Source organism: Microcaecilia unicolor, chromosome 1, assembly GCF_901765095.1.
Source record: "Microcaecilia unicolor chromosome 1, aMicUni1.1, whole genome shotgun sequence".
Lineage (NCBI taxonomy): Eukaryota > Metazoa > Chordata > Amphibia > Gymnophiona > Siphonopidae > Microcaecilia > Microcaecilia unicolor.
In genome coordinates this window covers 324224249-324296337 of record NC_044031.1, presented here as the reverse complement: position 1 = coordinate 324296337, position 72089 = coordinate 324224249, and positions in this window count along the sequence as shown.

Sequence of the window (72089 nt, the reverse complement as noted above, 5' to 3'; positions counted from 1 at the left end):
CCCAGACCCTTGAACTGGAGAAGATGGTAAGACTTCTGGAGGAAGAGTCTTTGATCCTCCCAGGAGCTCTATTATAGGCCTTATACCTAGGAAATGATATGTGGGGGAGTAGCCTAATGGTTAGTGCCTTCAGCCTAGCAACCTGGGTTCAATTCCCACTGCAGCTCCTTGTGACCTTGGGCAAGTCACTTAACCCTCCATTGCCCCAAGTACAAAAACAGATTGTGAGCCCTCTAGTGACAGAGAAAGTACCTATATATAAAGTGTACAGCACTGCGTATGTCAAGTAGCACTATAGAAATGATAAGTAGTATTAGTAGTAGAAATCATCCATGCCAAAAGCTATCTTTGCATAGATAGCCCACTACAAAATGAACCACAGACTAGAAGATTTTCAAGACTCAAATTAGTACCCCAGTCTTTTATAGGAATATGATCAATGACTTTCAAGATTAGCATCCTCCCTCCTCTCCACCCCCACCTCAGGTAGAGGTCTCACTATATATTCTCCACATATCACAGAAATGAAGTCAAAATCCCTTGAAATTACAAGGCAAAAGGTAAGAACATAAAATTGCTTTACCTAATCTTACCAAGCATATATATTTATAAAAATAGCAAGTTAATTTTAGTGACAGATCACACATTCATTTATTCATATATCACTTAGGGGTCCTTTTATAAAGTTGCAGTAAGCACTAACGTGCATGTGCAAAACATGGCATGCTGAGGGGCGTGCTGAGGCATCCCGCAGTAATTTTGGGATGTGCATGCATTACCCAATCACTGTCAAGCTAGATGAAAAGCGCTGATAAAGAAGGCTAAAAGAGAATATAAAGAGAAACTTGCTATGGATACAGAAACTCATAGTAACATCAGAAGCAGAAAGCCTGTATGGGAATCCTTGGGACTGTTAGATCATGAAGGAGCAAAAGGGGCACTCAGGGTAGATAAGACCATAGCGGAAAGACTGAATTAATTTTTGCTTTGGTTTTTATGGAAGAAGATGTGAGAGATCTCTCTGTACCAGAAATGGTTTTCCAGGGTGATGATGCAGAGAAACTGAAAGAAATCTCAGTGAACCTGGAAGATGTACTGTGCCAAATCAACAAGTTAAAGGGTGATAAATCACCTGGATCAGATGGTATACATCCCAAGGTACTGAAAGAACTCAAACATGAAATTGGTGATCTGCTGCTAGTGATCTGTAACCTGTTGTTAAAATTGTCCATAGTACCTGAAGATTAGAGGGTGGCCAATGTAACGCCGATTTTTCAAAAGGGCTCCAGGGGTGATCCGGGAAATTACAGACCAGTAAGCCTGACTTCAGTGCTAGACAAAATAGTGGAAACTATTAAAACAAACAAAATTATAGAGCACATAGAAAACATGGTTTAATGGGTTTAGCCAAGAAAAGTCTTGCCTCAACAATTTGCTTCATTTCTTTGAAGGGGTGAATAAACATGAGCCAGTTAAGTACATAAGTACATAAGTAATGCCATACTGGGAAAAGACCAAGGGTCCATCGAGCCCAGCATCCTGTCCATGACAGCGGCCAATCCAGGCCAAGGGCACCTGGCAAGCCCCCCAAATGCATAAACACTCTACACATGTTATTCCTGGAATTGTGGACTTTTCCCAAGTCCATTCAGTAGCGGTTTATGGACTTGTCCTTTAGGAAACCGTCCAATCCCTTTTTAAACTCTGCTAAGCTAACCGCCTTCACCACTTTCTCTGGCAAAGAATTCCAGAGTTTAATTATATGTTGGGTGAAGAAACATTTTCTCCGATTTGTTTTAAATTTACTACACTGTAGTTTCATCGTATGCCCCCTAGTCCTAGTATTTTCAGAAAGCTTGAACAGACGCTTCACATCCACCTGTTCCACTCCACTCATTATTTTATATACCTCTATCATGTCTCCCCTCAGCCGTCTCTTCTCCAAGCTGAATAGCCCTAGCCTCCTTAATCTTTCTTCATAAGGAAGTCATCCCATCCCCGCTATCATTTTAGTCGCCCTTCGCTGCACCTTTTCCAATTCTACTATATCTTTCTTGAGATGTGGCGACCAGAATTGAACACAATACTCAAGGTGCGGTCGCACCATGGAGCGATACAACGGCATTATAACATCCTCACACCTGTTTTCCATACCTTTCCTAATCTTGACAATTATGACTCACTCCCTCTCTCTCTCTCTCACTCCCCACAGCACATCATGATCCCCTCCTCCATCCCAATTTCCCAAAGTACATCACAACTCCCCACCTTCAACACATGGCCTGGGGCTAATTTAGCCAGCCAATGATAGCATTTAAAAAAAATATTGACCACCACTAACTGAATCTTGACCTGAAAATTTTCTGTTTTTTCTGCTCATTTTCTTTTTCCAGCAACATGAAGCGACATGGAAAATGTCAATAACTTTGCCTATCCTAATGTTCAGAAAACCTATCCTCAACAGATCACCAGATGCATTACTGTGAATCATAGTTTATGGAATCAAGACTAGACATGAAGGGCATATTCAGTAATGAACTGCGCCTAAATTCTAACGAATGCAGTTTAAAAGGGGTGTAGCTATGGGTGGGGAAATGGACACTTCATGGGCATTCCTAAATTTACACACATTGTTATAAAATGTGGCCGAGTCCACGTAAATCTACACTCAGGGATTTACACCGCATTTTCGTTGGTGTTAATGGATGCACATAGTTTTAGGTGCTGGGATATCAACTAAGCATATTCTATGTACTGCGCCTAAATCTTATAGAATTCGCTTAGGCAAAAATGATTTCTGCACAGATTTTCCAGGCGCCATATATAGAATCTGGTCCTATATATATTGACACTAGTTGCCAATAATTAGAATTTATGCAAAGAAGTGTTTAAGCATATTCTACAATGTGATGCATGTAAATTCTAAGTCGCATAGTTTAAAAGGGGGGCAAGGCCATGGGCATGGGTTACATAAGTACATAAGTATTGCCACACTAGGACAGACCAAAGATCCATCAAGCCTAGCATCCTGTTTCCAACAGTGGCCAATCCAGGTCACAAATACCTGGCAAGATCGCAAAAAAGTTCAATGCATTTTATGCTGCTTATCCCAGAAATAAGCAGTGGATTTTCCCCAAGTCAATTTAATAATGGTCTATGGACTTTTCTTTTAGATTGTGGGCATTTCTAAAATCTATGCGCATTGTTATAGAATACACCCAATCCACGCGTAATTTAGGTGTCGGGTTTACGCCAAATTTTACTTGGCATAACTGCTTGCGACTACATTTAGATGCTTAGATGGGCGCTCGGCATATTCTAGAAACCACATGGAAATTTAGGCTTATTCTATAAATTACTCCTAAAATAAAGTGTACTTCAGAGAATATACTTAAGCGTATTTCATTTTGGCGCTGATTTTTTAGGTGTATTATATAGAAGCTAGTCCTATATGTTTACTCATCTGTATAAACAAAATTTTGTAGAAGGTTTTGGGAATTGCAGACTGTAGCATGCAACAGCCTTAGGTAGGAGAATATATAATGGATGTGCACAGGCACAAGACACATCAGTTCATTTTCACATTTTTTTGGACTTTTCCTGTTTTTTGACCTTTTTCCAGTTCATTCCATGCAATTGTTTTAATAAAAAGTAGTTTTAATACCTATTGATTGGACTGTATGCAAATTTATTGTATGTGAATTAATTCATAGGTTAACAAAGTAGTTCTCAACCAGTGTGTCGGGACACATTGATGTGTCCCCAAGAGGTGGACGACGTGTGTCAAAAAAATTAGGTGTAGACAGCAAGCCTGTATTTCCATTACAACCATCAGTGCCTGCAAGCTGGGAAGATCAACAACCTTGAGAGTCAGGTTCTTGAAATCCCCATAACTGGTAACTATTTCTGCTTCCACATAAACTCCCAATAATAACTGTTCTCCAGTTCCCAACTGAAAATGTTGCTGGTCTGCTGTCCATAGATTCTGTTTGCTAGTTTCCGAGTAACATATTTGCAGGTTTTTATGTTGCTTCACATTATCTGACAGAGGAGGGATTTTGTGTTGTTTGTTACTGAGGTGACACTGGAATTTGAATATATATTTGTTGTGATGTATGACAAGTGAGAAATCTGCAACTGATGTGTTGCATACAGCATAGGAGCCAACTTTTCAAAATGATTGGGGGTGCTGAAATTTTTTTTTTACAGGTGGTGCATTCCCCACCGCCCCCCCGCCCCCTCTCCTCCCCCCTCCCCCCACATTCCAGCCCCCCCCCCCCTCCATCCCTCCCAGTTCCAGGCTCCCTCCTGAGAAAGCACTGCGATTTCCAGCCTCACCAGCACCACAGGGATATGGGTTCTGTGAAATTATTGGGTTCAAATGCTCACACTGGATTATGAATCAGCAAACATACTATTATTCTTTTATAATAAATTCACCAATAACCACCTTTGTACAAGCTAATTAGACTAGGGGGCCCTTCTACTGAACTACATTAAGCTTTAGGCTTAACACACTGTAATGCAGATTTATATGTCTACACACCTAAATAAATAACCTTACCTACGTCATCTGGGGCTGGGCTGGCACCTTTCCCTGTACCTCGTCCTCTCTGGCTCACTCTCAGTCTCTGCCCTTCAATCCGGACCGCTAGTAAGCACACCACTGACCACACAGCAGCTGCCTTCGTGCTCCCGAGCTCTCCCTCTGCTGTCTGCAGGCTGCAGCATCCCGCGATTCCCGCCTATGCGGGACAGGAAGTTGAACAATGAAGCTGTGCAGGGCGGGCCATGGCAGGGAGCATCAGGGACTGGAGCGGGAGCCGGCCCGGGACTCGGGAGTGACAGGACAGGAGGACCGAGGACATGATCACGCCGTCACGCGCGGTGCCACCGGCCCACCCCACCACTGCCTAAGTTCGGGCTTCTTCGGCTTCGCGACGGTGGCTCCGCTTCGGGACCGGAAGCTCCTCTGTGTTCTGCCTCTCTGTTGCAGCATGGTGATGATTGATTGATCATCCCGCCTATGCGGAACCGGAAAGAGCAGATCCAGAGGGAAAGCTTCCGATGGCGAACGAAGGCAGTGTCTGCACACGGAGAGTCAGTCCGGAGCATTGAAGGAAGGAGCCAGGTAGGAGGCGGAGCGAGTGGGTGGACGGACAGTATAGGCGGTCGGTGGCCCAACTGTTTGGGGAGGCTAAAGGGGGCGGGGTTAGGGGTGGGGCTTAAATCCATAATTGTCTGATCACACACAGAAAAAAAAAATAAATGTCACAAATAATACCTTTTATTAAATTTAGATATTAGCTATGTATCATATGTCAAAGAATAAAGTGGTTGCTCAAAGCATATACTAACCACAATCGCTCAACTGCAAAACACTATGCACAACTTTGTGCAAAAACACACTCTGAACCTTACTGTACCATAAATATTACACTGGGCAGAACCTAATACACCAATATACCACCCACACGGAAAATGCAGACTGTCAACAATATGAAACAAGGGATCATAATATATCACAATTCTCATGTAGAGCCACAAAACATCCTAATTCATGTTTAATGTGGGATAAAATGCCATACATAAGTAAATAAATATAAACTTTTAATGTTGAGCACCTAATTCTCAAAGTGGACATATTCCAAACACTATAATGAAAATAAAATGATCTTTTCTACCTTTGTTGTCTGGTGACTTTGTTTTTCTGATTGTGCTGGCCCAGTATCCGATTCTGCTGCTATCTGTCCTCTTAACTCCGTTTCCAGGGCTTCCTTTCCATTTATTTGTTTACTTTCCGCCTTTCTTCTTCATTTCTTGTCCTACATCCATAAGTAAAAGCTGGGTCCTCTGCAAACTTGACTGTCCAGTGGATCCAGCTTTTGCCTATTTTCTTCATCCATGTGCAGTTTTTCTACTCTCTTCCTTTTCTGTTATCTCATCTCCTTCCTCACTCCTCCCTCCCCCGCCATGTCCAGCAACCCTCCTCTCCCCTTCCCTCCATCCAGCAACCCTCCTCTCCCCTTCTTTCACCATGTCCAGCAACCCTCCTCTCCCCTTCCCTCCATCCAGCAACCCTCCTCTCCCCTTCTTCCACCATGTCCAGCAACCCTCCTCTCCCCTTCCCTCCGTCCAGCAACCCTCCTCTCCCCTTCTTCCACCATGTCCAGCAACCCTCCTCTCCCCTTCCCTCCATCCAGCAACCCTCCTCTCCTGCCCTCTCCTCTCCCCTTCTTCCACCATGTCCAGCAACCCTCCTCTCCCCTTCTTCCACCATGTCCAGCAACCCTCCTCTCCCCTTCCCTCCATCCAGCAACCCTCCTCTCCCCTTCTTCCACCATATCCAGCAACCCTCCTCTCCCCTTCTTCCACCATGTGCAGCAACCCTCCTCTCCTCTCCCGTCTGCCCTGTTTCCTTCCGCCCCCCCCCCCCCGTACCTTTAAATATTATAGTTTTGCTGGAGTCGCGGGCAGCCGGCATTGAAGACATCGGCAGGCTTATGCCGGTTCCAACAGCCTTCCCTTCCCTCGTTGCAAGTCGGATGATGGCTCCGCCCTAGTAGAAACAGGAAATACGTCAGAAGAGGGCGGAGCCATCATCCGACTTGCAACGAGGGAAGGGAAGGCTGTTGGAACCGGCATAAGCCTGCCGATGTCTTCAATGCCGGCTGCCCGCGACTCCAGCAAAACTATAATATTTAAAGGTACGGTGGGGCGGGGCAGTGGCGGGCTGGGGAGGCTTAGCCTCACCAAGCCTCTTATACGGGGTGCCTATGATGGACAGCACAGACAGCGGTGCAGCCAGCAGGGCAAGGAGTCAGGAGTCGGAACGGACAGTGCAGGGAGGGAGCGGTCACGTCACCGTCGTCACGTGCCACTGCCAAATTATTAGGGGTGCTTGAGCACCCACAGCACCCACGGAGTCGGCGCCTATGGACAGCTTTTTGATATGGGATAGGCAAATTCAATGACATATTTAGGCATGCTTTGTTCAGCTGTGAATTTTAGTGTTCAGTGTGAATGTTGTCCGTCAGGTGTGTCACATAAGAAGAGAGGTTGAGAATCATTGGGTTAACATATGGAGAGATATTATTGATATGACGTCTAAGTCTGACTTTGGACGTTTTGCTCAAAACAACCAGAATCTGAATAGTGAATATAACAATTTTCTAAACAGCAAAACATCATTTTTTTTCAAAAATGACCACTTTCTAAATCTTTTTGTGCTCTGTGTGTTTAACTTTTGTGTCTATTTTCAAAAAAAAAATGTCCAAGTGAAAGATGCAAAAAATCAAGCCATTAGGATATAGGAGGAGCCAGCATTCCTAGTAGACTGGCCACACAAACATCCCAGCAGAGCAGTGGGGCACCCTAGGGGCCACTGTAGTGAACTTCACATAAAAGGTCCCAGGTACGCATCTCACCATTGCTCCCTTATATTGTATAGTAAGCCCTCCAAAAACCTACTGTAACCAACTGTACACCACTGCAAGAGCCCCTATGGCTGTAGGTGTTACCTATATGTGGTTACAGTAGGTTTCTCCTGGGTTTTGAAGCGCTCACACTTTCCACCACAAGTGTAACATTTAAAGTAGATAATTTGCCTGGGTCCCCTTCTGCACAGTGCACTGCAGTGCCCACTAGGCTACTCCAGGGACCTGCTTGCTGTTCTAATAGGACTGGCCATAACATCTGAAGCTGTCATAGATACTGGTATATACTGTTTCTTTCACATCTCTCGGGGGTGGGAGGGGGGAAGTGACCACTGGGGGGTAAGGGGGGTTATTTCCTTATTCCTCCAGTGGCCATCTCATCATTTTGGGAACTGTTTTGTGACTTAAATGTAATTAAAACAGGTCTAGCTCAAAATGTCTTAGTTTTAGTCCTGGATGCTTTTGTTTTCTTCCATCATGGCTGAAAACGTCCAAGTCTTAGGAATGCCCAAATCCCACCCTTTACATGCCACTGACATGCCCTTTTGAGATTTGGCTGCACTGCAGATGCCCAGCATAGAAAAACATCTGGAAAATGGGTTTTGAAAATACCAATTTGGACGTTTTGGCAAGACAAACATTCTTCTGCTGGTTTATACTACTTTTTAAATATTTTTCTCTTTCAAAAATGAGCCCAATATTCAATCGATTTTGCATACTCAGAGACCAATATTCAGCCAGCGGCAATCAGCATTTTGTAGACCGCCACTAAACCCAGAAATTCAATGCTGGCACTGGCATTTAATTTCCGGGTTTGCAAAGCCGGCTAACACACAGCCAGTTAAGTGTGATATTCAGCACTTAACTGGGTATGGGGAACCACATAAAGATAAGGCTGACTTTTATGCAGCTGGGTAGGGGGCATTTTGCTAAAGATTAGCTCAAGCTATCTGCAGCAGGGCCCATAGGAATAAAATGGGACCTGTTGCAGATAACTCGAGCTAACCTTTAGTAAAAGCCCCCAAAGTGCTGAATATCGGCACAACCAGTCAAGTGCTGACCCTGCCCCCAGAACACCCCCAAAAGAGTTGGTTTTCAGTTCAGCGCTAACCAGTTAAGTGCTGCTGAAAATTAGTGGTCAGCCCTGAGCAGGTGATTTAACTGACCAGCAACTTGCATTTGAGGGCCCACTCTGACAAAGCTCAGGCTTAGTGCCTAGCAAAACTTGGTCAATGTAGGCGATGGATCTACACAAGAAAGAAACTAAGTTAAAATGTATTATTTAAGTGAAAATATTAATGTGTTATAGCAATATAATAGATAAAAACAATGAAAATAAGTAAAAGTAATTTAAATAAAGAATTTGGACAGATGAGGAGGCAGGTGAGTCATGAGTAGTTTGCCCATGTGAAAAGAGTCACTGCTGAGGTCCTTCATGTATGCTGAGCTGAGCTGAGTGTTTGAGATTCCTGGTAAAAAGTGACCCTTACACAGGGTTTTCCTGCACACCAAGGCCATTTTTACTGTAGCTGCACCCATTTTGCCATTTTACTGTACTGCCACCCATTTTGTAGCTGGTAAAGGCTCATGTGCTATCTGTGCACTAACCAATTAATGCACAGTAATGTAGCTGTGTTAACTGGTTAGCGCAGGAATGTCCACTCTCCACCACCTGACATGGCCCCTCACAACATACAAACACACAGATTTAAATAGATATATAGATAGAAAGATAGATACATATCTATCTATCTATCTATCTATCTATCTATCTATCTATCTATCTATCTATATTGTGACAAGGCAAGCCCCAGAGATTCCCCAGTGAAGCAGTTGAGCCCAGAACTACGGGTCCCAGAAGTCCTTGCAAGAACCGATATACTCATATCACCCCTCTCCTCAAATCACTTCATTGGCTTCCAATCAGATATCGCATACAATTCAAGCTCCTCCTCCTCACCTACAAGTGCACTCAGTCTGCGGCTCCTCACTACCTCTCCACCCTCATCTCCCCCTATGTTCCCGCCCGTAACCTCCGCTCACAGGACAAAGCCCTTCTCTCAGTACCCTTCTCCACCACTGCCAACTCCAGGCTCCGCTCATTCTGCCTTGCTTCACCCTATGCCTGGAACAATCTTCCTTTACCCATACGCCATGCCCCCTCCCTACCCATCTTCAAATCTCTGCTTAAAACTCACCTCTTCTATGCTGCCTTCGGCGCCTAACCGCTCTAGATAGACAGAATGCCCCAATCTATCCCCTCTATTAGATTAACTGCTCACTCGTCCTCTAGATTGTTCACTTGTCTTTAGATTGTTCTCTTGTCTTTTAGATTGTAAGCTCTTTGAGCAGGGACCGTCCTTCTATGTTTAAATTGTACAGCGCTGCGTAACCCTAGTAGCACTTTAGAAATGCTAGTTAGTAGTAGTAGTAGAATGAGAGAAGAGAGTAGTCCTAAAAAAATGGAATGGATTCCCAGTCCCAGCAGGGGGAGCAATGGCTCGAGGCAGGGTGAGCCTGTTACTCCCTTCCCCACTAGAGGGCGAGGGAAGGATGAAGCTCAGTTTCCCTGGCTTCACCATCAGTATATAATTCCCCCCAGCTGTGAGAAGGGGAGAGCAGATTTCCTGGAGGCTCTCAGTCACCAGGAGAGAGGGGAGATGAATGGAGAGAGAGATTCCATGGAGTATGTGGAGGAAGGAAGTAGCCTGCCACTAGAGCTGCCTAAGGAAGAGGAGCCAGCTACCATGGAGTGGGAGAATTCAAAGGTTGCCCTGCCCAGCACTTGAAGGCAGTGGAGGAGGCCACACCAGGTGTGGTGCTGAGTGGTAGGAGAAACTGCCAACCCTGCTCTTTACAGGGTTCCTTCTGTGCTGTGAAAAGGCAGGTGATTTGTGGTATTGGTTTGATGTGCAAAGACTGTCCATGAAGATTTGTTCTGAACTATTGTGCTATATTGGAAGTGTGCTGAACTGTTACTAAACCCTTCTGAAGGAGGGGGAAGGGAAAGCTAATGCCCTAATAGAAGACCTGAGGTCTTGAGGAGCTGAGCGTTTGCTGAGGGATTTTGGGACCTGGACTGTACCTTTTTTTCTTTTGAAGACTATATTAAGAGGGCTGTACCTTTTGTTTGAAGAATATATTATGATTTTTGGTATGAAATTGTCTTGATAATAAAATACTTTGGCCCTGAGTCCCAGTATCAGCAGCATTCTGTCCTGGAACTCTTGGAGCCCCACAGGCTTGCTGGCTCTACCCTAGAGGAGGAAGCGGAACCCCCTTTACAATATACATATATGTGTGTGTAAGCATGAGATTTGGCATTTACCACAGGATGCCTGAGTGCATCCCACAGTATGCCATTTTAAGTTACATTTGGAGGCCTTTTTACTAAGCTGCGGTAAAATTGGGCCTGCGCTAGTGTCAGCACGTGTTTTTGTCATGCACTGAGGCCTCCTTTTACTGCAGCAGGTAAAAAAGCTATCTTTTTTGCTAGAAAAGAAATGGCCATGCGGTAAGTGAACCACTTGCCATGCTGCCTTTTCATGGGGGAGCACATACTACCACCCATTGAGGGCACGCTGCCCGATTACCACTGGGTTAAACACAGGCACTACAAAAATAGAAATATTTTTCTAGTGCCAGATGTGGCACACGCTTGGGGGGGGGGGGGGGAACTGCAGTAGCCAGGTGGTAGTTCCGGATGGGCGCACAGGAAGCCTGTTGCTGCACGCCAACCCTTTAGTAAAAAGGCCCCCTAGGTGCGTTTTAGCTCCTAATGCACCTTAATAAGCAGCAATTAGAGGATTATCTGTTACCTGTAACGTACGTACTGTTCTTGCACTTTTTTAAAAAAAAAGTTACTAACCTTGCTGCAAACCTGCCTTTGTCCTGGTTTTTTCTTTTCTTCATGCTGCAGTTACAGTAATGTGCTATTAGAGAATTGTCTCAGAAAAACACCAAAGTTCAACTTTTTTGTCCTCCAAAGCAAGTCAGAGCTGATGGCTGAACCACATGGGAAACAGAACGGTCTCACCTGACCTTTCCAAGGAGAGAGAGTTCTGCAAACACCAGCAATGAAGATCTATGTGTTAGTAATAAAAGACCAGCAAAGAAAATATATGACCTGCCGCTGGAATTACCAACAAAATCAAGTAAAAGGCATTTTAAGGCATCATCAGTGCAACAGACGCTGGAATATTTATTATCCATGGAGAGTACAGGCTAAAATATTGCTGGCAGTGCACATTATTGATCTGCCGGTCACTGTGCTGATTGAGCCCATCTTCATTTTTTACTTTGGCAAGTGGCAGTCTGCACATTTAAGAATACATGGCCTCTGCTTCTTTTACCTCACTCCTGCTCTGTTGTGCTGGCTGCTCTTCCAAAACATGCGATGCAAAGAAAAGGACCTCTTGGCATTTGTCCTGGGCTCTGGACCATTGAGATACCCTCACAGGTGGCTAAGCAAGAAATCAAAGTAGTCCAAAAAAGAGTGAAAACAAAGCATGGCCGATCAAAACATAGCATGCCTACGTGTACTACAGTTATGCTTCTTACAATATGTTCCAGTAAAAATTACACTGGGCTCCAAGTACCTGTTGATTTTAGGTGACTCAAAAGGTAGTTAGGTTAGAATGCTCCCTTCTGTGTATCACACCAGTAAAGCTCCTTAGAAGGATTCTCTACCTCACCACCTCTCCCTCCACTAGTCCGTTCCCCTCTCTCTCCTTCCCTTCATTCCCTTTCCTCCTTTACTGAAGTTACTATTGAGGAAACTACACTTCTCCTTTCTTCCTCAAAATGTACCACCTGTTCCTCTGATCCCATTCCCACCCACCTTCTTAATGCCATCTCTCCTGCTCTTATTCCTTTTATCTGTCACATTCTCAACCTCTCACTTTCCACTGCGACTGTCCCTGCTGCCTTTAAACATGCTGTGGTCACACCTCTCCTTAAGAAGCCTTCACTCGACCCTACTTGTCCCTCTAATTACCGACCCATCTCCCTCCTTCCTTTTCTCTCCAAATTACTTGAGCGTGCTGTTCACCGCCGCTGCCTTGATTTTCTCTCCTCACATGCTATTCTTGACCCACTACAATCTGGTTTACGCCCTCTCCACTCAACCGAAACTGCGCTTACTAAAGTCTCCAATGACCTATTACTGGCTAAATCCAGAGGTCAATATTCCATCCTCATTCTTCTTGATCTTTCCGCTGCTTTTGACACTGTCGATCACAGCATACTTCTCGATACCCTGTCCTCACTTGGATTCCAGGGCTCTGTCCTTTCCTGGTTCTCTTCCTACCTCTCCCTCCGCACCTTTAGTGTTCACTCTGGTGGATCCTTTTCTACTTCTATCCCTCTGCCTGTCGGCGTACCTCAGGGTTCTGTTCTTGGTCCCCTCCTCTTTTCTATCTACACTTCTGATATCTCACCTTGCATCCAAACCAAAGTTTCAGCGTGCTTGTCTGACATTGCTGTCTGGATGTCTCAACGCCACCTGAAATTAAATATGACCAAACCCACCTCCCCGCTCCCCCCATTTTCTATTTCTGTTGATGGCTCTCTCATTCTCCCTGTCTACTCAGCTCGAAACCTTGGGGTCATCTTTGACTCTTCTCTCTCCTTCTCTGCTCATATCCAGCAGATTGCCAAGACCTGTCGTTTCTTTCTTTACAACATCTGTAAAATCCGCCCCTTTCTTTCCGAGCACTCTACCAAAACCCTCATCCACACCCTTGTCACCTCTCGTTTAGACTACTGCAATCTGCTTCTTGCTGGCCTCCCACTTAGTCACCTCTCCCCTCTCCAGTCGGTTCAAAACTCTGCTGCCCGTCTCATCTTCCGCCAGGGTCGCTTTACTCATACTACCCCTCTCCTCAAGACCCTTCACTGGCTCCCTATCCGTTTTCGCATCCTGTTCAAACTTCTTCTACTAACCTATAAATGTACTCACTCTGCTGCTCCCCAGTATCTCTCCACACTCGTCCTTCCCTAAACCCCTTCCCGTGCACTCCGCTCCATGGATAAATCCTTCTTATCTGTTCCCTTCTCCACTACTGCCAACTCCAGACTTTGCGCCTTCTGTCTTGCTGCACCCTACGCCTGGAATAAACTTCCTGAGCCCCTACGTCTTGCCCCATCCTTGGACACCTTTAAATCTAGACTGAAAGCCCACCTCTTTAACATTGCTTTTGACTCGTAACCACTTGTAACCACTCGCCTCCACCTACCCTCCTCTCTTCCTTCCCATTCACATTAATTGATTTGATTTGCTTACTTTATTTATTTTTTGTCTATTAGATTGTAAGCTCTTTGAGCAGGGACTGTCCTTCTTCTATGTTTGTGCAGCGCTGCGTATGCCTTGTAGTGCTATAGAAATGCTAAATAGTAGTAGTAGATTCCCATATGTAAATAGCAGCTTTTATACCACTCACACATGCATATAACAGTTTCTCAGACCTGCTGTTTATATATTGGGATCCACATCACACAAGGATGGCTGAAGTGCTTCTAATATTTTAGATCAGGATCTTCCGACATAGTCTGTTCTAAAATATTGGGGAAATGAATGTCTATGGTCAGCTATGTACAGAAGGAACATCCATTTTATATATATAAAAAAAATCCATTTAAAGTATGGACAGCCAAACAGCAGGCACATAGATGTCCCTTTCACAGTATATAGTTATAGATCTCTTCTATTCCACTTTTACCAATTTTAGTTCTAAGTGGATAACAAAAGAGTTCTAGATTTTACATACTGGAGGAGTGGCCTAGTGGTTAGGGTGGTGGACTTTGGTCCTGAGGAACTGAGTTCAATTCCCACTTCAGGCACAGGCAGCTCCTTGTGACTCTGGGCAAGTCACTTAACCCTCCATTGCCCCATGTAAGCCGCATTGAGCCCGCCATGAGTGGGAAAGTGCAGGGTACAAATGTAACAAAAATAAATAACAAATAGTGATTATTAAACGTTAACATTTCACAAAACATGCTTCTGAAACAGCATGTTTCATGCCTTTTTATAAAGATCAAAACTGGATAAAGATAATATCTAGATATAATTATGAAAATTAGAACTGCAATTCCTTAATAATTTGGATTCTGTTATGAACTTTCAGGATGTTACTGTCTGTCCTGCTGACAGACTTTAGACTGAATTTCTACCCGCTTATGCCCTGTAAAGTTAGAACATTATTGCAGAGATTGTTCAAATTATGGTGTCTTTTGGACAGCTGCCCTCATACTTGATGAGAGGTCCTCCAAGCCAGATAATAGACTGGCTAACCTTATTTTTAAATGATCGCATGCAGTTGGGTTCATTTCCATCTCAGTTGGATGGTATCATTTTAACACCCATTCTTAAGAATGCAAATTGGATATTAGCCAACTAGCAAGCTACAGACTGATAGCAAGTATTCCTCTCTTGGCTGAATTATTGGAAGCCTATATTGCGGAGTTACTGTCAAATTTTCTAACGAAATGTAACTGTTTACATTCACTGCAATTTGGATTCAGACCTTTTGACTAGACTGAAGCAGTTTTGTTGTCAATCGTCTCAGAGACAAAGGTTTTGTTTGCTCAAAGAAAAGAAGCAGTACTTCTACAGTTTAACTTCACTGCTGCATTCGACACAGTTGACCATAATATTTTGCTCTGTAAGTTAAGTTCTTTAGGTTTGCCAGGTAAAGTTTTGATTTGGATGAAGGAATTTTTGAATCGTAAGTATTATAAAGTTTATTATTTCCATAGGCGGTCGGTGGCCCAACTGTTTGCGGAGGCTAAAGGGGGTGGGGTTAGGGGTGGAGCCAGGGGTGGAGCTTATATACATAATTGTCTGATAACACACAGAAAAAATAAATAAAAATAAAATAATCACAATTAATACATTTTATTAAATTTAGATATTAGATATGTATCATATGTCAAAGAATAAAGTGGTTGCTCAAAGCATATTCTAAGCACAATCGCTCAACTGCAAAACAATATGCACAACTTTGTGCAAAAACACACTCAGAACCTTACTGTACCATAAATATTACACTGGGCAGAACCTAATACACCAATATACCACCCATACGGAAAATGCAGACCGTCAACAATATGAAACAAGGGATCATATCATCACAATTCTCATGTAGAGCCACAAAACACCCTAATTCATGTTTAATGTGGGATAAAATGCCATAAATAAGTAAATAAATATAAACTTTTAATGTTGAGCAGCTGATTCTCAAAGTGAACATATTCCAAACACTATAATGAAAATAAAATGATCTTTTCTACCTTTGTTGTCTGGTAACTTTTTCTGATCATGCTGGCCCAGTATGATTCTGCTGCTATCTGTCCTCAGTGCAGGTCAGGAAATCATCCTCCTTAAATATCTCCCTGGCAACCCAGGACACATCCAGCCAACCCCCCTCCCCCGCTCTCCCAGCAGTAAGGTAACCAAACCATAAACCAATTTCTACAACTGGACAAGGCTAGAGGGCTTTCACTGCAGCTCCTGCTGTGAGGATGGAGGTAAATCAACAACTTAAACCCCTCAGAGCACAGCAGGGGAGGCTTAGCCTGTCCAAGCCTCTTATATGGGCGCCTATGATTATTTCCCATGCCCTCCTCTTTTCTTTTCCTAAGGTTTTTATGAACTTGGAATGATTGTTTCATCTTTCCTGTTTGAATTTTGTAGGTTTTTTTTCTCACATTGATGTATGTATAGTTTTTATTTTGTAAACCGCTATGAACTACCAGTACAGTGCAATCCGCTTAAGTGCAAGGGTCTGGGACCAAAGAAATACATGCAGTTAACCGAAGCGTGCACTTAACCGTTGTGACCCAAAGAAGCTTGACATCTGGTAAACATATGTACAGTACTGTTTATTATGCATACAGTATACAGTCTCTGTTAACTGACGTTATACAGTCTCCGTTAACTGACGTTAGGCTTACTTGAAGTAATCAGTCATAGTCCTCTGTACACTCTTGTGTCTGTGAGTTCCATAGACTACATCTGCCAGATGGTAAAAACTGTCATAGCACTGACATCCAGTGGCCTCCAGATAGGTCAGCACAGTGTTGAGATACTTGGCATGGGAAAATCAAGGCTTCAGACTTTTTAGTGTTCGATTTTAACTCATTCTCAAAGAACCAGTTCACTATCATATCAGGTTAAGAACCAGTTCACTATCATATCAGGTTTAGAAGATAATGTTATAATAGTTGAGGAGGAATGTGGGTCCGAAATGGCACCTAAAAAAAAAAAATTAGCAGTGAAAAAAATAGCGAGTTAGGCGCTGTATATAGACTAGTGCTTAGTGGTGTGGACCACGGCTACATTTAGGCATGACCATATACACAAATGAAACCTTGCTGTAAATCCACATTCATAAATTAGATGTGGATCCCATTTATTCTATAGCAATGCACATAAATTAAAGGAACACCCCAATCCGCCCATGACCCCTTTTTGGATCTGCACATAAAATGTACACATGGATCCTGCGTCTAAATTCACATGTGTAAATTTTAATTAAATCCAATTAGCACCAATAATTGCTTGTTAAAATATCAATTACCAGTGCTAATTGGCTTAATTTGTGCATGCAAATTGGGCACACGCCCAAATTTGCATGCACAATTTTTAGCAACTTTTATATAATTTGGGGGATACTGTATAAATAAGATAAAGCTGAGAAATTAAAGGAGACCATGGGTGGGGATGCTAGAGGGAAATGGAGATGTGCTGGACCCTGGGGTGGGGGGGGGGGGTTGGAGGGAGGTGATGTGCTGGACCTTGGGGTGGATAGGAGGGCTGGATGGAGATGTGCTGGACCCTGGAGTGTGGTGGGGGGGGTTGGAGGGAGGTGGAGATATGCTGGACCCTGGGGTGGGGTGGGGTTGGAGGGAGGTAGAGATGTGCTGGACCTTGAGGTGGGTAGGAGGGCTGGAGGGAGATGGAGATGTGCTGGACCTTGGAGTGAGTAGGAGGGCTGGAGGGAGATAGAGATGGAGATGTGCTGGACCCTGGGGTGGGGTGGGGGGTTGGAGGGAGGTGGAGATGTGCCAGATCTTGGAGGGGTAGGAGGGCTGGAGGGAGATGGAGATGTGCTAGACCCTGGGGTGGGGTGGGGTGGGGTGGGGGTTGGAGGGAGGTGGAGATGTGCTGGACCCTGAGGTGTGAGAGGAAGGGAAAAGAAAGGAAGGACAGGGCACAGACAAGAGATGCTTGGCATGGAGTAAGAATAGAGACAAAGATACAGGGCAATGGTGGAAAAGAAGTGAGATAGGAACACAGTGAGGCACTGATCACAGGGGGAAGGATAGGGACACAGATGGACATTGTTGAATATAAGGGGAGGATACAGACACTAAAAGACCAGAAGCTGAACATGGGGGAACATAGGAACAGGGACAATAAGGAGAGATGCTGGAGAGAACAGATAGGGACACAAAAAGAAAATGTAAGGCAGACATGGAGAGAGAAATGTCAAATAGTCAAGAGACCCTGGAAAGGCAGGAAAAACAGAGAAAAGCAGAAGAGACAGATGAAATAGAATGTAAAAATAAAAGGCTCAGACTACAAAAATAGAAAAAATATTTTATTTTATTAATTGGAATATGTAAGCTTTGAGAAATGTGCATCTCCGACATCTTGTATTTCAATTTCTTTTTGTCTAGCATTGTTGGAGTTGGGGGGAGCATGAACTGGGTGTCTAAGCTACTGGAGGGAGGAGGAGTGAAAACTGGTGTTAGTGTACTAGGGAGCTATGTGCAGATGGAGAAGATGGAAAAGCTGGAGAGCAGTATTGAGAATTCAGGTTTTTTGTTTTTGGGAGGGGGCATCATTGGGAGACAGCTATTGTGGGAAGTTGGTATGCCACAGGAGGGTATATGGGGTTGTGATTGACAGATCTATGGGTGTGTGCATGCTGGGGAGAGGCATTACTGCACTGGCAGCTGCTAGTGTAATTTTGTAAAAGGGGGGGGGGATTAGTTTACATTTGTTAGCTTGAGACGTGAGGATGTGCCTGATAAGTCTTTACTTTTTTTTTTTCTTTGTATTTCAGGTAACTCATTTCTTTTCTTATCTTTCCTCCTCTTCAATAGTTGTGGTCTAAGGAAGAGTGAATTGTATTTCCTGATTTAAGTTTGTTGCTACCTACTATGTTTAATACTACTACTACTTATCATTTCTATAGTGCTACTAGATGTACGCAGGACTATGTTTAATAATGATCTTTAGATTGTAAGCTCCTTTGAGCAGGGACTGTCCTTCTATGTTAAATTGTACAGCGCTGCGTAACCCTAGTAGCGCTTTAGAAATGTCAAGTAGTAGTAGTAGTAATGATCTGTATTTCCTGAACAACAGTTATCTAGAGGAACTTTTACTAAGCTGTGATAAAAAGGGCCCTGCGCTAGCAGCGGGGGCCGTTTATGCCATGCACTGAGGCCCTTTTTACCACAGCGGGTAAAACAGCCAAAAAAAAGACATGACCATGTGGTAAGATTGTGCTTATTGCGTGGCCAAGCGGGGGGGGGGGGGGAGCACTTACTCTCACGCTAACCCGGCGGTAACCGGGTAGCACGTGGTGCTGCCTGACTACCACAGGGTAAACCCCTGCAGAAAATTTTGGAATATTTCTGCTAGCTCTGGAAATGCCGTGTGCTGGGGGTGCTGCACGTTGGGCCAGCGGTAGCCCCCTGGTAATTTATTTTCCAAGTTCCATAAAAAATAAATTCAATTTGTGGGATGTATTAATTCTATCATTTTGTGGTCTATCAGGGTCATCTGGGATTGGAAAGTGCCCTTGGAAAAACGCCTATACTGTATAGGAGAAATGCTGACTCAGTGCAAAACCAGTAGCCAAGGTAATCACTAATAACCTTTTGTCAGAGAACATTATTTTGCTCCGTGGCACCAGGCAAGGCTGTCCATTATCCCCATACCTCTTCAATATTGCATTAGAGCCGCTTCTAATTGCGATTAGATCTCATGCATGTGTACATGGAATTGTCTATAAAGATCTAGAATTTAAATACTCTGCCTATGCAGATGATGTCTTACTTTATATTTCTGATCCGAACCAGTCTATCCCAGCGCTCCTGGACCTAATCGCTCACTTTTCCAAATTTTTGGGCTACAAAATCAATCAGCAGAAGACGGAATTATTTCCTCTCAATGCATTAGCGCTTCCGAATATAGCTCAGTCTTTTAACTTGGTGTGGGCCACCCCAAAAATTAAATACTTAGGAATAGAATTGCATGCCAACTCCATAGATTCTATTCATCATAACTCCGACTTAATCCTGAAAACCCTTAAAGCTTTGCTGCATTCCTGGCATCCTCTACACTTGTCCTGGTGGGGCCGGCTTGAAACTATTAAAATGATGATATCTCCAAAAATTAATTATATCCTCAGTATGCTTCCGATCGTCTTCCCCCTTCCATTCTACTCACAAGTTGACAAATTATTATCTTCCTTTCTATGGTCAAATAAGCCTCCAAAAATTGCTTTGAGGAAACTTAAATACACCAGGGAAAAAGGCGGAGTTTTATTTCCCGACTTCCTCACTTATCATAAATCTTACATTTCACAGCAAGGGTGCAGATGGTTCTTCCGCGCTTCTGAATACAAGTCCATGTGGCTGCAATTGGAGGAGGCCATGGTAGCTCCTCTCACTTTACCGCTTCTTCTTACTGCTTCTTCATTTCCATCACATAGAGTTAATCAGATTATAGTCTCCATGATCAAATGTCTATTGGACCTCGACAAATTTCAATCAATACCTTTCAGTAAGTCATCACATCAGTCACTTTGTTATAATCCGCATATCTTAATAAATAAGGCTCCATTCTTTTGGAAAGAGTGGATAGATAAGGGAGTCTTCTATCTTTCTGATATTGTTAATGCTGATAATAGTTTTTGGTCCTTTTCTGAGGTGGTATCCAAATTTTCTCTACCTCCTACTATGTTCTTTCAATGGATGCAACTTACTCATAGTGTGAAGGCATCTGTTGAGCTGGCATCATTGTCATCTCGGCTGCCTTCTTTATTTGCCAACGCCCAGACACTAGTATTAGCTGGGCACACAGCTTCATCTATTTATAAAATTTTTATTAACGCAACACACAACTTCAATACTGCCCTTCAACATAATTGGCAGCTTGATACAGAGTCTGTGGTAGATGAAAATATGTGGTTCTGTTTCTGGTCTAAAGTTATGAAACCTCTTTTCTCTGCAGCGGTTTTGCAGTCTATGTTTTTTTTATATCATAAAATCAATTGGACTCCTCGAAAACTTGCTACTGCTGGCCTGAGCTCATCAGACAAATGTTGGCACTTTTCGCTGCAAGTGGGTACTTTCTCTCATATGCTATATGAGTGTCCTCCGGTCTTTCAATTCTGGAAGGCTGTTTGGAATATTATACAAAACCTTTTGCCCATAACTGATGACCTGACTTATTCAATTGTAATTTTTAAGTCCGTTCATGCAACTTTTGATTTGACCTCCCTGCAATCAAAACTATTGGACATTCTCCTCACTATTGCTCAACGGCATATTTTGCAAAACTGGAAAAACGCACAGTTGCTGAATATTCATTTCTGGTGGAATACAGTCCTGCAGCATCAGAAGTTTGAGCTCGCCATGGCTGCGAAAAGTCGGATGATAGTATCTAAGAAAAAAATTTGGTCTATTTTGGACAACTACCTCCAAACTATTCAGGCCACACCTTAAACCAGTACAAATGACTTATTTGTTAAACACCTGGATGCTTTCCCCTCCTTTTTTCTCTTCTTTCCTTTCTCTTTTTTTTTTCCTTTCCCACCTGTTGTGTTTCTTGCTTCCTATGTTTTTCCATTATTGTTTTCCTGTTATTTGTATTCTTGGAAATTAATAAAATATGTGGAAAGGGTCCTTGGAAATGTAGGCATTGCACCTATTGCCAATTTTTAGTTGGAAGAGGTGCTGTTCTAAGCTTGCAAGGTGCACATAATGAGTTTGAGTAATTTGACTGCTTGAATTTATTGTTAAGTTTTAAAATTTATATATATTAAAAATGTTTCTGATTTTTTTTATCCATAGTTTTGGAATAATTATTATGCAGTTTCCCTGAAGAAGCATTATGAGAAACAAGGAATCCATGTCAGGCACTGAACTTGTTTTTATAAAGGTTGTTGGATTTCACTTGCAGCCACCTTTGATGGGATCTTTGCAGCTGTGAACCACCAAATGTGCTAAACAATCACGGAAGAAAATCCTGGAGAAGGACCATGGTCAGCTGCTGAGGGAATACCTGGGAATGGAGTGGATATTGCGCCATTTATGGAAGAAAGCATTTACAAACAGCATGAGAATCTGAAGGTGGACAAAGAAATGGGGCCGGATGGGATACATCCCAGGATCAGTGGACTAGCTAGGGTAGTTGACACCCGGGGCCGGTCATTTTTTTAACACCCTCCCCCCAAATCCAGTACTAGGCATACCGAGAATACAAAACACTCAGGACCTATAGAGCAATTCTACCATACCATAAACAGTAATTTGTACGAGTCACACAAAGAAAAGGAAAACATCTTAAACACTACAGTGAGCACTAGAACATCAATTCACCTATTGTAAAACGAAAACAGACAGATTAGTAGAGATCATCAATCCTGCACAGTCAATGCCAACCGAAAGCCATGTCTTTTTCACAAACACAGATACATCATAATCCACTATAGAATAAGTAATCATAAACTTTCTATTTAGACAAAAATTAAACTGAACCCCCAAGATGCCAGACTCTGCATACAATGCAACACCACAGAAACAGAAAATGTCCCCTAGTACTGTGCAAAATATAAAGACAGCAGATGTAAATTTGAAAAAACTAACAAATACCCATCACCACTTTACAAATTAACAAATAGAAATAAAACAAATACAGAAAATAACATAATACCATTTTATTGGACTAATACATTTGGCTTTCAGAGGCCAAAATCTCCTTCCTCAGGTCAATATAGTATAGTACTGTTACAGTATCCTATCCTGACCTGAGGAAGGGGGTTTTCTTCTCTGAAAGTTAAGTCGAAATGTATTAAAATTAGTCCAATAAAAAGATTACCTTATTTACATGTTCTATTTATAAACATTTAACACAGCTACAATACTATATCCTAAAGCAAAAAAATAAAAATATATATTTTATTTACAGTTTGTTGTCTCTGGTTTCTGCTTTCCTCATCTTCTTTTCACTGTCTTCCTTCCATCCAGCATCTGTCTTCGCTCTCTGCCATCCAGTGTTTGCCCTCTCTAATGTCCCTTCCATTCACTGTCTGCCCTCTATTTCTGCCCCTTCCATCCACCATCTGCCCCAGTCTGCCATCTTCCTCCCATCCACATCTGCCTTCTATCTCTGCCCCTACCATCCACCATTTGCCCCAGTCTGCCCTCTTTCTCTCTCCCCCTTCCACCCACCATCTGCCCTTTCTCTCTCTGCCCCTTCAATCTGTCTGCCCTCCCTCTCCCATCCATCCAGGGTCTGCCCTCCCTCACACTCCCCACTTCCATCCAGGGTCTGTCCCCTCTCTCTCTGCCCGCTCTTTTCAGCCCCCTGGGTGACCAAATAACTGGATGAATGATGTCAGCTAGATGTAATCTACTTGGATTTCAGCAAAGCCTTTGATACGATCCCTCACAGAAGACTCGTGAATAAGCTGATAAGGCTTAACTTAGTACATAAGTAATGCCATACTGGGGAAAGACCAAGGGTCCATCGAGCCCAGCATCCTGTCCACGACAGCGGCCAATCCAGGCCAAGGGCACCTGGCAAGCTTCCCAAACGTACAAACATTCTATACATGTTATTCCTGGAATTTTGGAGTTTTCCAAGTCCGTTTAGTAGCGGTTTATGGACTTGTCCTTTAGGAAACCGTCCAACCCCTTTTTAAACTCTGCTAAGCTAACCGCCTTCACCACTTTCTCCGGCAACGAATTCCAGAGTTTAATTACACGTTGGGTGAAGAAAAATTTTCTCCGATTTGTTTTAAATTTACTACACTGTAGTTTCATCGCATGCCCCCTAGTCCTAGTATTTTTGGAAAGCGTGAACAGACGCTTCACATCCACCTGTTCCACTCCACTCATTATTTTATATACCTCTATCATGTCTCCCCTCAGCCGTCTCTTCTCCAAGCTGTATAGCCCTAGCCTCCTTAGTCTTTCTTCATAGGGAAGTCGTCCCATCCCCGCTATCATTTTAGTCGCCCTTCGCTGCACCTTTTCCAATTCTACTATATCTTTCTTGAGATGCGGCGACCAGAATTGAACACAATACTCAAGGTGCGGTCGCACCATGGAGCGATACAACGGCATTATAACATCCTCACACCTGTTTTCCATACCTTTCCTGATAATACCCAACATTCTATTCGCTTTCTTAGCCGCAGCAGCACACTGAGCAGAAGGTTTCAGTGTGTTATTGACGACGACACCCAGATCCCTTTCTTGGTCCGTAACTCCTAACGTGGAACCTTGCATGACGTAGCTATAATTCGGGTTCTTTTTTCCCACATGCATCACCTTGCACTTGCTCACATTAAACATCATCTGCCATTTAGCCGCCCAGTCTCCCAGTCTCGTAAGGTCCTCTTGTAATTTTTCACAATCCTGTCGCGATTTAATGACTTTGAATAACTTTGTGTCATCAGCAAATTTAATTACTTCGCTAGTTACTCCCATCTCTAAATCATTTATAAATATATTAAAAAGCAGCGGTCCTAGCATGGACCCCAGAGGAACCCCACTAACTACCTTTCTCCATTGTGAATACTGCCCATTTAACCCCACTCTGTTTCCTATCCTTCAACCAGTTTTAATCCACAATAGGACATTTCCTCCTATCCCATGACCCTCCAATTTCCTCTGTAGCCTTTCATGAGGTACCTTGTCAAACGCCTTTTGAAAATCCAGATACACAATATCAACTGACTCCCCTTTGTCCACATGTTTGTTCACTCCTTCAAAGAATTGAAGTAAATTGGTCAGGCAAGATTTCCCCACACAAAAGCCATGCTGATTTGGTCTCATTAATCCATGTCCTCGGATGTGCTCTGTAATTTTGTTTTTGCTAATAGCCTCTACCAAAGGTAATGAACTGGATAGGAAACTGGTTGACTGACAGGTAGCAGAGGGTGGTGGTAAACAGAGCTCCTCAGAGGTCAGTGCTGGGGCTGGGTTTTTTTTCTTGTACCCTGTGCTTTCCCACTCATGGCAGGCTCAATGTGGCTTTGGTGCTTATTTGTACCTGGGGCAATGAAGGGTTAAGTGACTTGCCCAGAGTCACAAGGAGCTGCCTGTGCCTGCAGGGGGAATTGAACCCAGTACCCCAGGACCAAAGTCCACCACTCTAACCACTAGGCCACTCCTCCTCCTCCAGGTCTGTTTAATAGATTTGTGAGAGATATTGCTGAAGGGTTGGAAGGAAAGATTTATCATTTTGTGGACAACATGAAGAGAGCCAATAGAGTGGATACCCTGTAGAGAGTAGAAACAATGAAAAGGGATCTCCAAACACTAGAAGAATGGTCAAGGGTCTGGCAGTTAAAATTTAATCAGTGAAAATATAAGGATTTCAAATAAACAAAACTGGTGTCGGTAATTATGTTATTTCCAACAATTACACCAGGCTATAAATCTAAACCAGTATAGCTGAAATACTTTTTTTTATATTTTTAAATTGCAGTGCTCAGTAGTGCTGTTGTGTCCTTTAAACCAAGTGTATCTGGATTGGAACTACAGCTGCCACACATCATAGCACTCACCCTCCTTGCCTTCCAATTCTCACAGCGTAAGACACTCACTGCTGGGATAAAAAAAGATGTAATCATGCTGGCACTTATCTTAGCTATTTGCAGGGAGTACGCGGTCTGCAATGCCTCCAGAACACCCGTGATCAATGCATAGTGATTAAAACAACCAGCTTTCCATCATTATCCCCAATGTGGAGCCACGTTTCACTTTTTCAAGGGGATGTATCTTAAATCTATTAAATGAAACTACAAGCATAAACGGTTAATCAATTTAAACTCTTAACTTACTAAGAATTTCATATATTCTTTTGAAACTTAACCTTCAAACTACAATTCTTGGCTTACCGGGAGAGATTACTCTGCTCGCTCCTCCCTACTACTGAGAACCCGGAAACGCACCCTATATTTATATTCCCTCCACACCTGAACCTCCCACTGAAGACTCCCATCTGCTTCTACTGATTTAAAGGGCCAGCCACTCTATCTCTTTATTGAACCCATTTGGATGTACTGTGTTCCAGGTATATATGAATCTCTGTTCCTGCTGCGTCAATATAGAAGTAATGTCCCCTCCCCACGTAAGCTGTACTCGTGTCAATACAACATACTGTAAATCTGCTTCTGTATGACTGTTAGTTCACCAATGGCTGACCAGCGGTGCTTCTACTTTATTGGTCCGAATATTACTCAGGTGCTCTCCAATACGAAGTTTAATTATTCTAAAGGTGTGGCCAATGTACCACTTTTGACATGGGCAACAGATCGCATAAACAACTTGAGTAGTATTACAGTCTGTTTTAAACCGCAGGTTAAATATTTTACCCGTGGCTGGGTTTATTACGCTGTTCACTGTTATAGAATGGCTGCAATATCTACAGTTGTGGCATTGGCTATGTCCTGGAAACTCAAGTTTGTTCTCAAAACATCTGAATATGGATAAAACCTCACCCATATTTCTACTTCTTTTATAAGAGATCTGAGGTCTGTTTTTCAACTGCGGGTGTAACTGTAGAATTGACCAATGCTTCTGTATACTTTTGGATATGGCAATATCTGTGGGGGAGAAGGGTAAGACGCATTGTAATTTACTATTTATATTTTGAGCTTCCAAGCGCGGGCTAATCAACCAGTCTCTATTGGCATTGACTGCTCTCTTCCGTGCATGCTTAATAACTTTATTGGGATAACCTCTCTGTTTGAATTTATGCGTCATTTGATTGGCATGAAAATTAAAGGATTGCTTCTCAGTACACAGGTGCTTGACTCTGAGGAACTGACCCACTGGAATGCCGTTCTTGAGAGGTACTGGATGATGGCTGGAATAATGAAGGATCGTATTTCTATTGGTGTGTTTTTTTAAAAACGTATCCTGCTGAATTTCAATATGAATATCTAAAACGTCAGCTACATGATAACTAATAGTGGAGGTGAATTTGATGTTAGGATCACTTCTATTAAGGTCTTCAATAAATGCATTCAATTCATGTTGATTCCCCGACCACACTAATAAAATGTCATCAATGTACCGACGCCATAATATCACCTTATGAAAAAAAGTAGATGTATACGCATATGTCTTTTCAAATTGAGCCATGTATAAACAAGCTACAGTGGGAGCCACCGTAGCCCCCATGGTTACTCCTTTTGTTTGTAGGTAAGAGTATCTTCCATGCAAAAATAATTACGGCAGAGCACCATTTCTGCAATAGTGTTCAAGAATTGCTTTTTTTCTAAAGAAATCTGCAAGTCCTGGATATATATGTCCAAAATCTGAAGGGCTGCAGACTGGGGGATATTTGAATAGAGAGATTGAATGTCCAATGTCACCATCGTGTAATTACTATCTGGACGCAAATCGATAGTATTTAAAATTCGTAACAGATCCGTTGAGTCTCGAAGGAACGAAGGAATCTCCTGTACTCTGGGCTGCAAGAAGTGATCCAGATACTGAGAGAGTGGTTCAAATAAAGATTGTTTACCCGATACTATCGGCCTCCCTGGTGGATTTTGCAATGACTTGTGAATCTTGGGTATAAAGTATATCTATGGGATCACTGGACACAATCTATATAAATATTTGAACTCTCTCATAGTAATGACACCCTTTCAGATGGCCGTGATCAGTATATCACATACTTCTAGCTGGTACATTCCTGTGGGATAGGCTGGTAGGTTTTTATAATATATAGTATCAGACAACTGACGTTGAGCTTCTTGTAAATAGTCCACTTTGTCTTGTAGCACAATAGCTCCGCCTTTATCCGCTCTCAATATCACCAGAGTCGGATCCTGTTGTAATTGGACAAGCGCAAAACATTGAATGCTGGTAAGGTTATTGGTCATTTTCCTTGTCCGTCTCTCCAGTTCTGCAGCATCTTTTAATACTAATTGAGAAAAAGTTTCTTTGATATGATCTGGCGGACCAGGCGGTACCCAGTGTTATGTTCCTCACCTGGTTCCAGGTCTGCACGGCCGATTCGCCGGCTAGGCGTGGTCCGGCAGAGATAGCCGGCTATTTTGGTAATGGTTCTCCAGGATAGGTTGGCCATCTTGGGATGGGCATCTCAGCTTATGGCAGCCATCTTGAGGTTGGCCGTCTGCAGGAAGGAAGCCCGTATTTGGGCGTTGGGTTTCTCTGCTGATGGGGGCAGCCATCTTGTTTCAGCTGCACATGTTTTAGCCTGATTCCTTCACTATTTAAAGCACTGCCTCCAGGCCTTCATTGCTTCGGCCTCAATTGTTCTGAGGAGTTGCTGTCAGAGTGCTGTTCGCCGACCATCTTCTGTTCCTGTTTTCCTGTGTACTGGACCTTGGCTAGTTTTCTCGAATTACGCTTGTTTGCTGCCTGCCTTGACCCTGGACTGATTTTGACTATTCTTGCCTATCGGAGTACTGGTTCTGGACTGTGTCTGTTTCCTGCCTTCCTGGTCAGCGGCTGTGCAACCCCGCTGGTTCCAGAAGTCCTAGTGGCCACCTGCAGCTGGGAGCTCAACTCTCAGTGAACAGTGGTTGCTTCCCAGGTGAAGCTAGGGGTTGTCTGGCTGCCTGACCAAGTACAGCATCACTCCATCTCAGCCGTGCTCAGTCGGGGCACAGGGGCTCACTACTATTGGGTCATAACACCCAGACAGATGAAAGATGATGTTTCCTGATGAATGAAGTATTATCCATAACCTCTTGTTCTTGATCTTCTGTAGAGCTGTCAGAAAATAAACGGAGTTTAAGCAATCTGAAAAACTTATGTAATTGCCTTCTGGTCTGATAAGAATCATACCTATGTGTAGGAACGAAAGATAATCCTAACGATAACACTTCAACCTGAGTCTTCATTAGGACTTTACTAGACAGGTTAAAGATCACTGTTTGCTGTTTTGCTTCTGTTTCCTGGTTCTGAGGAGTTCAGGAGGAGCCTGCTCAGTTAGCGGGAGATCTAAAGGGTTTGTGACTTGAGACGAGGGTTGTTCGATGTTTTGCTCCCTAAATCTCGGTGCTTCCCATTCAACAATGGAATGAGATTTTATCTAGATGTTCCTTAGATCTCATGCTCTTGCGCTGTGATTGGCTGAGAGAGACCCCTGTCTGTGATTGGCTGAGAGAGACCTGAAGGGGCATAATCAAAAGGGAAGGGCAGCCAAGTAAGTGGAGCTGTGGCCAAGTGGATAGAGTCCCAGTCTTGTAATCCAGAGGTGGTCAGTTCAAATCCCACTGGTATTACTGAAAAAGCCAAGCAAAAATAGTTTTGATTTAGAACATCTCTGACGAGCACTTGGATTTTTTTTTGGGTGGGAGGGGATTGGTGACCACTGGGGAAGTAAGGGGAGGTCATCCCTGATTCCCTTGGATGGTCATTTGGTCAGTTGGGGCTCCTTTTTGAAGCTTGGTCGTGAAAAAAAAGGGACCAAGTAAAGCCGGCGAAATGCTCATCAAGCCTGGCTTTTTTTTTCCATTACCAGGTGAAGCCGGCCATCTTGTGAGCACACCCCCATCCTGCCCTCGTCCTGCCTTCACTACCTTACCGACACGCCCCCTTGAAATTTCGCCGGCTCCACGACAGAAAGCAGTTGAAGCCAGCCAAAATCGGTTTTTGATTATACCGATTTGGCCGGTTTCAGGAGATCGCCGGCCATCTTCCGATTTGTGTCGGAAGATTGCCAACGATCACTTTCGAAAATGAGCTGGATTGTGTATCTAGATTTTCAGAAGGCGTTTGATAAGGTACCTCATGAAAGACTACAGAGGAAATTAGAGGGACATGGGATCAGAGGTCGTGTCTTACTGTGGATTAAAAACTGGTTTAAAGATAGGAAACAGAGAGTAGGACTGAAAGGTCAATATTCGCAATGGAGAAGGGAAGTTAGCGGGGTCCTTCAGGGATCGGTCCTGGGACATCTGCTTTTTAACATATTCATAAATGACCTAGAGATTGGGGTAACTAGTGAGGTAATCAAATTTGCTGATGACACAATGTTATTCAAAGTAGTCAAATCACGGGAAGATTGTGAAAAACTACAAGAGGACCTTACAAGACTGGGAGACTGGGCGTCTAAATGGCAGATGATGTTTAATGTGAACAAGTGCAAAGTGATGGATGTGGGAAAGAGGAACCCAAATTATAACTACGTCATGCAAGGTTCAGCGTTGGGAGTCACGGACCGAGAAAGGGATCTAGGTGTCGTCATTGAGCAGAAGTTTTCAACGTATCATCAATGTGCTGCTGCGGCTAGGAAAGCAAATAGAATGTTGGGTATCATTAGGAAAGAGATTGAAAACAAAAATAAGGATATTATTCTGCTGTTGTATCGCTCCATGGTGCGACTGCACCTCGAGTATTGTGTTAAATTCTGGTCGCCACATCTCAAAAAAGACATAGTGGAATTGGAAAAGGTGCAGAGAAGGATGACAAAGATGATACAGGGAATGAGACGGCTTTCCTATCAGGATAGGCTGAAGAGGCTGGGGCTCTTCAGCTTGGAGAAAAGGTGGCTGAGGGGAGATATGATAGAGGTCTATAAGATAATGAGTGGAATGGAACGGGTCGATGTGGAGCGTTTATTTACGCTTTCAAAAAATACTAGGACAAGGGGGCATGCGATGAAGCTGCAGTGTGGTAAATTTAAAACGAATTGGAGGAAATGTTTCTTCACTCAACGCATAGTTAAACTCTGGAATTCACTGCTGGAAAAGGTAGTTAAGGCGGTTAACTTAGCGGACTTCAAAAAAAGGATTGGACGGCTTCCTGGAGGAAAAAGCCATAGAATGTTATTGAATGGACGAAGGAATACAGTATTTCTAGGATGGGCGGGACAAATTGCTTGTTCTTTTGGCCACTGTTGGTGACAGGGTGCTGGGCTCGATGGACCCTCGATCTGTCCCAGCATGGCGATGCATATGTACTTATGCACTGCACAGAAACGGAACAAGCAAATACAATATTAAAGGTATCACATCACCAAAAGTTATTGAAATAGAAAGAATGTTGTACCACTCAAATCATCTGTAAACAACTCTTACTCATGTTCCAGTACTGAACTGGAGAAGCTGCTGGCTTTGTAAAATGGCAGGCATAGATGTTTTGCAGCCATAAATGTTTAGAGCTGCTGGCAATTTCAGAAACTTGGATGGACCAAATAGCAACATTTGCAGCCCCCTCCCCCCCTGACCTAGACATTTTTTAAAGGTGTATATATAAACAGCATGCGCTCCATTTTACAATCTCTGGCATAAGTTAAATGGTAAGGTTTGTACTGGCTCCAAAACAGCAGTTATTGTCCCACAAGGGAAGCCTCACCTCAGACAGTACAATGGGCAGAATTATAAACATACTGAGAACCAGACAGGATCACAGAAGCTACAGTACTAGAATGCCATAAATTAAAATGGCTTGTAAATTGATTATTATTCATTGTTTTATCCAATGGGAGGGGGGATGAGACAGGAGAAGGGCAAGAGGTATTTCCCATGGTATTGGAAGGTACAGGAGGTAGCAGGTGTGGTTTCAGATGACAGACCTGGGTGGACAGAGCAGGTAATCAGGCTCATAGACTCTTTCACAGCTCTCTTGCGGTCAGCACCAATGCAGTCACAGAGATATGCTTCAGTGGCACTTATTCATGATTTAAAGGTGATCTAAGTCTTGACATTCATCTGGCATTAGATGAACATTGGCATGCTATCCAGAATTGGGGATAGATGTTGCTGACACAGTGCCACCTTTGACATTTCCCTGTACTGCCCTCAACATGCCTCAACCAGCCCTATATATTTTAGTAGCTTAAACATTTTATCCTGCACTTTTGTAAAATACTTGGCTTATACATTTTGGCCTCAAAAACATATAAGTGCCAGAACTGAGACATTTAAAGGGTGAATAGCGCTTGTAAAATGACTACCATTTTGTTTTACCTTTCAAAACTAAAAAATGTAAAGAATTTGATGCAATTTAGTAAGTTCCAAGGTATTTAGTACTAACAACATCTGAAATATACATCAACAATTTTGAACAAGCATAACATTAATTACTGCATATTTTTAATAGAACATTTTACAAATCAGTTAAGCTGTCATTTAGGTAAAATGCATTACAGGTATATTTGGGTGCCAAATATTTTATAGAACTCATTTCTCCATTCATACAGGGTGTCTCCTTTCACACACACATACACACAAACAAACACACTGAGACACACTTACAATAGGCACCACCAGGAACCAGACCTGCCCTGGATAAGACAATGAATAATAATCAGTTTTCAAGCCATTTGCATTTGTGACATTCTAGTACTGTAGCTTCTTTCCATCACCCAAACTACTTATTCAAACCTGTTTATAAACCAAAATTGTGAATGTTTTATTATTCTCTGTAGCATCTTCAAAGCCACATATGTTTAAATGTGCTTCACACAAACACTTTGGGGGGTTTTAATAGCTGGTTGACAAGAGATTAAAGGCAGAAATATGGCATTTTATTAAAGCAAACATATCAGTATGCCTACCATGATAAAATGATCTAGTTTCCTTTAGACACAAAAGTTTCTGTTGAGTGATACCTATGAAATTCCTTGAGGGCACCCTATTATTCACTTTCCTCAGTAGAGAACAGCTGAAAATGGTCTCCAGTTTTCAAAGAGTACTGCCTAGCCATTCTTTACTGTCAAAATGAAGAAGAGCATAAAAGTTGAGTCAATAAAGTAATATGAAATGCTTAATATAAAAATTCAGGAATGAATGATTAATCATTAAAAAGTTACAGCAGCTATTTCAGCCAAGGGAAAAAAATTAACATTTCCCCTGAAACCTATTAAAATCTCTGAAAACAATATTCTTTCATGAAAAACTGTGACCTTTCCTAATTCTCTACATACATACTGTGCACAATTTTTCTAAAAAAGCAAATTAAGTAGGCTTTTTTTTTTTCTTTTGATCCATCAGCTTTTCCATCTGCTCCTTTGGGGTTCCAGGTCAGTCAGAACCAGGTCTGTTTCTGGTGTCATGATGTTTTATTTACAAATATCCATGGAAGTTTCTCGATTATACATCCCCTCCTGAGTTACTTTAGCCCAGTCATTGAAGAGACAGTTCTCTGTCATTTTCAATGTATCAGATCTAAATGTCATCACAGTTCCTAAATCTGGCCACTAGGTGTTGCTATTGTGTGATCACTGACTCCCTCCCTCAAGAGCCACTGCAGCATTCTCCTCAGGAGACCCAGGCAACTGAAGACCTCAGTTAAGAATCAAACCCTGGTCCCTCTACATGGCAATGCATAGCACTGTCACTTTGCCATCAGACTGAAAAGTTATTTTAATATGGTTGCATGTTAAGGTGTGCATTCATTGGACATGACCTGGGAAAAGTACATGAATGCACAAAAGTAAATGAAAAATGTTTTACATCATTCAGGTGCAAAAAGAGGGGAAAACTAAATATTCCCACAAAATACAAATAAAAGGTTAAAAGGAGTGGGAATAACCAGAAGAATGTTCCAGGAGGATGAATGATTTTTTTTTTTTTTTTTTTTTTTACAAACAGACAATCCCAAATTGTAAATTGAAGTACATGAACTCAGTTGTAAGTGGACCAAAGTGTTCTAGTAACAGAATGGGAAAGAAGAAAGCTAAGCCTAAATCTTACCCTTCAGGTCTAATTGGAGCCCTCTGTATGGTCCAGATCATTTTGGAGGCCTGTGGAATTCAACAGCCAACAACAGTTTCTGCAACTTTAGGTAACTCTATGGTTTGCACATAGTTTAGTTTGGAAGGAGCATCAATGAGTCCTGATGCTTGAGCTGTGCCCCCATAGGCTGGTAGAGCTTCGCTCGGCAATGTTGGCAGCTCCCTGATGCTGAAGAGCTCCCATCGTGAGTCTACTGATGAGGAGCCACCACTGGCCATTTCTTCCCCTCTTGAAGAAGGATCTTCAGTAGTTGCAGGAAGAGTTATTCTGTAGGTGGTGGTGACTGTGAAGGAGAGGAATATAGCCTCTGGAGTTTTGTGGGGAATTGGAGAGCATTTGGTGACTCTTAGAAAAATAACTGAACAACTTTCTACTCAGTTTGAATATGTTTCTCTAAAAGTCTTATCAAAATCAAATCTAAGAACAACAGGCTGCCATTTTAAGTGTTTAAATATCTAGATGGGTGGGTTACAAATTGTTAAAGTTGCATGGATAAAGGATAGAGATTCTTTAGAAGAATGGAGTATGGTCCACTCCATATAAGCGCATGTCAGTTAAGAAAACACTGTTTACCTGCATTATTACCATGTTTCATTCGCAATTTTTTTTTCCATTCATTCCATTGATGATTTACTTAGGCTTAGGAGTAACCTAAGGAAGTACTATTTCACAGAAAGGGTGGTGGAGGCATGAAATGGCCTCCTGGTGGAGGTTGTGGAGTTGAGGACTGTTCCAGAATTTAAAAAGGCATGGGATAAGAATGTGGGATCGCTTAGGAAAAGGTAGAGTTAGGAGTTATAGAGGATGGACAGACTGGATGGGTCATATGGCCTTTATCTGCCGTCATGTTTCTATGCTACTTCGGTTTGGTACACCATCTATAAGTGCATGCTCCATTAAAAGCAATGCATGGCTAGCTTCATTGACAACATCACCCCATTTAGGTGCACAGTTGACAGGAAAGGGCAGGGAACCCAGCACCCTCCTTCATTCAGTCCCTTTCTCCTGATGTACAAATGTCTCGTGAGCCAGGCAGCTGCACATCACAATGCTGAAAGCCAATGAGGGAGACTGAGGAAAGAGGCAGGACTACCCCTCCCATCTCATTGGCTCCCAGCTTTGTGATGTACAACTGCTGTGCAGCACAGAAAACTATAACTGATTTTGTTTCTCCTATTTAACAGACAGCTAATGACATGACAATAGGTGTGTGTGTAACAATTTTTATTGATGTTATTAGAAAATTGTCTATGCCTTACATCTATAACTATGTCTGACACTACAAGAAAATTGTCAACTATCCTATAACAGTAATAATTTGCTCAACAGTGGCTCAGTGTGGTAACTGAAATTAAGTTATGAAAGGGTATCATCAGTTATATGCAGGGTCTGGTTTTATGCAAGTTAAACATCAGTCCCAAGGACTTGAACTTATCCAGAGTGTACTTTTATCTGGAGAATTCGGGAAAATGTAACAATTTAAGACTCTTGAATTTCCTCAAATCTCCATTTATTTCCACAAAGGAAATGGTGAAGGGATAATTTTAGAGTTGTGCAGGGCTTTCCATCTGATAATTTGCCTCCCATAACACATGCTATATATTTAAATTTGTCATCAACTAATGCTTTATTGACAGATACTGGGAGGAACTGATAAATTTAACAAATCCTCTGGAATTTTTTCATTAGAATTGGTAACTGCATGAACTACTCTTTTGCTTGCATTGGTACTTGAACCTGATTATAATATAGTTTTGAAATTATACCTTAAACATATAAATGATCTGTTTCTGGGTGCTCTAATTTAACTATTTCCTGATTTGTCATGTTTTTCCTAAACTAGCACATGAGTTTCTGGCTTTAAAACCTCAGGTTTTGGCCCTAATTTTGATGCCCTTTCATTAAGCTTACAGCAAAAAATGGTGTGTAACATTGGACACGCTGAGGCATCCCATAGTAATTTTGCCATGTGCATGCACTATGTGCTAAAAATTAAAAAAACATTTTTGGTTCAGAGGCTGTATCTGGGGGTGTAGAGTGGGTGTGTTCTGCACTAATTGTTTAGCACAACTACATTGCCATGCATTAACCAATTAGTGGGTGAACCCTTACCGCCTATATAATGGGTGGCAGTAAGAGCTTGTGTGCTAATCTGTTTTAATGGTCACATGCTAATAGCAAATTTAGGGGTATGATTACTAAGGTACATTAGCATGTTTAACGTGCCTGTAAATTTAAGGCACATTAAATGCTAACGCGCCTATACCTTTCTATGGGCGCATTAGCATTTAACATGCGTACACCATTTGCACATGTTAAAAATGCTATTGCGCCCATAGCACCGCTTAGTAAACCTAGCCCTTAGGGCTCTGTTTACTATGCCGCACTGTAGGCACACTAGCGTTTTTAGCATGTGCTAAAAATTAACTTGTATTAACACCAGAAGCGTAGCCAGACCTCGGCGGGAGGGGGGTACAGAGCCCAAGGTGGGAGGAACAGTTTTGCCTGCCTCCCCAGCTGCCGCCGCCAGGTACATTTGCTAACTCCTGATGTCCTGCATGGGGCTACATACAGGATGTGCACACAGGACGTCTGGAGTCAGGACTGACAGAAACAGATCAGCAAAGGCGCCGGACACCGGCGCTGAAGAAGACTTTGGCTGGCGGGGGTTGGGATCAAAAGTGGCGGGGAAGGGTCGGTGGCGGGGGGGGGGGTCAAAGGTAGAAGGGCTAGGGCTAAATCTGTGGGGGGCCATGCCCCCATGGCCCCACCTACCTACACCCCTGGCTAACACTAGAGACACCCATATATTCCTATGGGTGTCTCTAGCATTAACACACACTAAAAATGCTAGCACACCTTAGTAAACAGGGTCCTTAGTGCATGGGCATTAATACCAAAAATAGGAATGTCATCTATTTTACCCCAGTGGTGAAAATGGCTTCAGTGCACAGAAATGACCCACATAAGGGTGTGTTAAAGCCACTTTTTACCACTGTTTGGTAAAAGAGCCTGTTGGTCTAGCAATCTCTTTTGCACTGTTTTATTGTTTATGGTTGCAAGAATTTTCTTTTCAACGAGCAGCTCAGTGAATTTTTGTTAATAAGAGAAACCTAGACAGCGAGTGGTTACCAACCTCAACTTTCTTAACTGTCTAGATGCAAACTGTCTATAAACCTTCTTGTTAAATAATTTGTTTCCTTAATTTATATTTCAATATCTTGGCTCCATTGATTTGTGGGCTAAAGTAGTATTTAATTTTCTTATGTAAATTTGATGTCTATTTTTCCCTTCATTTCTTTATTTTTGAGTCAGACATATATTTGATTGTTTCACAGTGAAGTTTATAAATTGCAAAGGATAAATAACATTAAAGAAAAGAAAAGAAAAAGGGACATTGTTTATCCCAGCCACTTTGGAGCCTTTCTGCATATTTTGAAGATTTTATTTATTTATTTATTGCCCTTGTATCCCACATTTTCCCACCTATTTGTAGGCTCAATGTGGCTTACAAAGATCTGTTATGGCGTCGCCGTAACAGAGAAGAAATACAATTGTTGTTGTAAAGGGAAAAAGAAGACAAGAGGGTCAGGAAGTAGAGGAGTGTAAGGGTTGTGTTCTAGTCACTATGGGTTCTCGTGGTAGGCTTTGTTAAAGAGATAGGTTTTCAAAGCTTTGCGGAAGTTGTTTAATTCGTGGATCATTTTCAGGTGAGTTGGTAGTTCATTCCACATCTTTGTGCTCATGTAGGAGAAGCTGGATGCATGTGTTAGTTTGTATTTGACCCCTTTACAGCTGGGGAAGTGTAGGTTGAGAAAGGTGCGGGAGGATCATTTAACATTTTTGGGTGGAAGGTCCACGAGATCTAGCATATAGGACGGGGCGTCACCATGAATAATTTTATGAATAATTGTGCATATCTTGAACGTAGTACGTTCTTTCAGTGGAAGCCAGTGTAGGTTCTTTCATATTTTGTTTTTCCGAATATGAGTCTTGCTGCAGTATACTGGGCCGTTTGGAGCTTGTTGATGGTCTGTTCTTTACAGCCAGTGTAGAGTGAGTTGCAGTAGTCACATATACAGTCCACAAACAAAATAACCCCCTAGAGTTTTTTTTCCTGTTTTCTCAGCAACTGCTTGGAATTTCAACGTGAAATTTTACAGCTTTATTTGCTGTTACTATCTACATTTACATGCCAAGTGGAATGAGATCATCTTTAAACATGGCAAAGTTACAGACTTTTTACCCACCAATTTTCACGCGTTCAAAAATGTTTGCACTGTAAAGTACCATTATTTTATAAAAAAGGGGTATCAGCTTACTGTTAATGTCACAGTGATGTAGACTTTCATAAACAATCATTTGAATTTGAATCATTTCTTTGATAATATAATAATTTATGATAATTTCTTTAAAAACATTTTAGATTGGAACAGAAATCATGGGCAACATGTCGGAAGTGAACTACAATGAGAAGCCAGACACTGTGTGACCAAGGTTTCACAGCAAAGGTGATACTGGCTGTGAATCATCTCAAGCACTGTGAAGAAAATTTTTCAGCACCTGTAAAAAAGGCCTTTTTAAATTTTTACTATAAATTCACTTTCGGAAAATAAAAAATTGACAAGCGTCCATTTTGGGTCTGAGACCTTACCGCCAGCTGTTGACTTAGTGATAAGGTTTCACATGGTAACCATGCGGTAATCATCTATGAGCACAGAATGATAATTACCACCCCGTTTCTGGCGCGCATAGTGGACACACATCAAAAAAGAAATTACTGCAAGGGCCATGCGGTAATCAGGCGGTAACTCCAATCCTTTTTGAAACCCAGATACCCTAACTGCAGTTACCACAACTGCAGTTACCACATCCTCTGGCAGAAAGTTCCAGAGCTTCCACTGAAAGCAACAGATGTAGCTGAGTAAAAGTAGTAGAAATCGGGGAAATTATATATTTAAATTATTTATTGAATTTTTATAACAAGCAAAAACAAAAAAATTTTTCTTGTACAGAAACACAGAGCCACATTATTACAAGAATTAATATAGCAATTAAATATTCTCTCTTCCTTAGACCACAACATTGGTTGGTTGGGGGGGGGGGGGGCGATAGGTAACAAAGGAAATTTTAAAGCATCTATTAAAACAAAACTCGGCTTAACCTGATAACCGTATATTATTTATAACTGAAAGTTATTATTTCTCTAACGGACTGCTTAGTTTTTTCTGGTCCAAGAACAGCTGTAGCTGCGATGGTTCTAGGAAAATATACTTATTCCCCAAATATGTGATCTTACATTTACAGGGATATGCCAACATAAATGTAGCTCCCAAATTTTTTAACTCATTGCGCAAGCTCAAAACATCTTTCTTCTATCTTGAGTAGACCTAGAAACATCTGGGTATACCCAAACATTTTGTCCATGAAATAATTTGGAAGTATTTTTAAAGTATAAGTTCAGTACATGGTTCAAGTCTTGCTCAAAAATAAATTGAACTATCAGAGTTCCTCGACCTTTAATCTCACAGGTAGAATTTTCCAGAAAGTCAGTTATATTTTGTTCTGTTTCTTTTTGACCTTTAAAGTCTTGGTTCTTAACAGGTATATAAAAAACCTTATTGCACGGAGGAATACTAGTAGCAGGAATCTGTAATATTTCATGCAAGTAACTTTTAAATAGGTCAATTGGATTCAATAATGAAGAACGTGGAAAATTCAATAGTCTTAGATTCAATCTTCTAGTATGATTTTCCATTTGCTCAATCTTTCATTGTATCTTAACTTTTTCTTCAATCAAGGCTCCTACTGAAACCTTAATTTCTTTCATTTCTGTATTGAACTGATTCACTTGGCTTGCGCAATCCATTTTTACCTGCTCCAATGAGGCATCTACTTTCTCAATCTTACTCACTATTTGGTGAATTTCAATTGTAGAATTCTTTACAGCCACAATCAAATCTTGAACTGCTCTCCAAACAGCCATTAGGGTTGCCTCCTCCTGAGCTCTCTCAGGCATCCCGGCCTCCCCAGCCTCCACAGCAGACAATTCGCCGACTGGTAGCGCGGCTTCAGCGCCTTCCGTGCCTTCCGCGTTAGTCGCGCTCCCATCATCCACTGCACCGGCCGGGCAAGGAGGAGGATTCAGCTCCGGTGGTGTGAGCGATATCTCTAGTCCAGAGGACCCGGGTGCTCCTTCTCCCAGGCTCTTCAACTGACTCACCAATCTGGTATCAAACGGTATTTGATGTAGAAAGTTATCCAGCGTTTGCTGCGAGGGGGAAGATGTTTTAGCCAGCGGCAATTGGCTTCTTATCACCCCTTTTCGTTTAGTGTGAGGCATTATTTGAGGAATCTAAGTAGCAGCGTTTCTGAACAAACTCTCCACACCGTCAGGCCGCCATCTTGAGACGCCGATATCGAGAAAATTATTACTACAGTAAAAGTAAAGCATATTTCCTGTACTTCTTTACAAGTAAAAGTTACAATAATCTTACTTAAGTACAGTAACTAGTTACATTTAGGGCACCTTTTACCAAGCTACGGTAAAAGGGGCCCTTCGGTAGTGTCAGTGCATGGATTTGCCACAGCAGGCAAAAGGCAAAAAAAAAAGGAAATGGCTGTGTGGTAAGTGCACACTTGCCGCATGGCCATTTCCAGGGGGATCCTTTACCGCCACCTATTTAGGAGGCCGTAAGGGCTCCTGTGCTAACCTGGCAGTAAGCCCTTGGCACAAAAACAATTTATTTTCTGTCACACTGGGAATGATGCGCACCAGAAATGGGTGCTGCACAAGTCCCTGCAGGAGCCCGGCGGTAGTGCAGGATTGGTGCACACCAACACCACGGTAGCTCTACCACGGTGTTGTAAAAGGGCCCTTTACTTAATTACTATACAACACTGAGAACCAGTGAAAAAGAACCTTAAAAATAGCAAAAGAAGTCCTGAGGAAGTCTACATATACCCATATGCCTGCCTTTGTTTTTTACCGATTAAGCAGCAATTCTAGCAAGAAAACTATGTGTGCTTTTCCCTTTCTAAAATCACATTTACCAGCCATATGCACTTCGGTGCCCAGGTCTAAAGTACTTCGTATTTTTATTTCTATACACAGAGCAAAAATATGCAAGAATGTCCTGAAAATGCAATCTACTTAATTGTTGATGATTCAATAAATAATGAAACCTGCTATAAGCAGAAAAGTGAGTGAAGGGGAAGAGAGAACATTTGGAATAAAGATTGCATTTTTGAGCCTGAGTCACATTTGCATTTGATTCATGTTTTCCATAAAACACTTTTCAACAGTTTCTATTAAAATATTAGCCTCTCTTGTGTAAAAGTTGTACAGTATTCTGACATTTAGAAATATAATAACTTGCTTGATAAGCAGATGCCTTAAACACTATGATAAAATATATGCACGTAAATGCCAGCATTCTACTTACTAATAAATTATTAAATTAAATAAATTATTACATTTGTACCCCGCGCTTTCCCACTCATGGCAGGCTCAATGCAGCTTACATATTATATACAGGTACTAATGTGCATATATGTGTAAATGAGCAGTTTCTGGCTAATGGGTATCTGTGAGTATCTGGCTAGACATCATGGTCCTTTACGGGTAGGCATTCATATAGGCAGAGTTATTTATTTTATTTATTTTATTGCATTTGTATCCCACATTTTCCCACCTCTTTGCGGGCTCAGTGTGGCTTACTATATAAGATGAATGGTGGAAATACAATTCGTTACAACTTGGTTATGGATTACATTGTGAAGAATTATGCGAGACAATCAAAGTGTCGTTAAGGAATTATAGCAATGGAACAAAACTTTGAAACATAGGAAGGAGACAAAGGGAAGCTAACAGGGCAGTATTAAGATACAAAGACATATGGTAGAAATAGTTCTGTGAGTCAAGGAATGAGTGAGGTGAGGTTACAGGGGATGAGAGATCGGGAGTGGATGTATTGATGCATTAATGGACATTGGGTGTGGATTTTATGTGTTTCGGCTCTTTCCGTAAGTTTTTTCAAAAAGATGGGTCTTAAATAATTTACGGAAGGAGGCTTGCTCGTAGATCGTTCTCAGGTTGCGTGGCAGTGTATTCCAGAACTGCATGCTCATGTAAGAAAAGGTTGACGCGTGTAGCATCTTGTATTTCAAGCCCTTGCAATTAGGGAAGTGGAGGTTGAGAAAAGATGGTGGCGCATGGGTGGAGAGCATACTTACATGGGCAGATTATAAAATTATATAGGGGCTCATTTTCAAAATGCAGCACAAAGCGGCAGATGGACATTTGTTTTGTCCGAAATGTCCAAATCACTATTTTTGAAACCCATTTTAAGGCTTTTTTCTATGCAGTTTGTCTGCAGCATATCCAAATCACAAGGGGGAGTGTCAAGGGCATGTTTGGGTTAGGGATTTGGACATTCCCAAACGTAGATGTTTTTCTGCCTTAATGGAACAAAAGAAAAGCATTCAGGGCTAAAAGTTAGACGTCTTGATCTAGACCTGTTTCAATCGCGACTAAGTCACAAAAAGGTGCCCTAAATGAACAAATGACCACTGAGGAGATTAAGGCATGACAACATCTTACTACCCCAGTGGTCACTGAACCCCCTCCCACCCTCCAAAGATATGATTGAAACAGTACATACCAGCCTCTATGACAACTTCAGATATTATGGCCAGTCCTATTACAGCAGCAAGCAGGTCCCTGAAGTAGCCTAGTAGTCAGTGCAGTGCCTTGTGGAGATCCCAGGTTCTTATCCCACTCTGTTATACTTGTGGTGGAAAGTGTGAGTCCTCCAAAACTCACCAAAAACCTACTGCACCCACATACAGGTGACACCTGCAGCCATAAGGGCTATTTTAGTTGGGGACAAAAAGTTTTTAGTGGGTTTTGGAAGACTCCTCATAAAATATAAGAGGGTTAATGGTGAGATGTGTACCTAGGACCTTTTATGTAAAGTCCACTGCAGCACTCCCCTCCCCCCCCCCCCCCCCCCCCCCCCCCCACCATAGTGCCCCACTGCTTTGCTGGATGTGTGGCCAGTCTACTAAGAATGCTGCTTCCCACCCCACCCACCCCCAGACATCCTAATGGCTTGTTTTTCTTTGTTTTTCCCTTGGACTTTTTTTTTCCAAAAATGGTCACACAAGTAAAATGCATTAAGCACAAAACATCTAGGAAATAGCTATTTTTGGAATAGAAAGATAGGTGTTTTTTCTGTTTTGAAAATCACTATCCCCCCCCCCCCCCCCCCCCCCATTTACAAAGCCACTCTAGCAGATGCTGCACAGCAATGCAGACACAGCCCATTCAAAGTGAATGGGGGGCTGTGTCGACATTACCCCACCAACAGCTGCTAGCACAGTTTTGTAAACAAGGGAGTATGTTTGTCACTTGATTTTTGGACTTTTTCAACAAAACATCCAAAATCAGATTTAGACATTACATTGAAAATGCCCCTTATAATCTATAACTAGTTTTGGCTGTCTAGACAAGAGAATTTTTATAAGCTCTGTGTCTGCTGTGGTTGCACCTTAAATATAGGTGTATTCTCAGCCACTTGCTTTTCTTTATAGATTATGTTTCGAAGATGGTAACTCTATAAGGAAACACCTAGACTTAGTTATAGGAAAGCACCTATTTGAAGCTTATTCTATCAAGATATGCTCCATGAGGCCTTTATAAATCAGAAAGCAACTTGTCATCTTTTGCATATCTCCTGAACAGGGCTTTGAAATAAAATCATAAACCAGGCTCTGTGACACCGATAGGACAGACCTTCAAGGTAATGAGTATTAGCATGCCTGAGAGAAAGAATTCTTGGCTTGTATTTTCCATTTCTGGGATAGTCAACATTCATCTATAAACTATATTATTTTATTATAGTTTTTAAGGCAGTAGTCTGGGCATATGCTTATCAAGTAAGTTATCATATTTCTAAATGTCAGAGTACTGCACAACTTTTACACAAGAGAGGCTAATGATTTAATAGAAAACTATTGAAAAGTGTTTTATGGAAACCATGAATCAAATGCAAATGTGACTTCTTCTCGAAAATGCAATTTTTGTTCTAAATGTTCTCTCTTCCCCTTCACTCACGTTTCACCTTGTAGCAGGTTTCCTTATTTATTGAATCATCAACAATTAAGTAGTTTAAATTTTCAGGACATTCTTTCTTTCTTGTTTTTTTGCTCTGTATTTAAATGTGTCCAGTAAATGTGATTTTATATAAGGAAAGTATACAATATTTTCCTTACTAGAATTGCTGCTTAAACAGACACCCAGCAGAGACAGGCATATGCATCAGTGGCATAGCTGATGAAGCCTTGTGCAGCGCCGGTCTCTGGTAGGACGTGAGGAGGAGGAAGAGAGAGCTGGGCAGGCAATACGGTGGCACCAGAGACTGGCACTGGACAAGGCTGCAGCAGTGGGTGGGGAGCAGCAGGGCGGCGGCAGGGCGGCGGCAGGACGGCAGACTAAAATGTGTCCACTCACCTCGGGATCTGGCCCCTCCCACCGCGAGGTCTGACTATATGCATATATTTACATCTGCTCAGGGTTTCTTTTGTTGTTTTTCAGTTTTATTTTCATTTTCTTAACATACCCCGATTCAGCTTGCAATCAAGACACAGCTACTGGAAAACATTAACATTAATGTAATCAGTAGCCTACTTATTTTGGCTGTCTGGAAGTGGGGTTTCTCTAATTTTAAGGTAATATTCTACTTTTATAATTTGGTTTTTGATTCTCTAACTAGGGATTCTGATAGTTAAAGAGATATAAGATAATCTGTGACTTATTTTAATGTCTCCATATAAGGAGACATTAAAATGAGGATATCCCTTGTGGTAGTACCGGATAACTACCGCTAGTAATCACGGTGGCCATTTTGGAGGATGGCTGAAGCCTGGGCAGGAGAAGAGGGGGACTGCTTCTGCCTTGGACCACTGAACTATCAAAAATGACCCCCAGTAGTTCTCAGGGAAGGTTAATAGTGGTGGGGGATGAGCGGCCTTTGGGGGGCAATTTTGTTCACAAGGAGTGGAGTTTCTGCAAGGGGGTAGAGTTTCTGCACAGGGATAGGATGGGACCACTGGAGGGCACTTGGATAGTCAGAAGAGGGATGAGAAGAGAATCGGGCCATGGATTTAGGGATCAGTGTTGCAGGGGGATCAGGGGATTCCAGGAGCTATGATGTGTGAGGAGGGATGAGGGAGATATCCAGTGCCATGATGTGTGTGTGGGGGGGGGGGGGGAGGGAAATTGGATCATGGGGAGTGTTGGAAAGAAGATGAACTGCTGCCATGCCTGAACATGTGATGTTTATTTATTTATTTAATGGGGGCCAAGGTGTGTTACCTGCAACGGAAGATAGTGCTGGTACTCCTGCATTATCCGCTACTCCAGGTAATAAAGTGCACTGCATTGCCAGTTTGCCCTGTGCGGTAAATACAGGGAAGATGTTTGGCACACCCCATGCATTTACAGCACAGGATTTGCAGTTACTTTAAGTTAATTTTGTGTGTTAAACAAGCATTAATTGAAAAACCAACCGCAGTTCAGTAGAAGGGCCCCTAAATCTTTTAAACATGTAGACCAAAACTAAGGGCCCTGTTTACTAAGCAGCACTTGCGTTTTTAGCGTGCGCTAAAAATTAGCACATGCTAATGATAGAAAAACCCATGGGTGTCCTACGTTACATTATTTTTTCCCCTATTTTCTTCTATTCTAATTCTGTGGGCTTGATTATCCAGATAATTCCTCTAGAAAGCACTACCTAGATAGTGCCCCTGAAAATCTTACAGACCATTTTGGCACTATTTGGATATTACATTACATTACAATCAATACTTCTAGGCTGCACATACCAATAATGTGGATCAGTGCAGCTTTTATATCACGAATAGGGCATACCCTAGATCATAAAACATCTTATGAACAGTAAACTCAGCAAAACTCACAAAACTATTCATAAGGTAACAAACACCAAGTCCTCAACTTTTTATGGAACGATGGATAATTAGTCTCATGACATATGAACTGTGGCAGCATATTTCACCACACAGCTGCTTGGTAAGAAAACAGAGTGGAAAATGTTAATCTATAAGTGACACCCTGAGGCAAAGGGAACTGAAGAGCAAGGAAATGTCTTAAATTTTTTAAAATAATTAAACTTATTGCAATTAAAGGTATCATATAGTGTGGGGCCCATCCATTTATAATTAAAAACACAAAGCAACATAGTTTAAAAACTGAGCGTGCCTCAGTTGGCAGCCAATGCAATTTACAGATCAACAGTAATGCACTTTCAAACTTGTAGGACTTAAAAATCAAATGAGTCACAGCATTCTGCAGCGTCTGCAGTCTTTGACAAATTGTGGCACTACATTCCAAGGTGGAGCATGAGTGGAGTGCCAAGTTATCCAGATAGTGGCAATATTCAGTCTTACAGTCCGAATAACTACAAAGTTAGGACAGCAAGAAAGGAACAGTTATCTTTCTAATGGACCAGATATCACAACCCTCCAGATAATACCAGTACAGTTCACTTGTGCCTGGATAATAAGGGAGAGGGAAAGGGAAATAGAACTTGATATACTGCCTTTTTGAGGTTTTTGTAACTACATTCAAAGTGGTTTACATATATTCAGGTACTTATCTTGTACCAGGGGCAATGGAGGGTTAAGTGACTTGCGCAGAATCATGAGGAGCTGCAGTGGGAATTGAACTCAGTTCCCCAGGATCAAAGCCCACTGAACTAGCCACTAGACTACTCCTCCACTCCATTTTAAAAAGTAAAGAATAACTTTTATATCCAACGTTTTCCAATTTACATTGTTTCAATGTGGTTTACAAACCACCTCTGTGTGAGGTGGAGTACAGAATCAAGTTAACAAGGATTTACCTGAGTAAAAGGTCTGTTTTGGAGTTCCCCTGAGTCTTTGTAAAAATAACTTTTTGAAGAAGAACATTTTGAGATGTTTTTGGAAGTTCAAGTAGTTGTTTATAACTTTTAAGGATTTCGGGATTGCGTTCCAATTCTGTGTATATAGATATTTGAAGCTCACTATCCAGATACCAGCACTGTAAATCCATGATTAATTTAAACAACACAGCAGGAGTTAAAAACAAACACTTATCGTGGTGTTTACACATTGTCCAGTGTATACTTAAACATTGGTTTGGTTTTCCTTTTCTCTTCAGAATTCCTTCCTTCTCCATCATCCACATAGATTTATACATGCTAAAACTGTTAACACACATTGGGCCCTGTTTACTAAGGTGCACTAGCGTTTTTAGCGCTTGCTAAACATTTAGTCCTCACTAATGCTAGAGACACCCATAGGAATATATGGGTGTCTCTAGCAGTAGTGCACACTAATTTTTAGCTCGTGCTAAAAATGCTAACGTGTCTACAGTGCGGCACAGTAAACAGGGCCCATTGTTTGTTGCAGGTCCTATACAAAAAATACAAATAAACAATATTAGTGCATGTTAACTATTAATAAGTAGCCCTTGGTTCTCTAAAGTACCCATCTCTCTTGTCTTTCTTTTTCTTCCCTAATCTCTATTCACCAAATGGAAGTATTAGAGTTTTGCAGTTCAAAAACGAGGACAAAAATTCAACAAAACCAGCAAATAACAGTCACAGAGTTGGAAAAGCATTGTAAATATTTATTTGAAAATAATAGTTTAAAAAGAAGCATCACCCGACACAATCACATTCTAGCTTATGCCTGTATCATGATTGATTGACCGCAGTAAGTTTGAAGGCTAAATCATTTTGCTATTCAGATCCCTTCTAGTTTACAGATATGTTTCAAGGTACTGATTCATTTGTCAGAAATCTAATTTATTTACATATGATATAGAATGTTTTTTTTGGATGTGATATTGATACTTCTGATGTGGATGTAAACTGAAATATAACCGCATTGGTTGATGCTACTTTCCAACTTTTATCTTCAAATAAAAATTATTCTCACCATACTGTTACTGTTTGTGAAGCTTTTCCAACTCCATGACTATTAATATTAAAATTTTTGAACATTCACAAGTAGATTGTTTTCATAAAACGAGTCACAGAAATCAACCGCTTGTCTTTCCATAATTAACTGTGCCTTATTTTTTTCTATATATATCACAAAGCTATTCATAACTTTAGCTATAAAATCTTTAAAGACTGAAACTTAAAATCACCATAAACAAATTATGGGGCTCATTTTCAAAAGAGAAAAACACCCAAAAACTGGCATAAACCAGCAGATAAATGTTTTGGTTTTTTTTTTCAAAAACATCCAAATCGCTATTTTTAAAACCCATTTTTAGATATTTTTCTATGATGCTCATTAAAAAAATCAGGGACATGTTAAGGGCAGAGTCTGGGCATTCCTAAAATTTGGGCGTTTTACTGCCATAATGGAACAAAAAAAAAATGTCCAGGGCTAAAATTTGGATGTTTTGGTCTAGACCTGTTTTAATAATGTCTAAGCCCAAAAGAGTGCCCTAAATGACCACTGAAGGAATAAAGGAATGACACCCTCGTACTCCTCCAGTGGTCACTGACCCCCCCCTCCCACCATGTGAATGAAACACTACATGCCAGCCTCCATGACAGCTTCAGATGTTATAGCCAGTCCTTTTAGAGCAGCAAGCAGGTCCCTGGAGTAGCCTAGTGGTCAGTGCAGTGTACGTTTAGAGAAGGAGACTCAGGCCCATAATCCTCCCCCTCTTTCCTATCCATATTGTAGTTCTCCTCTCTTGAGTCATGCGTTGTCACTGTAAATACATGTTATTCTATTTAGTTGTAACTTTTAATATGTAAGCTACCTAGACACGTGCCTTGATAGGCAGGATATCAAACCCTTAATAAAACTTGAAAAAACTTGAAACTCTGTTACACTTGTGATGGAAAGTGTCAGCCCCCCAAAACCCATTGTGTCCACATATAGGTGACACCTACCACCATACAGGTTATTGTAGTGGTATATAGATGGGTACAGTAAGTTTTTGGTGCATTTTGGACAGGGCCGATGCTAGAGTCTCTGCAGACTATCAGTTGGTGCCCCCCCATTCCAGCATCCCCTTTCTCTTTTCTCCCTCCCCCCTTCTCCCCACCCCGCCCCCTTTTTCAGCCCAGTGCTTTAAAAGGTAAAGAACAAAATATTTTTTTTTTACTCAACAGCTTTTTAATTTATTTAAAGCTTCCCATATGTAGATATAAATATCATGAAGTAAAATTGAATATCACTAAAACTGCTTAAAAAATTATTGTAGCTGGTGGAAACAGCACTAATAAAGGTTTTTCTACACTGTTCTATACAATACAGTAATAAATGGCCAAATTTCAGTGAGGATATCCTGTTAACTGATGGGTTCATCTTAACTGTTGCTGTAATTGCCTTGGGAAGCCTGGTGTTATAAAGTTTGGAAGTAAAATTAAACTCTCTTTTCATTGGGACACATGGAATCACATCTTCACCTCATCTCTTTTGTACAACTGGTTATTTTGTTTTGAGCATGCTTCAGGGACAAGCAGTTTTCATAAGTCAAAATAATAAAAATATATTCTTGGATGCACATCTCTCATTTGCTTAAACATAACTAAATGGGCTATATGCCACTAATGCAGTCCATTGGTTTGTCTTATACTGTGCCAAAACATACCCCACCCCACCACCACCACCGCAGTTGCTGCCGTTGCTGCCATCGCCCTCCTTCATATCACAGCCCCCACACACTACAGTCCTACCTTGAAGGGCCCGCCCGCCCGCCCTGGTGATGTAGTGGCCTCTGCAGCTGTGGGGGCAGGATAGAATCCCACTCTTTCCTGCCCGCTACTGCTACTCTGTCTCTGTTTTGCTCTTCTGCGCCGTGAGCAATGCCATCGTGTTTAAAAAGTGGCTGCTGAGATTTCTGGAAGCAGTCCGCTGGAAGCCTCACAACCATTTTTAAAACTGACTGGCTGGGGTGCCTCCAGTACCAGGTTTTGGAACCACTGCCCTATTCTATAAAAATGTGCATAAATGGAAGGAACACCCCTGATCTGCCCATGACCCTCCCATGGCGATGCCCCCTTTTTGGACCCATGCATAAAATTTATGCATGCATCCAGGCACCTAACTTTGCATGCATAAATCCAAATGAATTCCCATTAACACTGATAATTGATTGTTAGTACCCAATTATAAGCTAATTGGCTTGTTATTTAATTAAATTGTACATACAACTTGAGCATGCTCCTAAATTTGCACACTCAGTTCTTAGCACTATATATATATATATATATAGAATTCAGGGGAAAGAGCGTGCATGTGTGTTTATTTTATAATTTTTGATTGATCTAGACTAGAAATGTATTCTTTAAATCTAACAATTCATTATTATTTTTTTTTAGCTATCATATTAAATGGTTTCATCTCATTTCTGGCATGTTTCATAGCACATTCATTTCTTAAATAGATCTTTTATTTTCACAAGTATTTAATTAAGGGTTCCTGCATTTTGCTGTTTGCCTGAAGTCATGACTTGCAATATTGTGTTGTGCAAGGCTCTTACAATGCTCACCAAAGTCTAGGATACATCTAGCGCTTTGAGAAGAAAGGCTGATGTGCTTGTTGACGGAAATGAAAAGATTTCACCCTGCACAAGCCTGAATGTAATGCAAAGCGGCCTCGGTTTATTCAGTATTTTGTTTGCTATTTTTCTCTTTTATGCATTCAAATTGACAAATGCCCTTGTACATTATTTTTCACCCTCAGACTGACTAATACATCAGTATCTTGTTATGCTCCCTTTGATTTCATTGCTTGCAATGCTAGTATCACTAGCGTAGAATTGCCAAGGCACTAAGCAGTCCAATTTTTCTTTAATTTCTCAGTAAATTGACAGTTTTATGAACTATCTCTTTACCTATGCCCCATAAACATGTCAAGCTGTGGAAACCCATTCTAATTAAATCTCAGGAGCCCTGCAATGCAAGATTATAGTTTCTTGGCAGGTTATTAAAAAAACAGTTGTTCATATATACACAAGTATCTTTACTGGGACCTAATACTAAACAGAACAGTGCAGGAATTAACCCCAATGGTCACGTTAAATGGCACCTCTGCAGAAAGAAAAATGGAATACAGACTAAAAAACTTTCAGGAGCTGCTATATCCTACAGTGAATGTTTTCACGAAGCTGCTAATTCAGTGTATTAGCTGGGATTGTCACCGTTATGTTTTTGGTTACTAATATCTAGGTTTATCTCTATTGTGTTCAATAAAATTTGAATGTATGAAATACAGCTGAAGTGATTTTATTATCATCTTAAGAGCTCAGAGGAAACAAATATGACACTTTACAATATTCATATTGGGGATTTTTTTGCACAATAGGTGAAATTTATCTTTTTTTTTTTACATGATACTTACTTTTCCCCAAGTAAATCCTTAAACCATATTAAATAACAAGGCCTAACATGTCTTCCAAATACTAAAACATCATCAGTGGCCTTCAGTTCCCTCCCCACTCCCCCCACACTCTCCAATTAGAGCTCTCATCCTAAATAACGCTTGCTAAAACTATCATCCTTATGCTCTTTTTAAGATAACATTTTTGTGAATTGTAAATTGATCTCTGCTTTGCCAGATGCTCTTCTAACATACTGTTTACAATGGTGCTATAAAGTAATCATCTTCTTGCTTGAACCACTTGTATACATGGGCTTAAATCACATTAGTAGAGAATCCACAAACGTGGAGAACTCAACGAAATCCCACGGATAGTCACAATATAACAAAACAGTGGGTAAAAAACCAGGAGTTCCAGAGTAAAGATGAACCAAACTTTATTAATCAGTATATTGACTCGACACAACGTTGTGTTTCGGCCAAAGGGCCTACATCAGGAGTCTAAATACTTGAGAACGATAATGATGATCCAGAATTAGCAATGTTGTAAAATACAGTCTGTATTGTAGTGGTCTTTAAAAAGACCTTTGTTCTGAAGCGTGAGCCAGATCTCTTGCATGAGCGTCTGGGCTGTGCAGTCTAAGAAACATTGCTAATTCTGGATCATCATTATCATTCTCAAGTATTTAGACTCCTGATGTAGGCCCTTTGGCCGAAACACAACGTTGTGTCGAGTCAATATACTGATTAATAAAGTTTGCTTAAATCACATTAGCAGGGCTACTCACCAAGGGGTCCTTTTACTAAAGTGCGCTGAAAAATGGCTTGTGGTAGTGTAGGCGTGGGTTTTGGGCGCGGCGATCCATTTTTCAGTGCGCCTGTAAAAAAAGGTCTTTTAAAAATTTTTGACAAAAATGGACGTGCAGCAAAATTAAAATTGTCGTGCGTCTATTTTGGGTCTGCGACCTTACCGCCAGCCATTGACTTAGCAGTAAAGTCTCACGCGGTAACCGGGCAGTAATGACCTACGCACATCAAATTACACTTGGTGCACATCTGATATGTGTGTCCAAAGATAACAATTATTTTTCGGCTGCACATATCGGACATGTGCCAAAAATGAAAATACTGCAAGAGCCATGCAGTAGCTGGGTGATAACTCCATTTTGGCGCAGGTTGGGCGCGCTTAGGAAGCTTAGTAAAAGGGCAACTTGAGTCTTGCTAACTTGACCATGATTGGGCACCTATGGATTAGTGTATCAGACCTGATAGATTTGGCCGGGGTTATTTTCCTGATATCCTATGACCATAACTTGAATTACAGTAAGCACCCAGTGCACCACACAAGTCACATTCTGGTTTTTACATAGTAATAAGCTGCTTTACATGCATTTGCTTGTTTTGCATCTCATTACTATTAACTTGCTATTAACTCTCATTAATTTAAATATCACCATGGTAGGGAAAGACAAGCTGTACTAGAGCCCTTGACTTTAGGTCCTAACGTAGCTTGATAACTTGCCCACCTAGCCTTTATTTCCTATGTCACTGGTATAGAAATGTTAAATTGGATCATACTGTTGTCGATAATTATCGCCCGAGTTCTTCATTGCCTCTTTTCAGAAAAATGATTGAATTAGACGACCATCTTCAGAAATATGAAATATTAAATCAACATCATTTTGGCCTTCGAAAGGATCATGACACTGAAACATTATTAATTTCTCTTCTTGATGGTGTCAGATCTGGTTTTGATCAAGGGGAAAATATTTATTGGTTACTTTTGATATTTCTGCAGCCTTTGACACCATCAACCTCACGATCTTAATAAATCAGCTACAAGCGATTGGTTTTCATGAAGAAGTATTTCCACAGATTATTTCTGAGTCTGAACCCCTTTCACCTTCATCCTATGCCCCCTCGTTCCAGAGCTTCCTTTCAATTGAATGAGACTTGTCTCCTGTGCATTTATATCATGTAGGTATTCAAATGTCTCTATCATATCTCCCCTCTCCTGCCTTTCTTCCAAAGTATACACATTGAGATCTTTAAGTCTGTCCCCACAGGCTTTATAACGAAGACCACTGACCACTGACCATTTTAGTAGCCACCCTCTGGACTGACTCAATCCTGTTTATATCTTTTTGAAAACAAGGTCTCCAGAATTTTACACAATATTCTAAATGAGGTCTCACCAGAGTCTATTGGCCATTCTTCTCCCTATGCATTTAACCTGAAAACGAACTATGAACTAACCGACTTCCGCAAACTATTAAAGACTCATCTCTTTGAAAAAGTCTATCGAAAAGATCAAAACACATGAAGTCCACACACACTGTTAACAATGCATCAATCCTCTGTACTATTATCCCCCGTAACTTTAACACATTTAAACCTCAATTTTACAGGTAAAAAAATATATTAAGCCAGAACGTTCTACTGCTAATGTTCTACTGCCCTATCAGTATCAGTTGTTCTTCTATTGTTAGTCGTTCTTCTCCACTGTTTCATTCCCCTTAACGATACCTGGACCTTGTCTTAACTTAACACCTCACAATGTAACCATAATTGTGTTGTAACAAACTGTACTTCCATCATCACAATGTATTGTAAGCCACACTGAGCCCGCAAATAGGTGGGAAAATGTGGGATACAAATGCAATAAAATAAAAAAATAAAAAATCTTTCTAACTTTTGCCATCGCCTTTTCTACCTGTTTGGTCACCTTAAGTCCTTCAAATACAATTACACCCAAGTCCCGCTCCTTATTTGTGCACAAAAGTTCTTTGCCCCTTAAACTGTACCACTTCCTTAGGTTTTTGCAGCCCAAATGCATGGCCCTTCATTTTTTTTGCATTAAATATTAACTGCCAAATTCCAGACCAATTCTCTATCTTCACTAAGTCCTTCCTCATGTTACCACAGCATCAGGGGTGTCTACCCTATTGCTGATCAGCAAAGAGGCAAGCCTTACCAGACAGCCCTTCAGCAATATTGTTTAAATAATGTTAAAAAGAACCAACCCAAGAACTGAACCGTATGGCACACCACTGTTAATGGAGCACACATGTGTGCTGTAAATCACAGAACACTATAGTTTACACACTGTCTTGCATACGTTTAGGCACAGTCATTTACACCAGTTAGAGGGCTGCTGTAAATGGTCATACTAGATGTAAACACATTATCTGCCATTTATGTTAGAATTCTCTATTCTTTATAGAATAGTCTTAAAATAGGCACCATAACCAGCATCTATATTAGGTACCCAGTTATACGATTGTCCCCTAAGAAGGCAATTTTGTAATCGGGTGCATAAGCTAAGAGGGCAAGAAGACACCTACTTAGGCAGTATTTTATAACAACAAATAGGTGCCCACGGGACTCATTTTCGAAAGAGAAAAAAATATCTAAAAAGTGGCATAATGGAACAAAATGAAAATATCCAGGATTAAAACTAAGACATTTTGAGCTAGACCTGTATTTAGAAGGAATAAGCCACAAAAAAAGGGCTCTCAATGACCAGATGTCCACTGGAGGAATAAAGGAATGACCTCCTCCCCTTACTCCCCCAGTGGTCACCAACCCCCTCCCACCCTCAAAAAAAAAATGTAAAATATTTTTCCAGCCTCTATGCCAGCCTCAAATATCATACCCAGCTCCATGCCAGCAGTATGCAGGCCCATGGAGCAGTTTTAGTGGGTACTGCAGTGCACTTCAGGCAGGCGGACCCAGGCCCATCCCCCCTACCTGTTACACTTGTGGTGGTAAATGTGAACCCTTCAAAACCCACCAGAAACCCACTGTACCCAAATGTAGGTGCACCCCCTTCACCCCTAAGGGCTATGGTAGTGGTGTACAGTTGTGTGGAGTGGGTTTTGGGGGGGGGGGTTGGGGGGCTCAGCACACAAGGTAAGGGAGCTATGCACCTGGGAGCAATTTCTGAAGTCCACAGCAGTGCCCCCTAGGGTGCCTGGTTGGTGTCTTGGCATGTCAGGGGGACCAGTGCACTACGAATGCTGGCTTCTCCCATGACCAAATGGCTTGGATTTGGTCGTTTCTGAGATGGGCATCCTCGGTTTCCATTATCGCCGAAAATCAAGGACAACCATCTCTAAGGACGACCATCTCTAAGGTCGACCTAAATTTCGAAATTTGGGTGTCCCCAACCGTATTATCAAAAAGAAAGATGGACGCCCATCTTATTTCGATAATAGGGGTTTCTCCGCCCCTTCACCAGGATGTCCTGCGAGGATGTCCTCAGGAAAACTTGGGCACCCCTTTTGATTATGCCCCTCCACAAATGCTGGCTCCTTCACATTCCAATGACTTGATGTTGTGTGTTTTTCACTAGGGCATTTTTTTTCTCAAAAATGGACAAAAAGATAAATGCACGGAGCACATCTAAGGGTCCTTTTACTAAACCGTGGCAAAAAGTGGCCTGTGGTAGTGGGGGCATGTGTTTTTGGTGCATGCTGGGCCAGTATTTACCACATCTGGGAAAAAGGGCTTTTTTTCAGTGGACTGGGAAAAGGACCTGCAGTAAAATTGAAACTAGGGCGTGCAAATTTACGGCCTACGCCCTTAACGCCACCCATTGATCTAGTGGTAAGGGCTCACATGTTACATGCACAGTGACCAGTTGGTGCACGGTAACTGCTGATTAATACTGGAAATGCTGCGCGCAGTAGGAAATAAAAAATAATAATTTGTCCTGGCTGTATGGGCGTGCGCCAAATCTGAAATTACCACCAGGAGGGTGTGCTAGCCTGGTGGTAGTCTTATCTTAGCGAATGCAGCACATGCATAGAGCCTACCGCACATTTGTAAAAGGGCCCCCTAGCAAGTGGCCATTTAAAAAAAAAAAAAAGATAGACATTTTGCTGTTTTAAAAATGGCTATATTTGCTATTTGGATTCTGGATGTTTCGAGTAAAATGTCCAAAGTCAGACTTAGTTATATCAAAAATGCCCCTCTACATGTCTTTATAAAATACTAGTGTAAGAGCAGTTATAAATGTCTGCACCTAGATTACACAGTTTATAATTTATAGTTTATTTCTATTTACTATATCGCCTTTACTGACAAAACAGGCTGAAGTGATGTCTTTCCCATCAAAATGTGGCATTCCTTTTCCTTCTTTTTTTTTTATATATAATTGATTTTAGTTTGTAAACTGCTTTGATTTAGTTTTTTAGTGAAGTGATATAGCAAAACGTTTTAATAAACATTAAAAAAAACCATAAGCATACTGATTATAGGTTCCCTTACAGATAGCAAGTTAAGGGTCATATTTGTGTATAAATCCGAGTGTAAATTAGCATACTCTAGTGTGTACTTGAGAACTCAGTCTTTGCTCCATATGAACTCTGCCCCTGTACATACTTCCTGTAAACGTGAATGTCATCATATCAATGTGTTTACTTTTATAGCCACAAACATGCTAAACTGACTTTATAAAATGACCCCCTATATATCCAAAATTGTCTACCAATTTGTGGGCCAGGCTAGGTCAAAAATGACCCAGATAGTGGCAATATACAGCCATTATCTGGATAGTCTAGGCCTGCCAAATAGCAGATCTAAACTAAAAAGATCAAGGATAATTCTATCAAGGTGTGCCTATATTTAGTAAGGATGAGCAGTCCAAAAATTTTTCCTTTTGGTTCCCATGTCATTTGCAGTGTTGTTCATTTTGTTTTGTTTTGGTTAGTCTTCATTTTCATCTCAGAGCAATGATAATATGGAAGTTCCTATGATGCCACAAAAACGTCCATGTTCCTTGTTTTGCCCTGTTCATAGTTTGGGCGTCTCATTTTGTAAAATGGACGTTCATGCTGGACATAGCCAGCACTTGGATGTCCATTTCTCATGTATTTTAGAACAGACTGCATGTCATACAGACTTGAACGTCCATATTCTGACTTGGACATTCTTTCTAAAATTCCACCCCATATGACAAGAACTGTAATGTGCCACAGTTAGAGACTTTTATAAACTGAAATAAGAGCAAGGTTGTCTTGTCATCTGATACCTTATGCAGTGCCTAGTTTTCCACAGGAGCAGGATGGGACCGGTGGGAAAGGAGACATGATGGGAACAGTGAGCAAGACGAGGAAAGAACTCAGCTGAAATTAGATAAGCTTCACCAAGAGCCATTCCATAATTCTTGTAAAAGCCTGCACCTCCACCCTAAAGCTTGTTAGATCCTCTCATATCAGTGCATTTTGCCCTACCTGCAGTTTTCCAGCACATCTGATGACCTGATTCTTTTTTTCTTTTTTGTTCTACAATTTCTCCACCAGGGCCTCTCTGACTGTGGAATAACAATTCATTTCATTAAGAGTTTTTCTTAAAGCTCTTAGCAGAACACAGGAACAGACAAGAATGGTTCATGTTGTTAAGTCATCCATGGTAAAATATGGTTACAGAGGAAGCAAGTGAACACAGTGATTTTTTTAGATGAATCAAATAATTCCAGACTTGTCAGTTTGCTTATAGACATTATACTGAAAAATGCATCATTAATTAACAAAAAACAACAAAATATGGCAGTGTGCTCTATGTCAGTTGTACGGGAAGACAGCGAAATCTAGGCCAACAAAGGAAATTAAATCTGAAACCAATCCACATCAAGTAGATTTGCTTTGATTGCAACATGAGTAGAAGTTTTGCTAATGAGTTCAGCGGATGGTTTCAATTTAACTGCCAAAAATATGTCCCTGGTTATCATGGGAGATGTAGTTCCCCAGTCCCCCCACCAAAATGTTTTAAAATACATTGAATGGTCCTGACATATATTTTCTTCAAAGATGTCTAGGCATGATGTCTTGTTGTCATATATTTTGCCTGTTGTGATAGCAGATACCATTTTTGTAAGCCGATAGCATGGACTGTACAATATAAGAACATTGGCTTTACTTTTCTACAGCCTGTGCTTTTATCATTACAATGGAAATGGATATCAGAACATAAGCATTGGCATACTGCGTCAGACCAAAGGCCCAAGCCTTGTTTCTAACAGTGGCCAAAACAGATCACTAGTACCTGACAGAATCCCAAAAGGTAACAAGATTCCAAGCTACTGATCCCCGAGGATAATCAGTAGCTTTTCCTGGGTCTGCCTTAATAACAGTTTATGGACTTTTTAGCTCCAGGAATTTATCCAAACCTTTTTTAAACCCAGCTACACTAACTGCTTTTGCCACATCCTCTGGCAATGAGTTCCAGAGCTTAACTATGTGCCGAGTAAAATATTTTATATTAGTTGTTTTAAAAGTATTACAATGTAGCTTCATGGCTTGGTCCCAGGTCTTTGTACTTTTTGAAAAAGTAAAGAATTGATTTGCTTTTACTGGTTTCACTCCACTCAGGATTTTGTACACTTCAATCATCTGTTTTCTAAGCTTAAGAGCCCCATCTTCTTTAGTCTTTCCTCATATGAGTGTCATTCCATCCTCTTGATCATTTTGGCTGCCCTTGTTTGTACCTTTTCTAATTCTGCTACATCTTTTTTTGAGATGTGGTGAACAGAATTGCACACAATAATAAAGGTAATGTAATACTTGAAAACTGCCCCACCTACATGAACATAAGAACATAAGAGTAGCCATACTGGGTCAGACCAATATTACATCTAGTTCCAGTATCCTGTTTCCAACAGTGGCCAATCCAGGTCACAAGTACCTGGCATAAACCCAAATCGTGGCAACATTCCATGCTAACAATCCTGGGGCAAGCAGTTGATTCCACATACCTTTCTCAATAGCAGACTATGGACTTTTCCTCTAGGAACTTGCCCAAACCTTTTTTAAACCCAGATACACTAACCATTGTAACCACATCCTTAGGCAAAGAGTTCCAGAGCTTAACTATTTGTTGAGTGAAAAAATATTTCCTCCTATTTGTTTTAAAAGTATTTCCATGTAACTTCCTCCAGTGTCCCCTAATCTCTGTACTTTTGGAACGAGTAAAAAATTGATTTACTTCTACTCGTTCTACACCACTCAGGATTTTGTAGAACTCAATTAAATCTACCCTCACCCATCTCTTTTCCAAGCTGAAGAGCCCTAACCTCTTTAGTCTTTCCTCATACGAGAGGAGTTCCATCCCCTTTACTAAAATGATACAAAAGATTCTCGTATCTGCAGCAAAAAAACAAAATTAAACTTCCTATATCGTAAAAGAAACAGTATAGAATACTAGAATAAGTCAGTAATCAAGTATAAGAATAGTATTGTATATAATAGCAATACAGTAGAATTTATTTAGGCTTGTCTTGTTTTGTAAAAGCACCTAGAACATACTCACTGTGAGAGCATTTTTTTTAAACAATATAAGCATATAAACCCTCTAACTCTATATAGTGCACCAAAATATAGATGCCTATCTTTTGTTATTCAAATAGAAGTTAAGTGCCAAAAGGGGGGGGGTGAAAGGGCAGTTAGGTGCCTGAGTGCACTTAGGTACTAATCTATAATTTTGTGCTTCAGTGTTCTACAAAGAGGGCGCTCGCATGAGTCATGAGTGTTCCAGCTAGTTACTGTCAGCACTGTCAGGAGCCTAACTGCTTCATTTTAGGCATACACATATACACCTGCTATAGAACAAGTGTAAGTAGTGGCACCTTGAAATTTAGGCACTTAATTACTGACTTATTCTAGTACTCTATACTGTTTCTTTTACGATATAGGAAGTTTAATGTTTTGTTAGCTGCAGATACGAGAATCTGAAGAAGACATAGAGGGGCATAATCGAACGCAAACACCCATCTCCCATGGGCGTCTATCTCCAAGAACGGGTACGTGAAGGGACGGGACAAACCGTATTTTGGAAAAAAATGGGCGTCCATCTTTGTTCCAATAATAAAGTTTGTGCCAGCCAAATGCATTGGATTTGTGCAGATTTGAGCTGGGCGGTATCGTTTTTCAGCGATAATGTAAACCGAAGGCGCCCAGCTCAAAAACAAACAAATCCAAGGCATTGGGTCATGGGAGGGGCCAGGATTCGTAGTGCACTGGTCCCCCTCACATGCCAGGACACCAACGTGGCACCCTAGGGGGCACTTGTAACATTTAAAACAAGTTAACTACCTCTAAAGTCCATAGATCCCTTCCCTTGGGTGCTGAGCCCCCCAAATCCCCCCAAAACCCACTCCCCACAACTCTACACCATTACCATAGCACTTATGGCTGAAGTGGGGCACCTAGATGTGGGTACAGTGGGTTTTGGGGGCGGTTTGGAGGGCTCAATATTATCCACCACAAGTGTAACAGGTAGGGGGGATGGGCCTGGGTCCACCTGACTGAAGTCCACTGCACCCACTAACAACTGCTCCAGAGACCTGCGTACTGCTGTGATGGAGCTGGGTATGACATTTGAGGCTGGCATACAGGCTGGAAAAAAAAGTTTTTAAACTTGTTTTTTTTTGGGTGGGAGGGTGTTAGTGACCACTGGGGAGTCAGGGGTGGTCATCCCCGATTCCCTCCAGTGGTCATCTGGTCATTTAGGGCACTTTTTTGGGACTTGTTTGTGAAAAAAAGGGTCCAAAAAAAGTGACCCAAATTCGCGCTAAAAATGCCTTTCTTTTTTCGATTATCGTCCGAGGACGCCCATCTCTCCTCGGCCGATAAACACGCCCCAGTCCCGCCATCACCACGCCGCCAACATGCCCCCGTCAACTTTGGCCATTTCCGCGACAGATTGCAGTTGAAGACGCCCAAAATCGACTTTCAATTATACCAATTTGGCAGCCCACGGAAGAAAGATGCCCATCTCCCGATTTGGGTTGAAATATGGGCGTCTTTCTCTTTCAAAAATAAGGCGGATACTATGCTGTGACTTCATCTGACCCCTGATGCAGACGTTTGATGAAACAAGGGCTGTGTTGGGTCCCTTAATAAAGTTGCTTCTTCCCATGATTGGCTCCATCTTGTTGTTCCATATGTGGCCCTCTTCACTGTTTTGTTCCTCTGTTGATGTCTTAGACAGTGACAGTTTTAAATGGTTGCTTCTGCTCCACTTAACTGTTGCACACACATGTATTCCTGCATGTATTTGAGAAAAGGCTCTACACTGACAGATCCTTTTCTAAAATATTCCCGGAATTGTTTTAAAAGGTGGTTGCACACTTCCAGACATGACCAATAGACTCATAGAAGGCATCTAGGTACACAGAGGCCCCCCATGCTATCAATGGAAGGCATACCAGATTCCTATAGGGTCCCAGGCCTTGCAGATAAACCCCAAAATTCTATAAATGGCACTTAAAATTGTGTTAACAAATTTAAGCACGTACTCAATTTACACTCACAATTTAATTGAATAACAAGCTAGCTAGCACTGATAATTAGGTGCTAATAATCAATTATTGGCACTAATTTAATTTAAATTTATATGTGGATTTTTAGTCAATTTTACGCACAACTCTGAAAAGAGGGTGCGGTCATGGGAGTGTTATGGGCAGATCAGGGAACATTCCTAGAATTTATGTGCACAGTTATAGAATAAGGGGGATCTGAGCCTAATTTAGACATGAGGCTTTACACCAGGGTTTACTTGGTATAAATCCTCACGTCTAAAGTTAGGCGCTAACCCAGGATTCTATATAGTGTGACTTGAGTTGTGCACATAAATCAGGTCGTATTCTGGTTTGTGCATGCAGTTTAATTACCTTAACAAGCCAACCAGCACTGATAATTGCCCCTTAACAAGCAATTATAGACCTTAATTAGAATTTACTCACACAACTGTCTAAACGTATTCTATAAAATGAAACGTGTAAATTTAAGGTGCATATTTGAAAAAGGGGCATGGCCATGGGCATGGAATGTGCAGGTTGTGGGCTTCTAAAAATTATGTGTTTTGTTATAGAATACACCTGATCCACGCCTTAGTCACAGGCATTTACACCAAGTTTTACTTGGTGTAAATGGCCGCATCTAAATCTAGTCATGCGGACGGGTGCTAGGTGAATTTTATAAACCATGCCTAACTTAAGGTTAGTTTATAGAAATCACTTAGGTGTATTTTTTCAGTAGAATTCTCAGTATGGTGTGCATCAGTGAGTGCTTATGACATGGAAAGTAGAATCTGATGCTTAAACAGGGTTTTTTTTGCACTTGCAAAAATTAAATGTGCCAGACCTCTGTTTGAATAGTTAATGGTGCAATGAAAGATTTATTTATAATTTCATGTGCCTGTGTCATGGAAGAGCCCGACTATGGTAGCAAGAATGAGATACACTGCTGCAGTATTATGATTGTTTGGTGGGTGCAGAGGAAAGACTTGCAACAGTTTTATGTTACTGCATAGAAGAAAGAATGAGATATAGTCACAAAGGGTAGCAGAGAAATTTCCCTGTGTTGGTCTTTTCACTTAGGGCTGGCTTCAGGAGGACAACCTCATAAAGCTGTTAGGCAGATATTTGCCATAAATCACAGACAGTAAGGAAATATTCCCCAAGCCAATTGCAAATCATTGGTTATACCCTGAGTGTAAATTGCTCATGATCAGCAGTGTACTATCCTAGAAGCAGAGCAAGGATATTTCTCTGATTTACCTGGGGTGACTAAACTGTTTTTTAGACAAGAAACTAACTCTGCTGTGTAATAAATGTAGCATTTTATCTTGAATTTGGATTTATTATCAACCAAGTAATGAGTTCTATCATCCAGCACAGAAACAGGAGTATTTGATATCCCAAAAAACATGCTGCCAAATAATTTAAAGATCTCGTTGAATCTAAAAAATATATCACTAAATAGGAAGAAAAATCATGACTATTTTAGCTGTAGTTTGATTCAGGATATCATTATTAATGTAGTAGGGATGGGCATTCATTTGAAAAGAGTGCCATGGACTGTCCAGAGCACACACCACATGCACTGTCCTTAACGAGTATGCATTATTTGCACATAGTGCACACCCTTTCACAATAGTGTGTGCACACATATGACTAAATGGTAGTTCACAAATGCTATTGGTTTACACGTGCATGTGTATCAGGTAAAGAGCGCACATTGGACCAGATTCTATACATGCCACCTAAAAAATCAGCACTGAAGGAAAACATTGTTAGGCATTTTCTCTAAACTGAACTTAAAGTTAGGCGTGGTTTACAGAACACACCTAAATCCGTCCATGCAACTAGAATTTAGGCACAGCCAATTATGCCAATGAAAACACGGTGTAAATGCCCATACCTAACTTTAGGCACAGAGTGGGTTATTCTACAACACTGCGTGTACATTTTTGGAACACCCATGGCCCGCTCATGCTCTTCCCTTAGCCAATGCCCACTTTTGTGATCTACATGGTAGAATTTATGTGGACTATAATATATAGAATATGCTTAGCGAGCAATGCACATGAATTCTAATTGTTGCCAATTAGTGCTGATAATTGCTTACCATCCAATTATCAGCACTGATTAGCTCATTATTCAGTTAAGTTATGCATGAAAATCATTTACATGTGCTGATTTGTGCATGTAACTCAAGGTGCCAGAGAGAGAGAAAGAAAGAGAGAGAGAGAGAGAGAGAGAGAGAGAGAGAGAGAATTAGGTGGATTATATGTAAATATCATGCACTCCTTAAGGGAAGTGCACTTCCCCCCATTTTCTATAAAGGGCACCAATATTTGGGTGCCCACATTTGCTCACGATCAGGACTTGTGCAAGTAACTAAATTAGTTAATGAGCCATCAACAACCAATAATCAATTATTGTCATTAATAGGCACTAATTTGAAGTTGTGCATGCAACTGCCTATGCACAATTCTATAAAGAACCACACCTACATCTTCTTGTGTGCAACCAAAAAGGGGGCATAGTAATGGAAGTGGCATGGGTGAGGAAAAGCAACCAGCAAAAAAAGCACAAGGAACCTTTAAGTAAAGGGTGTATCTGCTTAACTTTATTGATCAGACCCAACACGGTCCGTGTTTTGGATAAAACAGTCTGCGTCAGGGGTCTATAAATGGTATCTGTTGCCAGGGATACCACATCCACTGTGAGGAAATACTTGTTGTCTTAAAAAAAACAACTGTACTGAGTTGAGAGATGCCAAACAGTCAATGCGGAAACAAATGTAATTTTCAAGCTGAAATATCCTGCATTGGGTGACTCTCATGCTTATTTTCGAAAGAGAAGGAAGCCCATCTTTCAACACAAATCGGGAGATGGGCGTCCTTCTCGCAAGGTCGTCTAAATTGGCATAATTGAAAGCCGATTTTTGACACCCTCGACTGCTTTCCGTCGCGGGGACGACCAAAGTTCACGGGGGCGTGTCGGCAGGGTAGTGAAGGCGGGACTGGGGCGTGATTAGGAGATGGTCGTCCTCGGCTGATAATAGAAAAAAGAAGGGCGTCCTTGATGAGCACTTGGCCGACTTTACTTGGTCCATTTGGCCTCAAAAAGGTGCCCAAACTGACCAGATGACCACCAGAGGGAATCGGTGATGACCTCCCCTTACTCCCTCAGTGGTCACTAACCCCCTCCCACCATAAAAAACAAGTTTAAAAATATTGTTTTTGCCAGCCTCTATGCCAGCCTCAAATGCCATACTCAGGTCCATCGTAGCAGTATACAGGTCCCTGGAACAGTTGTAGTGGGTGCAGTGTGCTTCAGGCAGGCAGATCTGGTGGGGGGAGGGGGTTGGGGTGCTCAGCACCCAAGGTAAGGGAGCTATGCACCTGGGAGCAATTTCTGAAGTCCATTACAGTGTCCTCTAGGGTGCCCGGTTGGTGTCCTGGCATGTGAGGGGGACCAGTGCACTACAAATGCTGGCTCCTCCCATGACCAAAGGGCTTGGATTTGGACATTTTTTAGATAGACATCTTTGGTTTCCATTATCGCCGAAAACCGAGGACGACCATCTCTAAGGTCGACCTAAATGTCAAGATTTGGGCGTCCCCGACCGTATTATCAAAACGAAAGATGGACGTCCATCTTGTTTTGATAATACGCGTTGCCATGCCCCTTTGCGGCACCATCCTTATAGTTGGGCGCACTTAGAGATGGTCGTCCTCGTTCGAAAATGCCCCTCTCTAGCATTAGTGCATGCTAATTTTTAGAACAGGCTAAAAACATTAGCGTGCCCACAGTACAGCTTAGTATACAGGGTCCATAGTTTGGAGAGTATGTTTTTCATTTTGGGGTATTTAAAAATAATACGCTCTTAATCTGAGTCCTGTATAGGTTTTTTCTGGTGTCTTTGCTTAACAGCCTGTGTCAAATTTGGAAATATTGAAATAGCTAAACCTTCATGGTCACTAAATCTTGCAGGTGATCCCAAGCTAAAAAGGTATCCTGCCCCCCTCCCTCCCATCAAATCAGCACAAAGCACTATACCCAATTCAGACAATCATTCTATCAATTGGTTCAAATAAATCGTATTAAAGGGAGCATAATCCCTCAGCTTACTTAGGGAATAGAAATGACCATCACTGGAGGTTTTTGTTTAATCGCTGACCATACAATGATTGAGGGAGGGGGGGTTACAAATGTGTAATTCCCCAGCCTGTGCCATTTTCTTTTGAAGCCAGTCATTGCTGCACCCCCTCCATCAAATATGGATACAGATCCAAGGACTTCTTAGTTAAAGGCGAAGAGTTTGCATTCATTTTTTCACTGTTTTTCCTCCTACAAATTATCTTGGCCCTTTTCCTCTTCCCCTCTCTTTCCCCTTCTCTGCTTTCTTGTCAAGGATGATTATTCTGTTATGACTGACTGTCTCCATTTTCTGTCCAATATTGTAGTTCTTTTCCAGCTTTTATTTATATTTGTGTTTTAGTCTGTAAACCGCCCATAAGTACATAAGTACATAAGTAGTGCCATACTGGGAAAGACCAAAGGTCCATCTAGCCCAGCATCCTGTCACCGACAGTGGCCAATCCAGGTCAAGGGCACCTGGCACGCTCCCCAAACGTAAAAACATTCCAGACAAGTTATACCTAAAAATGAGGAATTTTTCCAGTCCATTTAATAGCGGTCTATGGACTTGTCCTTTAGGAATCTATCTAACCCCTTTTTAAACTCCGTCAAGCTAACCGCCCGTACCACGTTCTCCGGCAATGAATTCCAGAGTCTAATTACACGTTGGGTGAAGAAAAATTTTCTCCGATTCGTTTTAAATTTACCACACTGTAGCTTCAACTCATGCCCTCTAGTCCTAGTATTTTTGGATAGCGTGAACAGTTGCTTCACATCCACCCGATCCATTCCACTCATTATTTTATACACTTCTATCATATCTCCCCTCAGCCGTCTCTTCTCCAAGCTGAAAAGCCCTAGCCTTCTCAGCCTCTCTTCATAGGAAAGTCGTCCCATCCCCACTATCATTTTCGTCGCCCTTCGCCCAGATCTGCAAGTTAGTTTGGACAGTATGACAGGTTTTAATAAACTATAAATTCCTACCAAATGGATTTTCTTGTTTAACTCCAAATATGCCTTCAGTGCTTTTAGTACCACCGCCCTGTAATAATTTCTCAAATTAAGAATATTAACTCTTCCTCTTTCCTTACCCCACATTAGTTTTTCTAAACCTACCTTAGGCCTTCTCTCTCCCCATATAAACCATATGGATAATCTCTTCCAGTTTTAAACTGGGCCCAGGGGTGGCACATGGAGGCTGCGCAAAGAGAAACAAAAGCTTTGGCAAAATCATCATTGTTAGAGCAGCTACCCCATCCCACTTGGATAGGGACAGAAGTTTGCAGTCTTCCAAGTTATTTTTTGATTGGGTTAAAAATTTTAACTCCTAGATACCTTTAAACCACAGTATAAACTGCAGATGGGAATGAAATACTCAGCTCTGTCCTTTCTACTTTGAATAACAGTGTCTCCATTGTTTCTATAAATCCCGAATACAAAGCAAACTGAACCAATTTTTCAATCAAATGAGGAACCGAGACCCCTGGGTCCTTAACTTATATTAACGTGTCATCTGCATATAATAAAGTCTAATTCATAAAGCAAGTGGTTCCAAAGTGAGTGCGATCAGCAGGGGCGACACAGTGCACCCATGACACCCCCCTACTGAAGATCAAAAGAATTTGATAATCCCCCATTAACAAAGATAGTGTTGCTTGGCGCTATATATACCAAAGATTCTCGTGGAGGGGCATTTTCGATATGACGTCTAAGTCCGACTTTGGACGTTTTACAAAAAATGTCCAAAATCCAAACAGGAAAGGTCATTTGCAAAAAAGAAAAATGTTTATCTTTTGTTTTCAAAAATATTGTTCTGATCAACGTTTTTTGATTTGACCATTTTGTTTTTTTGGTCCATTTTCGGAAAAAAAAACAAAACAAAAACGTCCCTGTGCCAAACACACAAAATCAAGTCATTAGGATGTAGGAGGAGCCAGCATTTTTAGTAGACTAGTCCCCTGACATCTCAGGACAGCAATAGGGCAGCCTAGGGGGCACTGCAGTGGACTTCATAAAATGCACCCAGGTACACATCTCACCATTTCTCCCTTACCTTGTGTGCTGAGCCCACCCAAAACCTAATACCATAGCCCTTACAGGTGAAGGGGGCACCTATATGTGGGTACAGTGGGTTTCTGGAGAGTTTTGAAGGGCTTACAGTTTCCTCCACAAGTGTAACAGGTAGGGGGAGGTAGGAGCCTGGGTCCATCTGTCTGCAGTGCATGCACCCAACACTAGACTACTCTAGGGGCCTGCATGCTGTTCTAATGGACCTGAGTATAACATCTGAGGCTGGCATAGACGTTGGTAAGTAATGTTTTTCATCACATTTTTGGGGGTGGGAGGGGATTAGTGACCACTGGGGGAATACAGGGAGGTCATTCCTGATTCCTTCTAGTAGTCATCTGGTTATTTAGGGCACCTTTTTGTGTCTTATTCGTAATAAAAACAGGTCTATCTCAAAACTAAGTTTTAGTCCTGGATGGTTTTGTTTTGTTCCATAATGGCTGAAAAGTCTAAGTCTTAGGGTCGTCCTGAACACGCCCCTGGCACTCCCCCTTGAGATTTGGATGCCCTTCTGGTGGACGTCAGAGAAACTCTGAACAAAATATCCAAGATCAGTCAGAAATGATGTGATATATTTTAATTTTTTAATTAACTCTTCATTAGGAGGTTTTTGCCTGTGATGATTAAAGGGACCTCCTTCTATGTTGAGTGATCAACGACGGAGTGTACTCTTTTGATTTGAGGCTTTTCCTCCATAAAAAATTAAAAAATTTAAATATATCACATCATTTCTGACTGATTTTGGATATTTTGTTCAGAGTGTCAATTTGAATTTAGTATAGTTCAAGAACTTTAGTACTACATTTAGGGACTTCAGAGAAAAACATCAAAAAATAGGTTTTGAAAATACTGATTTGGACATTTTTGTGAGAAAAATATCCAAATGCAGACTTATGACACTTTTTTGACGTTTTTCTCTTTTGAAAATGAGCCCGAAAGTGTACTCAAATTTGTACACCTAAATTTGGGAACAATCCTGGGATCCATGCACAACTAAATTGTGTAATGAGCTAATTAACATCAATAATTAAGTGCTAACAATAATTGATGCTAATTGGCACCAATTTGGATTTGAGTATACATTTTGCTATGTACTAGTCTATGAAACGGTGTGCCAAATCCCACAGCACACAACCCACAAGGGGGTATGGCCATGGGAGAGGCATGGACAGGTCAGGGGCTTACCAGAAATTTGTGTGCACTGTTACAGAATACCGTGGATGCATGCAATGAATTATACCTGGTCTCAACAGGTATATATTCTGGTGCCCAATTTTGGGCATGGGAATTAGTGGTATGCGCTATTCTATATAAGGGTGCTCATCCCAGAGTCCCCTTTATAGACTAGCACTGGGCGCCAATTTTTTCTGGTGATCAAATTTGAGTAGCATTTACTGAATCTGATCCATAATGGGTTAATCCAGCAACAAAACTGTTCACCAAGACCCGTCCGTTCCAGTACCCTGAAAAGAAAGAGCCATTCCACATGGCCAAAAGCCTTTTCTCTATCCAAGACCACACATGTAGCCTTCACTTTATTCTTTTGGATACAATCTATCGAGTCAACAGCTCTATGGACATTATCTCTTATAGAACAATCCTTTACAATTCCTGTTTTACCCAAGTGAATTATCAGTGTTTATGTTTATTAAAAAGTTTACTATCCTGCCATTTCTAGATATAGGTAATGGAGGCTAACAATTCAAAAAAAAACATTACAAGTTTTAAAAGGTTGAAAAGAGCACCAAAATAAATAGGAAAGACCAATCAGTAAGTAAACAATCGTACATATTAAAAAGGGGCTAAAATTAGACACACTTAATTAAGATGCTGGGACATACAGACCATCATAAAAAACCTGGGCTATTACGTTGAGGGCTTAAAGACCCTATGAAAGAAGTGAATCTTTAACAAAGTTTTGAATTTTGTAAAGGACAACTCAGAGTGAATACAAGGAGGAAGTGAGTTCCAAAGTGAGGGTGCCAGGAAATAGAAGACAGAGGAGCGAGTGGATTCATAATGCACTAACCTTGGAGAGGGGAGAACCAACCGGTTGGAATCCAGGGACCGAAGGGCATTGGAATGGGTATAAGGTGTTATAACTGAGGCAAGGTAGGCAGGACCACCATAGTGTAGTACTTTATGGGCTAGACAGAGATCTTAAACATGCATCTATACTGGACTGGAAGCCAGTGTAATTGGTGGAAAAGAGGAGTAATATGATCAAATTTCTGAGCTTTAAACAAAAAAACAGGCTGCAGTATTTTGTAAAGTTTGTAACCTACGGAGAAGAACAGAAGAGATGGCACAATAAATAGAGTTACAATAATCAAGACGTGATATGATAAAGGCATGAATTAAAGAGTGAAGTGAATCAAAATCTAAGAAATGTCTAATGGCTCGAAAATGACACAGCCAGTAGAAACTCTTTTTAATAATATCAGAGACTTGAAGGTTGAAAAAGAGTTTAGTATCAATGATCACTTCTAGATACCAAAAAGATGGAGTAGGTGTAATAGTGACATCAAAAAGAGAAAGAAGTATTTTTGAAGGAGATAGTAATTCAGAGATCCAAGAAGCTGTGATTTTCCCTGGATTCAGAACCATTTTATGAATACAATGCCAAGAAGATAGTGCAGTTAGGCAATATTGTAAAGGGGAAAGACTCGGGTAATGAGGAATAACCGAGAGCACCTTCTCCAGCCTTGTAGCTAAAACTTTTACAAAAATGTTTATGTCAATATTTAATAAAGCTAATGGGTCTATAGCTAGCACATTTTGTAGGATCTTAGCCTGGTTTATGAAGTATAACTACTTGGGCTCTGTACATGGATGGGGTTAAGCAACCCCCCCTCCGGAATGTTGTTGAAGAGCTTAGTCATACACAGACCGACTTCAGCACACATCCTATATAATAAAGCTCACCTCCAACGTTCTGAGGCTGCCTGATGGCTTCCAGTGGTGGTGTCCTTCATGGAATAGATCGTGATGTCAAGGAGAGGGGAGGAGCCATGAGTGTCCAATGTGGAGGTGGAGGAGTAGGGAAATGTCAGGGACAGGGGAGGAGCCGCGAGTGTCCAGTGTGGAGGGGGAGGAGTAGGGAAACATGCGGAGCGTGTTTCTCTACCCCTTCCCCCTGCCCAGGAATCCGAACGGAGTGCCAGCGAGGGCCAATGGTCTGCGTCCTCCTCTCCTGCAGCCGATACCATGGGACATTGTCAGGAAGCCGAGAAGCTCTCGTGTGCGCTGCAGCAAGTGGAAGCGGGGAGCAGGACTCGGATACCAGTGATCGCGCTGATCGTGGAAAACCTTGCTAGCGCCTGTTTCATTGCTTTCTGAAACGGGCCTTTTTTACTAGTCACCTTATTATATTCACTTGGGAAGCCATCTTGCCCTGCAGCTTTCCCCTTTGGGATGAATTTAATAGCTTCTTCTACCTCTGAGACCAATATGGGCCTGTTCATCCAGGTTTCATGTTCTAACAAGAACCTTGGGAGGGAGACTGAGGCCAAGTAGAAATCAATTTGGCCCATATATGGCAATATTTCTACTATGTAAAGTTGGGCATAAATTTTTAAAATTTTTCCGCTATATGTGTGGTACTTTCCGAAGTGTGCCCATCTACCCCCAATATTTTCTTCACCCATCTCAAGTTCCTCTGTTTGCACAGCTGCCAGGCCAAAATTTGTCCTCTTCTAAATACTTTCTTTTTGTTTTTCTTAGCAGCCACTCTATTTCTGAAGTATCTAGAAGGTCCAATTGTGTTCTCTTGCTACATAGTTATTGGACAGTTTGTGTTGCCTCCCTTTCTCATATGAGCAGCTTAGGGTTTCTGCGTATCAGACATCAACCTGGTCCTCTCCTCCTCCCTCTCTTTTTTTACTCTTGCACCCAGCTTTATGAGCACTCCTGTTATATAAGCTTTATCAGCCTTCCAAATTGTTATTCCATCAGTGTTATTAAAGGACAAATATTCTTTCCACTCTTCAATAAGGGTTTCTTGCACTGCTGACTGCAATAGCAGCCCCAAATTTTCCCACCATGTTTTTACCCTTTCTATACCTTTTTCCCCTGCCAAACCCTAGAAATCATCCCGTGAATTGAAATGACAAAGGGGGATATGGCCAACGATCTCCAATAAGCAAGAGATGTGGCGTGCCCCAGGAGATAATATAATGTTGCTACTATTTGGATTTCTGCCAGGTAACATGGTAACATAGTAGATGGCGGCAGAAAAAGACATGCATGGTCCATCCAGTCTGCCCAACAAGATAAACTCATATGTGTATACCTTACCTTGATTTGTAACTGCCTTTTTCAGGGCACAGACTGTACAAGTCTGCCCAGCAGTATTTCCCGCCTCCCAACCACCAGTCCCGCCTCCCATCACTGGCTCTGGCACAGACTGTATAAGTCTGCCCTCCACTATCCTCACCTCCCAACCACCAACCCCTCTTCCCCCACCTGCTCCGCCACCCAATTTCGGCTAAGCTTCTGAGGATTCATTCCTATTGCACAGGATTCCTTTATGCATATCCCACGCATGTTTGAATTCCGTTACCGTTTTCATCTCTACCACCTCCAGCGGGAGGGCATTCCAAGCATCCACCACCCTCTCTGTGAAAAAATACTTCCTGACATCTTTCCTGAGTCTGCCCCCCTTCAATCTCATCTGGTACTTGTCATCTGGATTGGCCACTGTTAGATGCAGAATACTAGGCTAGATGGACCATTGGTCTGATCCAGTATGGCTATTCGTAGGTTCTT